This window comes from Netta rufina (genome assembly GCF_964035555.1).
Source record: "Netta rufina genome assembly, chromosome: 2".
Taxonomy (NCBI): domain Eukaryota; kingdom Metazoa; phylum Chordata; class Aves; order Anseriformes; family Anatidae; genus Netta; species Netta rufina.
The window spans coordinates 151312770-151384858 of record NC_140124.1 but is presented as its reverse complement, the minus strand read 5'-3'; the positions used below and the strand labels follow the sequence as shown (position 1 = coordinate 151384858).

Genomic DNA, 72089 nt, shown 5'->3' with positions numbered 1-72089 from the left:
CCCTTGACTCTGCAACGTTTTGTCCTCTGCATGCCCAGTTCTGAGAGAACCAAGACATGGGAGGGTGGAGGACGTTTAAACTTTGCACCTGAGGTCATGTGTGTGGCAGTGGGAAGATGTGCTTGGGGCTGAGAACCTGGGACCTCCTCCCATCTCAGCTTCATTTTACCAGCTGCAGATGACAGCATTGGACCTTTGTTTCCTGAAGGCTGAATTCATCCTGTAAGATGCACGGAGACTCCAGTAAAGGTAAAAGCACTGCTCTTTTTAACTAACAGCTTGATTTCTGAATCGGGGAACTAAAAGATGATCTTCATCCTCATGGACAGTAGAACTTTAGAGACAGGACATTGGCTTCAGCAATTCACTGTCAGCCACTCCACCGAGTAGTGCAGTTGTTGCCATGGTTTGGCATATCACCAACAAAAATCATCTCAGCTTCTGCTTTGTCAGCTGTGGTGATTGATACCTGTGCTGCAGGAACAGTTTAATTTGGTACTCCTTTCCAGATGGCAGTTGTTGTGGTGCTTCTGCTTGCTTGGTTCCTGAGACCTTACAGAGCAATGGAAAGTGTCTCTGCCAGTCGCTCACTGTGACTGTTGCAGTAGACTTATGTGAATATTGCAAAAATACACATGCAAAAATAGAAACTGCTTTAGACCAGAAAAGCTAGAGGAAAAGCCTGTAACATGGTAGCAGGATGTGTGAAATAGCAGCTGCTGCACAACTTCTCAGATAGCATGATAAAACTGTAGGGATGCTGGAGCCATCTCAGATGGCCACTTCATTAGCTTGCTAGGTCAATGATATATATGTATGCTGGGAAACAACCTAACAAAGCAAGCCCATTAAAGAGTGTACTGATTACAGACAAATTTTCCCCAAGGCCACCACATTAGGTTTGATAAGACTTGTTTAACTGTAGATAGCTGTGTGCAATATTCAGGTGCTTTTTGGCCACTTCGAGGAACTGGAAGTGTTTGTGCATCTGTAAAGTATGTGTTCTGTAAAATATTTAAGGACACTGGAGAACGGTGATGCATAGTCCAGACAGAGGAAAAATGGAGTAATTTGGGTCTCTTGCAAATGGAATTTCACTCAAGTTACAGGAAACAAATGTGACAAACTGAGATACCTCCTATTTTTTTTCATATTCTTAAAGATCATGGAAGCTTTCGGGGGGAGAAAGTACTGATAATATATAGGTCCTCTGAGTGTTGCTGTGATTCTCACAGGTCAGACTAGACATTAGGAAAAAATTTCTTTACTGTGGGGGCTGTCAAACTGTAGAACAGGCTTCTTAGAGAGCTGGCTGATGTCCCATGCCTGCCAGTGTTTGAGGCATATAGGTAATGCCTTCAATAACGTGCTTTAACTTTTGGTTAGCCCTGAAGTGGTGAGGCAGCTGGATGATCTTTGTAGGTCCCTTTCAACAGAACTATCCTATTCCAACAGTTAAATTACACTGCTGTGCATTGGGTGTAGATGCCTGCTTAAAACATTTGTGCCCTACTTGGGCTTTTATTAAAGCACTCTAACTCTGGCACTGAGGATGGCCAGTGCCTCAAATGGAAATGAGCCTCAAGCAGCTACATAAGTGGTTGTGTGGGCAAAGAGCAAAGGAGCAGGAGATGGATGCTGGCTGTTGAAAAATACAAGGTTGTTGAAAAGTACAAGGTGGTACAGTAATTGCAGGAGCTGCTGAAACATTTGCTGATAGCAATGAAACAAAGGAGTTCAGAGTAAGTTGCCTCTCTGCAAGGCAAGAGTCTCCTGTCAATACTGGGTTGAGTATAAATATTGGCTGAGTAAGCTGCTATGTAAGTGCAATTCATTTTGGGATTTTTTAATAGGGGAAAACTGGAGGTTTGGATGGAAAAGAATCAATAGGTTACAATTACCATCCCAGCTCGCTTGGAAAGGAATGTCTGTGTTTCTCACAGTGAGAGAACAGGCTGCTCTTCTCTGCTGTTTTCTGACCTGTTGGAGTAGGAGAGTGGCTCTGTTGTGCCTTTGCTTCCACCTGCTTAAAAGGAGGGCATGCTTATCCTTTACCTATAGCTTTGAAAACAGTGGACAAAGAATGCTTTGTTAAGCCAAAACATCACTAGAATAAGCCAGAAGTGCTCAGCGTGGTCACTGCTGCTATTGTTTATTAGAGAAGAGCTTCCCTCTGCCCCAGTCTAGACAGTAGCTCTTTGTCCCCGGGGCTTAAAATACACAAATCCAGTGTGCTGATGAGGAAACAATCCCACAAAGTCCCGTGTTTGCCCCATTTAAAGTTAATATTTTGGAAAAAGCGTAGTTCTTCTGTGGGAACAAGCCTGACCAAGAGCTGGATGTTAGTGCAGCTGAGAGCAAAGCTTCAATCCTTGTTAGGCAGGCTGTCAGGGCCCTGCACATCCCAGCTTTCTTCTTTCGTGCATGTGTGAATTTCTTAATGAGGCTTTGCTCAAAATGTCAACTTCCCTAATTTATCTTGCCACATGCAAACTTAGAGGTTTTCTGTATCTTTATGAAAAATATCCAGCAGAGCTTCATTTTGGGAAAACGGCATTTCATTGAGGTGTCAGTCGGCCCTAAGATTGTTCTTGGAGCCACTAACCACACTTCTGGCATGTCTTTGAGTCTGGAAATGTGTACTAGTAGTCTGGCTCTTGTCTGCCAGCAAAATCTTGTGCTGTTACTCTCTTGCTTTGAAATTTACTGTCTGTGATATGCGGATGCAGAAGATATTGGTGTGTATCCTCAGTGAGGAGCTTCTTGGGGAACAGACTGGAGGCAGAACAGGAGATCCCCATCCCTGAGTTCCTACTTGAACCTGGTGCACTTGCTGTGTGTGTTTCAGATTTCCTTGGCATAAATACATGCACTGGGTGTTGGATCACCAGGGTGGAGCATAACTCTTTCTTTCACCTCTTAGAAGAAACCAATTGGCTTCTCAAGGCGGCTCTTCTGTAGGGTGAAGCGTGGTGCTGTTGAAACTGGTGCTGCCTGCTCCTGTGCTGCTGACCTTGTTCTCAGTTAAACTGTGAGGTGTTGCATTCAGCTGCTGGCGCCTGAGGGTCAAGTTGAGGGTAAAACCAGGTTAGACTTGCTCATTTGGAAAAGCATCCCCCTCAGATGTCCTGGCCTCTACAAAAGGAACCGCTTTAAATTTGTCAAAGCCCAAATCCCTTTTTTTATACTTTTGTATCTAATCAGGTTTCATTTGACAAATGTAGCTCTTAGAGATGGAAATTCCGTTATTAAGGCACTGACACTTTTCTGAATATTAAAAAACCCTCTTGCTTTTACAGCTGTCAAAATCAATCTTTCTGATCTCCCCTTGAGCTGCCATGCTTTCTTCTGAGCTGATTGCTGCTCCCGGGCAGGTACGTGGCAGCATGGCTTTGGCTGGTGCTGACAATATTGACTTCCAAGGAAATTAAGGTGTTTCTGCTTCTAGGACCAAGCACTGCGTTTGGTTTTTAATCCTCTTTTCCATCAGGAATAAATGCTGCATGACTGTTTCACCTTTCTCCAAGAGAGAATAGGGTTGTGCACGGTAACCTTGAGTATAGACTTGTCATATCTAATGAGCTCATTAGGGCTTGATCAGCTCATTACCTGGAGACTCTTTAGAAGACAAGACTGAAATATCTTACAGAGACAGAGTGGGTAGTGTGCTTCTCTCTGAGTCAGCACAGGGCTGTTGCTCAGCACATGTGTTAGAATCGATTGCTGAAGGTCTCATCTGCTTAATGAGACTTGCAAAGCATCTGACTTCTCCTGATCTCTAGAGCACATGGCACTTTTATGAACAACTGATGATACGGGTTTTCTTATCCAATTCCAACAGGACTCTTTTCAGCCTGCATAGCAGAGTACTTTTCTTAGACCTGTCTGTCATCACCGTCCGAGAGTCCTGTTAAAGGTACAAAAGGATAAAAATTTACTTTCTTGCAAAGTTACCCATTCAGATTTCCTCCCCTTCCTGAAGGAAACTTTCATAGACATGACAGCCCTTGGAACTCCACTTATAGCTCCTATTGAAATTCAACTTCCTGTCCAAAGTTATTGGGATGTGGGATTTTTTTTCCCTCCCTCAAAGGTCAATTTACTTTGCAAAGAGTGCACAGTGTAAGATTTTAAACCTGATGCATGAACTTTAAGACATGTTACAGAAACCCATAGAAAGCAACTTAGGTGTTGGGAAAATTAAAGATTGAAGAATTGGTTCTTTGGGAGGTGCAGAACAAAGAAACGGACTTGGCATCCAGAATTAAAGGTGCCATACAGTTAGTCTGCTCAGCAGGCTGCTTTGGGAGGCATAAGCACTGTAAGCATCGTGGCAGAGAGACTGAACTGCTCCACATCAAATGAGAATAGTATCTGTGTAGGCTTATGCTATCTTTCTCAGCAGGTGATTTTTGTAGTTCTCCATTTCTTGTGAGATTTGTATCTTGATCTAAATATGAAAGACATGTCTTAGCCTCTTTTGCCAGGTTTTCCCATGCGTACACTCAAACTGGTGCACAGGCACAAGCATTATGAATGGCAAAACTTGTATCCTTTTGATATAGTTGCACAGTAATGCATAGTTCGATCAAGCTGGTAACTTTGTTTTTGATCTTACCAAAAAAAATAAGTGAGGTATTCACTGGCACATGTCTTTTTGTTGCCTGAACCTTCAAAAGAGGTGTCAGAGGAAGGACACAAGTGACCTTCACATGACATTGCATTCATTTGTAAGGGCACTGTAATTCTTGTTGAGATGCTTCTTAAGGTTGTTAAATGCATCTGGCAAAAGCTCTGCTTATGTTTTCCTTTGATATATGCCCGGAACCAGAGACAGATGCTGTAAATCAAAGTAATTAAATGCGTTTATTTCTTGTAAAAGATGGTTACTGTAGTTCATTTCATGGTTCAGGGGTCAGGAGTGGTCTTTAAATACAACTGTGCTCTGCCTGTGTAATTTGATTTTTTTAATAGTATTTTTATTTCTAATTGCAAGGCTTATTTAGGAACTTTGTAGGCAAAATAATTTTTCAAATGTCTTCTGCTGGGTGTTAGCAGCAATGCCGAGTCTTTGCTCCTCAGTTCAGAGGCAGAATGGGAGAGGGACATGCTGAAGGAGAATTTCTTAGTGCTTAGAAGAATTAGAATAAACCCAGCAAGCACATGGTTTGTGCTTAGCTCTGAGAGCCTGAATCTGATCCTGCTCTTACTAATCTCTAAAGGGATTATTCCTGATTTACACCATGATGAATGAAATCAGAATCTGGCCCTAAAAGCCTATTTGTACTTCAGACATTGTTTCAAGGCAGCTGACCCATGAGTATGAAAAAGCAGCTTGGCTTCCCGCAAGTTAATTGTTTAGATTTGTCAAGCTAAGTGGACTATAGTTTGTTTAGCAGGGTTTATTTTAAACTACAGATTCTTTATCCAAGGAACAGTATGGCACAAACTCAGGCTAGAATCCATTTACTTCTATTGGACTAATATGAGATGGTAACCAGAAGACCCTCTTTGGTACATCACAGTGCTCTTTATTTGCATAGTAGCTTTTGTCTAAGGATATTAAATAACTCCTTTGTTGCAATTCTGGAAGCTGTTCAGCCAGACAAGTCTCTTCAATGACCTGCAGTGACTCTAGATGCTAGCAGTGAAGCAAAAATAAGCAGCTGCACTAGGTCTGTGGTCATGAGTGACATCTGTAAGAAAAGGTCTTCAACCAAGAATGGGGTGAAGCTGTTAGCTGAAAATACTGGGGTTTCTGAAATAAAGGTTACAGCATGCCTATTTGCTGTGAAGAAAATTGATCTTTCTTAGCACGAGTTCAGCTAGTGCTCACTGAGACAAGTACCCAAGGCGAACATACAGCTTTGGGGTGGGAAAGCACAGTTCGGTCACCTTTGGATCATTGTGGCCAACTGCTTTACAGTCCCCAGCAGATACACTTTTTTGATTGTCTACATGCTCATTTTGAAGACTGTATTTATATCATAGCTGTCAGTATTGTGATAAAAAGGAAAGTGGAATACACCTTTTCATAGGTCTGCTCGAAAGGAAACTAATATCTTATATACCCTTGCGTATGAGCAACTCACATTTCTTGTTGCTGTAAGGCACAATTTTGCTGTAGCAATACACATTGTGCAGTCCCAGAGAGGAGACTTCAGCAATTCAAGCTGAGATGCTGGTGAGTGATGCTCTGAGAAGTTTGCACCAAGAATGAAACCCTGGTAGACTTTGTCTGTAGCTTGTGCAAGCATCCCAGAAAAGGATGCAGTGTCTTCTTGTCTGCCAATGTGTGCGTCAGCCTGAATCTGCTTCATCAAAAACAAGCAAAGCTGGAGCTCCTTTTGGAGCTTTTTCCATTTAATTAAATCACTCTAGAAAGTCTCTTCATCTGTATCTATGCTGTAGAGTGATAGACTTTTTACCCCAATTCATTTTTGCTCTCAGATGGTCCTGCTAAGGCTGAAACTGCCACAGATGTAGAGGTGGAGAAACTTCCAAATGCAGCACGTGCCTGATACAAACTGCACTGCCTTACCAAACTGGTTAATGTTGTTGAGCTGACAATTCTGTAATGTAGAAAAAGCTGCATGTTATTGGCCAAGCACTTCATAATTTTCTGGTATTTCTATAAATGGATGCCAGCACTTGGAAAAATTAAGTAATTTTTAATTGAAAGGATATGATCAGTAGGTGATTACTTTGTAAAGTGCCTTGGATGTATGCTGTGCTGTAGAGACAAGCCATCTGGAGCAAGCCTGTGGTTTGGCTTCTGTAATGAGTACTCGCAGACCACGATGCCAAAATGACCAGCTTTATTACGTAGATGAAGATCTTGAGTAATTCAATTCATTTTCACAGATCTAAATGAACTAAAATAGGATCACAGTTTGGCCCAAAGTATTGATTTGCTGCTCTTAAGTATTAACTCAGGATCATCAGTGTTTCTTCCAGTATCCTCAATACAACCAGCCACCACAAATCAGATTATTGAATTGCTTCCTCTCTGTAACTTTTACCAAATTTGTTGTGGCCAGAATTTCTCTCTGTTTTTGGTTACAAAGCCCAGAGCTTACATAGCTGCAGGGTACCTGGGCAATTATGGTTACAGGTTACATATGTGGAAAATACGGGAATTCGGCTTTTACAAAAACTTGGCACTTCTCATCACGTAGGTTGTTCCAGAGACCCCAAAATAGTTGTTAAATCCTTGGGGTGACTTTCCCACTGACTTAGCAGGGTATGACTTGTTAGCCAGTGACCGAGTGGCTCTGCAGTTCCTCTCTTTGTTGTTTTTCCAGCTGAAGCCTTATGTTGCATTTTGCTGATGTTGTGGTTTAACCTGGCAGGCAGCTGAGCACCACACAGCCACTTGCTCACCCTCCCCAGGGAGAGAATCGGAACGGTAAAAGTGCAAGAACTCATGGGTTGAGACAAAGACAGTTCACTAGGTTGAGTAAAAGCCACATGCGCAAACAAAGCAAAAAAAGGAATTTGCTTCTGATCAGCATGCAGGTATCAGCCACTCCCAGGAAAGCAGGGCTCATCACACGTAAGGACTTCTTGGGAAGACAAATGCCATAACTTCAAACATCTCCTGCTTCTTCCTCCTTTCCCCCAGCTGTCATTTCAGAACATGATACCACATTGTGGAATGTCTGTTGGGCCAGTCTGGGCCAGCTGTCCTGGTTCTGTCCCCTTCCAGCTCCCTGAGCACCCCCGTTCCCTTGCTGGCAGGGCAGCACAAGGAGCTGGAAAGTCCTTGGCTCTGGGTGAGTGCTGCTCTGCAGCAACTAAAACATCCGTGTGTTATCACCACTATTTTCATCACAAATCCAAACCACAAGCCTGTATGAAGGAATTTAACTCCATTCCAACCAAAACCATGAGAGCTGGGCACCAACAGTGTCTGTAAGAAATGTGGGACATGCAGGGGCCTCTTGGCTCCCAACCCTGCAGCAGCTGTTGGTGGGTACCTGCATCTCTGCTGCTTGTCCTGTAGCTGCAGGAGCTAATTACTCTGAAATGGAGATTGATCTGCAGCATCACACCAAAATTAATCCTCCCTCTTTCTGAAATAACCATTACACAGACTTTTTGCTGAAGTCCAATCAATCACGGTGATGTACAGCATTAAGCCTGGAATCTGAAGGGTTGCCCTGTATCAAGTCTGTCAGGTGGTGGAAGGGGAGAGGGTGGCTGCAGAGAGGGACTGGAAGTGGAGGAAAGAAAAAAAAATCTTTGAGAAGGCTTTGGTATGAAGTTGGATGTCTGTGCACCCAGGGAGGAGGGTACTTTTAGGAGAAGGACACAGTCTCCACGGAAGCAGATGTATTCTATTTGATGTACTGAGATCAAGGTGTTGGAGCATTTAACTGCTCATCTGGCTATCTTATCTTGCACATTTTTTCCTCTTAATTTTTCCCTTGTGTATTAAGAATTGGTTTTCCCTCTGCTTCTATGAAGCATTCTTATGCAAAGCCCAATCTCCTGCAACTAAAGCAAGCTGTTTGTAGCATAAGAGCAAAGAGGTTCAGGAGTTTTGACTTTGCATAAAAACTTTTTTTTTTTTTCCCCCTAAACTTGTTACTGAGTGAGCAGTATTTTAATGAAGGATTTCATGGAGGGGGAAAAAAAGCAATTGCTGTGTCCTGTAGGTCTTTCCCAGATCCCTGAAGGAAAGATTATTTACAGATTAAAGCCCTTACTGTTTCCTGTGTCACTGCAAAGCAAATAATGAGCAGAACTTGAAAAGCTCTGGTATCTTCTGTCTTGGAGTACCAGACCCTCTCAGAACATCAAACAGACATGCTAGTGCATTTTCCCAGTACCAGATGACTACATTTCCTAGCAGATATTGTGCCCTGATTTAATGCTGCTAATGACTGGTGAAATAGACCAGAAACGTACACACGGGTTTAAAATCCCAGCTTCAGTATTTGAACTTTAACAGGTTCTTCCTGTACGGACTTGTTAGAAAGGGGAACGGCAGTTTTAAAATCTCAGGTTTTTCAGGTTTTTATTGTGATTTCCTCAAAGCCATGCACTCTGTGGCAGAATATACTGCAGGAATCAAGTTCTTGCTGTAAGCATGGGCAAGTGGTGTGCTGGCACGTGATGGACAAGCCAACTGTCCCTCTGCAGGAGCTGACTCACTTGGGTAATTGGGGAGTTTCTTTTTTAAACAGCAGCAGTGAATTCGTGCTTCAAGCAGCCTCAAACAGCCAAAGAAGAATAAACTTTAGGTTAAAACCTAAAGTTTTTAGGCTTTGTCATTACCTTCTTCTCTGTTCTCTTTCCCTTGTAGTGACAATGTAGTGGGTAATGTGGGGGAAGGGAGCTATATCATAGGTGGGAATAATAAAAACTAATAAAAAAAGGTCTATGTTATGAGGACCCAGACTAAAACAAGAAATATAAAAGCACCTAACTTCTAACCCAGGGGAAAGAAAAATAGAGGCAGGTTTATAGAGAACGCTTGGGCAAGCTGAGTACGGATTTCCTCTGTACAAGGTAGATAAATATGCTGACTACTTGGCTACCCATCCTTGATCAAGGAAAAATACACTTCTGGTTAACTGAAGTCTGTTATTTATGACATACTCAGAATGTTTCTGTAACCCATGCTCCTGATACAAGCCTGAGTTGCTCACCTCAGAACTGCACTTTCCAACAAAACCTGGTAACATTCAGCCTTTCTACCTGCACCCCTGATAATAGCCACTGCTCCCAAAAGGATGGGTTTCAGTGCCAATGCTGATCTGAGCATACTCTTAACTACCCTGTAGCCATGGGTTGAGCATTGGAGACCTACAGACTCAGGGAAACAAGATAACGTTTACTTTATCTTTGTTCCAACAGAAGCCTATGATACAATCTCTGATTCCAGCCTTTGAAAGGGTTTGTAGAGTTTCGTTAAATAGAGACTTTGATCATTTTTACAGCAAGGTAAATGGGATAGATTTTAGATAGGACACTGGCTTAAAGACAGGGATTCGTCTCGATATCTGTCGTAGAAGATCTGGGAAGTTCTACTTTGTCTGCTGTGGTCTAGCTGTGGACTGAAATTGTTACTTTCTACATTTTTCAGAGCTAATCTGGTTTTAATTAGTGTTTCTTTCTATCACTTTTTAAAAATTTGCTGTCACACTCAACATTTTTGGAACATACTGGATGGGTCTACAGACTTTACTGAAGTATTGACAGTCCTTAGTCATCTACTGTTGAAGAGCTGAAGTGCAGATGGTTTATTCCACAGGGAAGTCACAGATGCCAGAACTTTAAAGTAGTGAAGAACTTTTGAATTTGTAGTATATGAAGACTCCGGTAGCATAAATAACACAATGAGCTCTTTTTTCTCTGTTTAAGGATTCTCCATATCCCATATTGTGCAGACGTGACAGATGAGATGCTAAAATGTGCTAGAGTAATGTTTCTAGAAATTCCACTGGGTTTGGATGGGGAAAAGAGAGCTTAGGACTTGATTGTAAATACACCTGTTTATAAAATAAAAAGCTTTAGACAGATAGGTATTTTATGGTACCTGAGCTCTCAATGTATGGGAATCTCAATTAAATGATTTCGGTTTTGTAATCTATAACCTTGTAAATCTTACTATACTAGATGACAACAGTGAATATGGTTCTTTAATAACTCTTGATAGGTGGCATGGTGGCAAGCAGCAGCAGGTGGCTGGCAGTGTGACAAAAGTAGGTGTCCCTCAGCAGGATTTTGTGGCCCTGGAGGAGCTGCCTGGCAAAGAGGATAAGCATCCTTGGAGGGGGTATCAAAATGGGATGCTGCTGGTTGCCCACCTGTGAAAGCAGAGGTGAAATCCAGCCAAGTGGACCCTTGAGCAGTGAAGGGCGGTGCATGGGTACAGGGGTGGATCAGTCCAGGTGCAAATCCCTGTGGGATCATAGTTTGGAGGGCTACCAGGCCTGGAGTAGCAGCAAAGGTGTCAGCCTTTGGGGATGGAGGCGTGGTGATCGTGGAAGGCGGTTTCAGGGCCCATAACCAGGTTGACAGGATTTCTGCATCTCTCAGGGCCTAGCAGGCAGCGCACACACATAGCTGTAATGAGCGAGGCACCCGCTGCATCTCCCCACCCCAATATTGCTGGTGACAGCACTATTGGCAGAATCGATACTGTGAATAATATGCTGCTGCGACCCAATAATTTAAAAATGACATTGCAGAAAGAAATACGTTCACCCGCATCTCCAAGGGAATTGGCGCTTCATTTTCTTTCAAGAACACTTTGGTTTCTTTTAATTAGGAGAAAACCACTTGCCTTACAAAATAAGAGATAGTGTGTGGACCACAGGCATGGCAGGGGAGGCAGTTCATGCTCCTTTTGGGGCAGAGAGTGTTTTTCCATCCTGGGATGTTACTTAGAGCAAAGGAGATGAGTATAGGATGCAGCTGACCAAGTGCAGGCATCTGTAAGCAATGTACTGCTGTCAGAGCTGGTTGTTGGTTCCCCTTTTGTAGGATGCAGAGAGAAGTAGGCACTTCAGCATGTAATTCGTCTCACTGTGGAGGAAACATCCCAAAAAGAGGCTGTAAGAATTCTCTCTGTTGATGGTTAAAGAAGTTTTGGTGACTTGCTCAGGTGTTGAGGTGTGATGTTAGATCAGGTGGGTGCTTAACATGGGATTGAGAGCCCATTCACTTCTCCACTAGGGATATAGGTGCACTAGGGCAGAACCTGGGGCATCTACACTGAGGACTTCAGTGTTTGCTTTTGTTTTTTTTTTCGTTCTGTGGAGAATTGAAGCCTGAAGGCTGTGCCCATCAGGTAGGCCGATAGGAGGCTTAGAACCCAAAGAGGATTGAGTTGTCTGTACCTGACTGACTGAAAGCTGAGGAGAGCTGTGCCTTCCTACTGCTTTCATGCTCTTTAAAGAAAAATAAATAAATAAACGAACAAATAAATATTTTGGTGTCAGTGTTATCTTTTTATTATTATTATTATTTTTTTTTTTTTTAAAGTATCCATCACATGAGTGTTGTTCCTTGCAGATGAGTGTGGAAGAGGTGTGGAAGCTTCGTTATGGGTCTGTTCCTCTTCCTTAGGGATAGGAACTTATCTACCTGAGGATATTACTGGGCTCACTGGCTTGTAGCTGCCCTGTAGACACCATTGCACAAGTGAGTGAGCCCCACTTACGTAAACAGGGTCAAAGCCCTAATAATCAACTGTGCTCAAACGCATGATGTAGCAGAACATTAACCCAGCTGGTGTCTTCCCCCTGCCTGACACCCACGTGTAGATGTGTCTTCTTAGAGATGGGAGGTCTGGACTGACCACGAGTGCCATGCATGAAGCTTTTTGCAAGATGTTTGTTTCACACACCAAAAAACAACCTCCCCGAGTACTTACTATTTGGTCTTACGACCTGCTTGAAAAGATGCTGTCAGCCCCCTGCCACAGGGCAGATGTTTGCATTTTTATTTTTTCTTTCTGAAGTGAAAGAATAGAAACATTTAAACACTAGTGAGCTGGTGCTGCTTTGTCAACGTCTAGTTGACCCTGCAACTTGCTGCTGCGCTACGGTTTTCAGTAAGCATGAAAAGCAGGGTATCTGATATGTCAGATGCTGCATCTCATGCTCTAGGCTATATTGCTGCCTCCAGAAGCTTGAGGAGATGCCTTTTCCTATCTTAAAGAGTCTTTCACAGCTTTCTACTGATCTTCTGATACACCAATTGCTAATGATAACCCAGGGACAGAATTTCTCCTGCACTAATATCTGATTATTTGTAATATCTGCGGCAATTTCCCTTTGCTCACACCACTCAGATGCTTTAGTTTGGTGTTTTGTAGCAGAGCATTCATGAGCTCTTTTCTCAGTGGGAAATCTCTGCTGGGTATGCAAGTCACCCTTGTTATTATAACAGGTTTGCCTTTAATTTTATAACCCCATTGCTCTTACGCAAATTCACTGTCATTGCAAAAAAGCTTTTATTGGCTTTTCTCAAGAAGAGATGGGGGGATGCAGAAGTGAAATTTCTTTGGTAAATATATGTCATTTCTGCTCTCTGCTGATACCTAAATATGTAACAGAATAAAGCTAAAAATACTGGTCATTCTGTAGAGAATTTAAAGGATCAGTGGCTTGCGAATGCAGCTGTGGGGTGTGAAAACATGATTCTTACCGAGATTTTGGTTTGTAATTCTGCATCACACCTCTGCTGTTTGAAGCTCCGCTCTGTGTCTCTCTGTGTGTTCAGCTCATAATGTTTGGAGTATTTGTGATGAGTCGGACAGCTATAGCCTTAGATATGATGTGATCTGAAAATCCTCTGAGACACCGAAATACTTGGAGGCAAGGAAAGCTGTGGCTAGAGTACATGATGTAACTGGAAAGTCTGACCACAAAAAGCCCGAATGTCTGCTAAAGGCACTATTTGCTTAATTACTTAATTTGAGACGTTTAAGGCAGTTTGTAAATAAATAAATAAACCCTAAGTTGCAGGCAGTTATTTTGAGGTCTAAAATGACTGAGGTGGATGATCAGGAGACTTTCAAAATACAGATACTTCCTGAAAAACAATTGAAGGAAAAAATAAAAGCTACTATATGCCATTTTAACTGGCTGTTTTTAAATTATTATCATTATTATTATTATTATTTTTATTCTGGTAGCTTTTACTGAAAATCCATTGGCATTTTGGGTTGCTGCAAATGCAAAGTATGCTTCAGGGTGATGCTTTCCATATTTCCGAGGCTCGTGCGGAGCCATTCATGAGTATTTGGTTTCTCTCAGTCCCCAAACTGCTGTCTGCCTGCATGTGGCTTTGCACTTGGATGGCTCTACGGTCCTCTGGCTGCTGCTGTTTCTCAATGCCAGACCCCAGGGAGTGACAGCTTCCTAGCAGAAAGCACTTGGCCTGTAGTTCTGCTTTCGCATTGTCTTTTTTTTTTTTTTTTTTTTTTTTTCCCCTGACCTGCTGCCGATGACCATGTCGAACCTGTGCCCTGCTCTGTAGCCTTCCCACCCTGAAATCTCAAGCACAGGAAGCATCTGGCTGTTCCCATGCTGCATGGGGAATTCTTTTAGCGGATTATCTCCGTTTCATTCTGCTTCATTCTGGCACAAAGCCCTGAAAAAAAAGTCATTTGTCTAGCCTGGGCTCTACAGATCCACATCACCCATCTCTCTCCGCTCTTGAGATGCAAGCAATTCCTCCACTTTCTGCCCAGGTGAGCAGCTGCTGCCTCCACCACCTCAGAGCTGGCTTCTTGGGACAGGGAGAATTCATCAGGTTTGCCTTTCCGCTTCTCATTGCTTTACCCTTTACGTCCCCTGGAAGAGGAACTGCAAGTCATTAAAAGAAGGTGAATCAAAATGCGTTAAACTTGGAGAAGTTTGAACAGGGGTGGAATTTTTGAACATCTGCTTTCAGTATTGATAGTGTGAGGGGCGTTTTTTTCCTTGGCTCTGCATTTGCAGGCTTTCCATTAAGTGAAAAGGGAAGTTAGTTTCGGTTTTGCAGGTGTAAGAGAAAACAAGTGTCTATGGCTTCCTTCTGACTGTGCATTGACTTTTTTATTTTTTTTCGTTTGGCGCAAACACTCTGCTCAGGCTTGGCAGGTACTCAGCCGTCTGCACTTTCTTTTGTTGAGTCAACAATAAATCCAGCCAGAGGAGAACAGCTTAATGATCTATAGTAGTCATCTAGCCAAAAACCATGGCTAAAATATCCTCTTCCCTCCAACCTGTGCAGCTCCTTGGTTTTCTCCCTTTCATCCCAAAGTGGACAGTGCTTGTGTAGGTGGTGGGATGCTGAGGGTCCTTGTTGTGTTTGGGGAGGGCAGGCGATGCTGGTGCAGGACAAAGTGGCTGGGACCCCCAGGAAATGGCACGAAGAAGTGGCATGGCCCCTTCATGAAAATGGGGAGCCTTCGTTTGGCATGCAGTGCCTTTTCTCTGGGTACAACATGGTCTGCTCGGTTCCAGATAAATGGGTTTTGCTTTGACTTTGGAGCTGCAGGTTTTAGTTGTGTGGTCTGTTGCTGTAGTGATGAGATAAATGGTGCCATGGTTGCGGTGTTGCACCAAAACACCACCAGCTTTTCAGGTTGGTTTGGGCAGTGGGATGCTCTCCCTGTGCTTTTAAAGTCATTTTCTAACTTTCTTATCAGCTGGATAGGAGAGGTGTTGGGATTCCTAATGCTAAGATTAGAAGCTCTGTTCAAAGAATTCAAAACCTCACAATTTCTGAGGCCTGACTGAGGGGTATTTAACGGCTGGGGCTGCTGTCATGTACCAAACCCCTCTGAGTATGCCTGCAAAGAAGAAAAGCCTGTGAGAGACGTACTTATTCATTACTAGTACGCTCATACATCATAAAGCTTAATGTTTGCTTGAAGCCTGGGTGACAGGGACTCCATTTATGCTGTGTTTGGCTCTTAATCATTATGATAATTTATTATATAACATCTCTAAAAGGTAGATTAAGTCCAAGCATGACAAAACCTCCTATTGGGTTGCTTCTGAGATTCGCCTCATAAAAACAGTGCTGGGCTCATTTTACATATATATATTTTAAAGCAAAGTTCTTATTTACCTATTACCAAACCATGCAATTACTTAAAGATGTTGTTTTTCCACTCAGTGAAGAAGTAAGCCCCAAAGTTGTATCAGTAGGGTGACCCCGCTACCTGCAAATGAGGTCTCTGAGCTTGGCGGCGGTTTGCTAATTACTGCTGATCCATTGCCCGGTGAGCAGCAGTCATTAGCAGGATGCTGTTGGCTGCTGGCAGTCCCCAGGCTGGTGGCTGTGCTGTGCTCAGCATTACGGAAATTCTCAGATAGTGACAACCCCACTGTCAGCATGGGCAGACAAAAACAGAGAGGACATCCTGACGGAGGCCAGGCAGTTCATCGTGTGGCCTTTCTGCACTGCGAGAATTTATTTTCCCACTCGGGGCCCCTGGGCTGGACTTCGAAAACAAAAAGCGTATTTTGAGCTTTTGTTCCAACAGAGTGTCAGCTCGCTTGCTCCTGCTGAACCTCTCCTTGTGCTGCAAAGGTGTAAAGAGAAAGCAGTCTGGCTTGTATCTTTCAATTTTATTTTTCGTGCTTTCATGATGGGCATTTTTGGTTGGTCCTGAGCCCGTGGGTCAGGCTGTGTGGCTAAGCAGGAAAGGTCCCAAGGTATCAGTGCACACTACAGAGCTGCCTGCAGATTCCTCGGCTCACTCAGTGTGAGATATCCGTCTTCCAAAGGAGTAAACCACAGGCATGACTCCCCACATGATGACCAACATTTATGAGGAGCCTACAGCTCCCTTCAAGGGCTCCTCCACTGCTGCACTGCTCCTCTTCTGAAGGCAAATTAAACAGATCTATTCCTATCCGACTGAAGCCATTGAGTTACTTAAACAGATTGACCTGACTTAGGCTTATCAATTTCTTTAATGAGGTGTCCTCTGCAACTTCTGCTTGGCTTTTCTCCATCCTCCTCGTTAAAAAAGTTTATTTTGGGATCTCTTTGTTCCAGGTGGGTTCATTGCCAGCCAGTTGGCTGGCTGTACGGCTGACCCTTAACCCCTTAATAATGCTTTAATTTTAGTTTTTATGTCATGAGAAATTGAAAATGAAGGCACTGAGAAATTACCTGGCTTGTAAATTCATGATTTAGAGATCATTTTGACTCCTACCCAATGAGCAGGAATGGAGCGAGAGCTTCTTACCTCTGTCTGCATGGAAATAATCCTGCAGAACAGAAGAGTTTTAAGATTAAGATGCTTCATCTTGCAGCCTGGGTGAGATGCCTTCTCATGATAGCCTTTTAAAATGACAGAAGTGACAGATTCCACCCATGCCGGAGGATAACAACCTCCCACTGCAACTTCTTTACCAAGACAAACCCGCAGGATCAAATGGTGAGTATCTGTGAAGGGCCTAACCAGAGTGTAGGAAAAAAATCATTATTGATGCATAGAGAAACTGATGTGTTTCTCTGGGATGAATATGCACCAGAAAAGGCTGAATTGATCCAGGTTTACTCTGATGAAACTGTGCTGTGCCCCAGAACAATTCTCCATCTCCCAATCTTTCTTTTGGATGCTGATGGTGCATCTCCTGAAGCTATTAAATCAGTTAATGTTAGTGGGTTATTTTCTGATTATTATTTTTCTCCTTCAGCCAGTAGCTATCACATACATGTCATTTATCAGCCAGGGCCAGATCCTCTAAAGGACCTGTATGTGCATGAATTCACACATTTTTAAAGGCTTCATTGAAGCCTACAGAGAAGCCACCTTTCCTGTGCTCCGCATCCTGAACCTTGAACCTTCACCCAAAGGTATCTCCAAGAGCTACATCCCACCAAGACAAAACCTGACAAGCAGATCTGGCTGTTTTCTTTTGGGGCACAGATTTTTAATCCAGCAGGTGAGATACAGCAGTGGAAATCCTCCCAGGTGGAAGAGGAGGATGTAACTTGTGTGTCCTGTCTGAGCACTTGGTGATGATCCCTCAGTCTCCTTTTCAACAAAACTGATGCCTGTGGTTGACTTTTCTTTTAAGCCCATTTTGTCCATATCTGTTAGGCACAACACTGGCAATGCTGAGACCCCGAGGTCTGATCAATGCCTGTTTTTCAGGTGTCTGCTGTGTGCAGCAATGACAGATGCTAAATGCTCAGTCCTGTCCAGAGGCAGTGTTCAGGGACATCATTCTGAACACCTTTGGGGACCTATTACTATTATTACTATTATTATATTGTTTTCCTTTAAGGCAATGTCCCTGCAGAGTTTAGGTGCCAGCGCGGGAAGAGCACTGCTAAGCAGAGGGTATCAGACATGCAAGTTTGCACTCAGGCATCCATCTTAGTCTCTTTTTGTTGGTTTTAACTCTGACCTTTTCCTGCAGCAGAGTCTATCAGAGCTGACCAGGCTTAGCAGGGACCATTTTCACCTTCTTCAGCATGCAGCATATATACTGCTAGTCAAGGCAGGATCCCAGCTCCAAGGAGGTATCATTTACATTTATCCTGAGGTTTGCTCATTTGTCCTAGTTGAAATAAAGCCAATTTAACACAAAATTGCTGCAAAAGAAAAACCTTCTGCTTTGGCAAATAAACCACCTCTGCTTCTGCCCCTTCAGCTTCAGACACCCAGCTGATGCACTGCCACCACTCTATCTTGAATGCATGGTTAGAAGAGCAGGGCAGGGAAACACAAGATAAATCTTGCATAATAGATGTCTTCTATATCGAGACACATCTTATTCCCAGACAGAGAGAGGAGGAGGAGTGTGTGAGGCTCTCAGCCCGTCTCTGCACAACCAGGGAATAGAGGAGGATGCAGAGAAGCAGAGGCAACCCCACAGCACCATCATTACAGGTTGCAAACTGTGACTGCGGAGCAGAGATGACTCTTGCATGGCACGATATTTATTACTGACTGCTATTGGATTTTTATAGACCTGATTCAGCAGAGCATTTGCATCTGCATTATTTAAGTGAGTGGAAAACCCACTCTGTCTTTATAAAGTTAGATGTGTGCTTAAGTGTCTCGCTGAGCTGGGATTAATTTAGGGAAAATAAATAGCTGCTGGCTGGCTTGGATAGCTAGCAGTCTGGGGCCAGAGTTTGCAACCTGACTAGATTTAGCATGTTTCTCTTCTGAGTCCCTAACTTCAGATGCCTCAGCTCAGAAGTCTATCAAAAATACAAGTGTTGGTGAGAAAATCAGAGCCCTAGATGCATTGAATCCCACTCAGCCCTCCAAACACTAATATACAGTGTTTTCCAAAGTGTGTGGTCCAAACAGTTGGATAATGAATGTAAAGCTGTCCAGAGGGTCATGTATATCGGATTTGCAGGAAGCATTATTGACTTGTGGTCAAAATGACCACAGGTAGACCTATCCTGACTCAAGTAACCATACACAAGTCTGCATGTGAGCCAAAATAGTTCGGAGAAGGTGTTTCTTGTGCCTTTCTGTGTGCCCAACAGGCCTGAGCCTGCGTTCCTCTGCAGGCTCTGAGAAAGCTCCCATTAAAATCAAAGAGGTTTTTGAGTGAATAGTAAGTTTAGACTGTATCACTGTGGATTTTAGTTCTTTCTGTTCATTTTCCCTTGATTATGAGTACAACACTTTATTTTTGCACAGTGTAATATTTTCTTAAAGGCACATTTGTAGCTAATAACATTTATGAAAAGGTAGCTTTGACTGAAACTGCGTCTGAATGTCACTTAAATAATAAATGGGAATGCCATATATTCATTAAAATTTGAACAATGGTAACTGTATGTCTGTTAGAGTTCTCTTTTTGATAGATATGGCCAGCAGCCATTAAAATACAGTGGGAATTTTTGTTTGCAGACTCACAATGACTGATAATAACATTCTTGATAAGCATTTGCAGCTCAAGACGCTGAATTTACAAAAGGGATTCATCACAGCTAACAGAGGCTGTGAAGATTGAAATGTTACCATCATTCAGCTCTACATTTTTTTTTTTTTTTTGTAGTCTTGTGTGTTTGAGAAAAGATCTCTCTTCCCCACCCATCTGTAGAGTTCATTTTATGCTGGCTCCTATGAGAAGTTTCTCATTTCTCAGAAGGAAAATGTTGGCCCATATCCCCCATTGGTGTGAACTGTCTGCAGGGAGAGAAGTGAGATAAAGGTGTTTGATGAAAGCATGCACCTTGCCTAGGCTTTTCCTCCCCTTTTTGCAGCAAACCACATACAGCCAGAAGAGTAGGTAGCAGCTAATATTACAGAATCACAGAATCACAGAATCTCCAGGTTGGAAGAGACCTCAAGATCATCGAGTCCAACCTCTGACCTAACACTAACAGTCCCCACTAAACCATATCCCTAAGCTCTACATCTAAACATCTTTTAAAGACTTCCAGGGATGGTGACTCCATTAGTGTATGGTTTCAAATGATTTACATCTAATTTCAGACCACTGTGACTGTAAATATACTATAAATAAATATAAATATAATATAAATAAAGCTGTCCAACAGATCTTTAAAACAAGCTTATCCTTGCTCTGAGGACAAAGTAGTTTTTAGCACCCTGTCCCAGACACGTTCCCTCTACGCAGACAAAGTGTATATAGCTACTTGTGACCTCTAGCTAATGTGACCCTCTCAGCCTATAACACAGCACTGATTTAAAGGGAAAAAAAATCAACTTTTCATCCTATTTTTAACTCAGAAGTTTTTTGGAATTTAGAGGTGGAAGTGACCTATTGGGTCATCTAATCCATTTTCTACACTCCTCTGCTCTTTCTCCAAGAGTTTGTGTTTCTGGGCTTTTTAATGTTTACAAATGCATTAGCACCACCACTGTTTCTCCATCTCAGTGATGTGTGGATGTCATTTGACTCGAACAAGGAGACCCACACAGCACTTTGGAGCTGGTGAAAAATGTGGAAAAATCCTCTTACGAATATCCATCCCAGAAAGTGACTTTGCTTAGCTTACAGTAAATACAACATTCTTTAAAAATACAACATTGTTAAAAAAAACGTGTTAACGGCAGACTCATGTAACTCTTTGCCTAGACCTACAAAGCTGACCCAACAGACAGCGTAGTGCAGTGGCTAGAATGATTGACAGTCAGCTGGCAGACTTGTATTCTTTGTTTTGACCTTCAAAAAGTCACTTAATGGAACTTTTCCTTTCCATCCTTGACCATTCTGCAGGGCAAGGTTTATCTGAGCAAGAAGTGCTTACTAAGCATCAGTATAGCATCTAATGGGCCAGGACCCTGAGCTTTATCTCTCAAGCCTGGTCAACTAAAAATAATATGTTGCTGTCCTGAATAAATAAAGCTTTGGAAGAAGCTTGTAGGGCCGGGCTTTTGGCTGGCACAAGATTTGCCAAGGCATTTGAGTTTAGCTTTTCCTTTGTCATCAAGGATATAGTCTGTTGACTTCACTGATTCTTTCCTCATTCATGTGTTCAGTTCCGATCTGGCAGTGGGAGCTGGAAGGAGCATATCCTTGTGCATTAAACAGGATGCATCGCCTAATTATTATTTTGATTAAATTTTGTGATTAAGTGGTCTGTAATTGTCTGTGGGCTCAGACTCTCCAAGATATTACTCAGAGCTGTGTTGACTGATCATCTGGTCAGGGCTGAGGTGGCAGTGCATTGATTAAATCTTGAAGGGGAAGTGGCACACATCTCTACATGCACTTAAGCTCTGTGGAATTTTGTTATATTTGTTTTTGGTGAGCAATATGTACAAGTGTATCGAGTGCAAAGCTGGATAGGTAATAAATGTCGAGAAAGGATCTGTGGGGAGATACACACGTAATATATATTAATGACTCCTTGTTTAATTTCAGAAAAGAAAGAAATACCAGATTCCTGATAAATGTCCAAAGTAAGTATATAAAACAGATAAATAAATATATGGTAGTAATGTAACTTCCCCGTGATGACTAATGCTGCAGAATTTTTAAAGCTAGGGAAGAAACAATTTTAGGGGTGATTAAACCGAAATCTCTCTTTCTCTGCCCTCTCAGAGTAACCCATCCATGCATTTCAAATATTGCTCCTTTAATACGCTAAGGCATATTGATAAATAATAATAATCATTTAAAAAATGATCATTTTAACAAAGAATGGGCAGTCTGGAAGTCAAATGCTGTTTTTTCCAGCTCTGTGCAGCTTGGACTTAAAAGCTTGAATAGCACCCAGCAATAACAGCGTGGAGATGAAATCCACTTGGATAAAAAGTACAGAGCAATGCATCTTGACAGGCTGAGTCCTAAAGGGCAGCAGTCTTGGATCCAATAGTCTCTCTCATTTTGAATAATTGCTGTGCAACCTGAAATCCAACATTTATTGCTGAGTACAGGCGCATTTGCTGTCCCTGGTGACCCTCTATAAGCAAATGTGCAATACGATTTTATTACGAGGAGCGCGTTTCACACAAACTGTTTGCTTTACAGAATTAAATAAACGCAGACAAAGGACAGTCAATACTACTGTTTTGCCTCCTTGCATTTAAATGCTGTATCCTAGGCAGTTCAATAGCAGGCCAGGAGAGAGAACTGTTCTGTCTAAATGGGTTACTCAGAGGAATTCACCTTTGAGAAAAAGCTCACAAGAGCACCAAAACCAAGGGGTTACTCCTCTGTAGACCAGCAATACATTCGGATTTATGCCTTCGTCTAAGCAGTCAGATGCGATTGATAGCTTGCAGGGATTAGGTTGACTGGGGAAATCTGAGCCAAAGAAATTTGTTTCCAAACTGTAACGGCCAAGCGGTGGAGAAGCTTTGATTTTACTGCCAATGCAGCATTTGAAGAGTGAAACCATATTTGTGGCTGTGGCTGAAAGAGCTTCTGGGAGACATTTTGAACCCCTGCCATGAATTTACAAGCTAGAAACATTTTTCAGTGCACAGAAAAAAGGACATCTTGGACTAGCACTTGCCTCAGGAGGGATTGAGATTGGTCTTGCCTTTGGGCAGAGCCTGCACTGAGATAGGTATCTCTTCAGTGCAATTAGAGATAAAGGCATCTGTTGCATCCCTTGTCATGATGACAGCACATTGCACTTTTGTGGAGGGACATTAGGAGCCACTTAAAGTGCCAAATAGTGCCTTATTTGTTGTGCTAAAGCACTCCTGTGCTGTTGACTCTCCCTGCTAGGACATCTCTAGACTAGGCAGAGGCAGAAAGCTTAATGTGTTCAGCCCTCTTCTTTCTACCAGGGTTGTGAGTACAGCAGGGCTAAGACATCCCAAGGCATGGAGCAGGGGCTGTGCTCTTGTCTCCATAAAAAAAAAAACAAAAAACAACAACAACAACAAAAAACACTTGAGAAGCCCTTTCAGAGATACACACCCTAAACTTTAAAATCTTCTCCTTGTTCATATTCTGGTACACACTGATGTTGTTTCTTCCCCCCTGTTGCTTCATTGCTGTGCTCTTTGTACAATGATAAGGTTAAATCAAAGGGAAGGATTATAAAATATATATTGTATGTGATTGATAGTGTTGCATGCAAGCAAGAGTAAATTCTGAAATGTTGATTTGCTGCTCAAAGACCAGTGATTGGGCATTTTATGAGGCTTGAGCTGAGGAATATAAACCCTGGATGATAGGCACGGTGGGACTGACTATTCAGACTATACCACCAGACTTTCCTATTACTCGAGGCGCAGCACAGAATAGCAGAGAGAAGCTCTCACTACTCAGCAAGAAGTCCTCAGCTGCTGCAGATCATTTGGTGGTGCAAGGATCAGGTGTTCTGGGGGTCAAGCTCCTGTATGTGCCCAAACTGAACCAAGGTATTCTGGTGGGTTTGTCCTCTGCATGGACCAGGACCAGCTCCAGGGAGTAGAATGGGCAAAGTGCAGGAGCACACAGCCAAAGGAAATGGAAGCTAACGTGCAGCTGGTCAAGGGGAATATCAAAGGGCTTTTCTTTCAAAAAGTTGGGTAATTGGTGACCCAGACTTTCAGAAGAAAATATTTGATAACTGACTGTGGTAGGAAGAAAATCCCTTGTTTGCTCAAAAGCTCCTGGATCCTGCCAACTCAGTAATGTGCTGCTGGGACAGGTAGAAAGGGCTTCTTTCCAAAAATAAAGAGGCATTATGCAATAAGCTTAGTTATGTTAATAACTAAAAGACGGATGTACTACTTACTGTTAGCTTTCAAATCCAAGCAGGCAGTCATACTGATTGTTATGGATTTATTTTTTTTCCCTCTTATACAGGGAAACGTGGGGAAGGGCAGGACTCAGTATTTGTCTTTCTACTTTTGATTCTATATTGAAGCATGATAATTGACGCCAGATCATGGCCCATGCTGCTAGAAGCTTTCGTGTTGACTTTGGGCTTTGAACCAGGTCTGAGAAGCCACATCACAAATTGTTCACAGGTCCCCCTGGTCGAGAAAGACCCTTGCAGGGCCTGCTTCTGGAGTTCTCAGTGAAAGGAATAAATGTGGATAAAAAGTCCCCATCTTTGGTTGGTTATTTTGTATTTTTCTGCCCTGGCTCTGTTGGATATAGGAGGTGTCCTATATAATAATATAATATAATACATAATGCCCACTGTTGTAAACAGGAGAAATCTTAAAATTAATCCTGAATTTTAAAAAAAGGGAAGAGGTGTTTTTTTTTTTTTTTTTTTATAAATCTGCTGGTAGAAATCATTTGGAAGACTCAGCTGGCTTCACTTGAACTTGGAGCAGGATCAAGATACAGTCACAAGTCCAGCAGTGAAAAAATCTCTGTGTTTGTTGTCAGCTGATAAATCCTTCCCCTGCACTCCAGGTTATTCACACTGCCTGCCTTTAGGCAGTTAATTGTGATGTCTCAATTGGGAGCCTGGTAACTGAGGAGGCAAGGGGGAGAGAAGCGGTGGGGCGACTCCCTGCACAGGGGTTGCTCATCAAAAGAAAGTAACTTTGAAATTAAAAGTGTGAGTTGAAAGTTTGAGATGAAGGAGAGCGTCCCAGCAGCTGGGTGAGACCCACAGAGCATGTCCACCTATGGTCCCCTGCTTCCCAATCCATAGTGACTTACATTACCCTCTGCAGCTCACTTTGTCCCATTAAGTCTTTCAAATGCTTTTTTTTTTTTTTTTCCTTCATTCTCTCTCCTTTCTTTTGAACAGATGGCACTGAAGGACTTTTACCTTTCCCCCCCATCCATCCTGTTTTAGGCTCTCCATGCTCTTCCCAGCTCTTCTCCTGTCACAGACGATGCCCCTGACAGTTGACCTCTCAATCCTGTGGCAGCAAGCATTTTTCTTCTCCAGCAACCGATCTGGTACGAGGCTCCCTAACAACTAACCCCCTCCTGACCCCTCACCCTGGGGTGCCTGCTCGGTCCTGCAGGGGGCGCAGGGATGGACGGACAGACAGACGCTCACCCTGCGATACTACGGGTGGAAAGCATTCACCAGCATGACAGCCCAGGCTGGATAATAAGTGAAAAATCAGCCAAAGAGGCAAAGTGTTCCCTTCTGCAGAGAGAGTCTGTTCTCACCTGGCGTCTTGGAGCTAATCATAGTGGCAGGAGCCATTGTTTATTTTCTCCTGTCCTTGTCTTTCTTGTTTTATGGTAAATTAGAGCGGGCAGGCGCGCCATCCATCAGGCTGTAAATGCTGTGGGGTGTTTTGGCTTTGTGCTAAATAATTGTGCGTTTTATTGCTATTTACACATTCATTTTCCTAGGCAATAAAATGCAAACTGCAGGCCCTGATACTTTTCTTGTTTTCTGGATGTATTGAGACAACCACACAGGCTTCAGCAGCAGCATGCAGCCTGCTGCCATAAATTCATTGTTATTTGAACAGCTCTAACATTTATTTTTAATTAATGTCAAAGACCTTACACAGTAATGCCAATTATTGATTTTATATTTTTTTATTTAAAAAGAAAAAGAATTTACTTTTTTTTTTTTTTTTCCTTATTACTGCCATAGCAACCCAATCAAGTTGTAGTGGTTAATCCTGTCCAGACCAGTGGGAGAAAAGGCTCTGAGAAATTGGTGGTAAAGTTATAAAAAGCAGCATGCAAACCCTTAACTCCAGGGTCCATACAGATCAGGGATATCGTACTGGAGGAGCAGTAACTCAAATGAGCAGCTCTGATGATGAGCATCAGCAGAGATGGCTGGGAGAGGGAAAGCTCTGCAGCAGGAGCTGTTGCAGCCACTGCAAACCAAGCAAGTGTAAAAGTGGCAGTGGGATTAAATGTCCCACTGCAGGGAATGTCCCAAACTCCAGCTGTGGGTTATTTAGCATTTTCTGTTTGACTGCACAGGGGATTTTCTATTGAGGGCTAGATGCAGTGCTTGCATGCATGGCAAGGGGATGGAGCTGGGATGGAGAGGAGCCACACACATGCACAAGGCTTTGTATCGGGACCAGAGAAGCCTTAAAACACATTTCCAGACTTCGAGTCACCTTCCTGGTATTAGGACACTGACCATACATTTGCAAAACTAATTCCCCTTGTTGGTAGCCCTTGCATAGCTTATGCTTCCTTTTCAGTCCTACCGTGGTCCGTTACACCACCGAGTTTACTATGGGCGGCATCAGGCTTGGCAATGAGCACTGGGAACAGCAGCCAACTCCATCCTAAACTGATTTCCTCCTGCCAGGGATGGCTGCCTCACAAGTGCAAGGACCCAGCCGATCCAAAGCCCTGGTGCTTTATGCATTGGAGGCTAGAAAGGTCTGCAGAGGACAAAGCAATATTTCTGTTATTTCTCCAGCTCCTAATAATTTAATTTCAAACTCCTGGGCAGGGAAAGGAGAGGAGCAGGGTGGTGTAGCAGTGGAGTTGGGAATGGATGCTTTCTGCCTCAAAAACCGTGATGGTGGCAATAGGACAGATGCCCATGGATGCCCTGTCTGAAGCTTCAACCCTGTTTTTCTCCTGAGGGATTCTGCATCAGCTATTAGGGGTGTCAAGTGGCCAAAACTGTGGAAACCAGTAAGGTGCAGGTTCTCAGCATCACTAGAAACTCAGTCCCCAACATCTCAGATGCACCTAATGACTGCAATGAGCACACAGGCCAAAGTTACCTGTTTGACATTGAGCAGCAGAAAATGCTGCCCAGATTTTGTCACTTCAAGACTGGTGTTTCCAGGGATTGTTTAATAGAGGTTTTGTTTGTTTTGTCTGGGACTACTAGGATTTATTTATTTATTTTTTTTGCTTGCTTATCAGGAAGACAGCTCTATTTTCATTCCTTACTTAGGCTGGTATTTCTGAAGTCATTTAGAGGTGTCCGGCCAATTTGAAGTGATGCACAACATCTGTCAAGACACAGGCTTTGCAGATCAGGGCCAAGTACTGTAAAGATGGGACTGAGCAGCAAATTGGCTGGTGGGGCTGCAGAAAACAGAGGGGATGAACTTCTGTCTGCTGTGACAATGCCGAAGGTGGGATTTAACTCCTTGTTCTCTTTTAAAGCTGCTTCTGAAGGTTTTGGTTCTGCCTGTGCCGAGCAGGGAGAGCCGGGAGCTGCGTTTCACCCCAGGGATGTTTCACAGCCCCAGCCCTGCTCTGTAGAGGGGGCACCTGCAATGGCAACTGGGGAGAGAAAGAGGGGTGATTTCCTCCTCCTTTCTTTCAGTCTGTGCTGTTTTTATCATGGTTGGAGCTTTGTTTGGTTCAGAGCAGAAGAACTGTGGGCTGTGGGTAGGTCTGTGCATACCTCGCACGCTCCTTGCATGTCCCACGGAAGGGTTAACTCCAGCTGTAAGCCCGCAGCAGGGCTATAAGCCCTCTCTCAGACCCTTCCTGCTCCCAGCTAATCCAGACAAATCCTCTTTCCTTGTGCCTTCTCCTCTTTCCTCCACAACCTCGGGGCAGAAAGAAGGTGGGGCTAAGGGGAATGTATGGAAACACACTTTAACTGTTTTCAACCACTTTGGTGTCTGCGTGAAAGCAAAATAGCCTCCCCCAGGTACAGCACAGCCCCTGATTTCACTGTGGCCTACATACATGTGGCTGTGAGCAGACTGTGTGGTCTTCCCCATTTGGCTGCCCACCTCAGGACTTTTCTTATAAATTCCTATAAGCCCCCCAGCTTCTCCTACAATTCCCAGCACAATGTCGTGTCCTGTCAATGAGGCGAGAGGTCCCAAGCTGAAGTTGTTTCCCCAGGTGTCTGTAGCTGTAAGGAAGGAGATATTCCTGCTCCTTGTCCCCCTGGGGTGCAGCTTCAGCAATGTGTGGGTGCTCGCACACACTCCAGGGCAATGCACAACAATGTTACCAAAATGTTTGGGCTTCCTGCTTGGGTTTCCTAATGATGCAGGGCCAAAAGTTTGCAGCATAGTGTTTCATCCAACGGAGAGGCTTGCTTCAACTCCATTCTGATTGTTACTAAAATGGGAGTTTGGGGAAGATATGTAGGCTTTTTTTTTTTTTTTTTTTTCTCTATTGTCTAAGCTAGGAATGGTCCTGTACTGATAAAAAAAAAAAAAATTGGCAAGGCAAGAGAATGTCCTCTCCTGGGTGTTTTCAGAACAAGTTTAGACAAACATCTCATAAACTGGCTATATGTCACTGGCTGGTGACGCCTTTCAGAGGAGGAAGCCTCTGAGAACCTCACCCAGCTGAGCCTCCTACATTTTCCGTGACCAAATGTCCAGAAAAAAAGCCAAATGTCTTTGTGGCAGTCATCCAGCAGTGCCAGCCACAAGCTGCACCTCTCTGCATGGCTACAAGGGCTAAAGCATCCTCCTCAGCTGCTTTTCTGGGTGGTAGCTCAGCGAGCAGAAATGGCTGCACATATTTGTAAAACTCAGGCAAGATGATTTTGCCTTCGTATCCCATGTGCTGTCACTGTGAGTCCCAGTGCTGCCTGGCTCCCACACTTCCCTCACCATTTCTCATACAGATCAGCGATGCGCCAAATCCGCTGTGCATGTAAATCAGAGCAGGGTCGATGAAACTGAGGAGTACGAAGCACAGGAGGAAGGAGAACGAGAATGATTTCCATCAGCTCCAAGTTCAGAAAGATCTCTGATGCTGATCCCTGAAAGCACAGCTTTAAACAAACATCTGGGGGCAATCCCCCAGAGCACAGGACCCCCTGATACTCACTGGCTGGATGGGAACAGCCCAGCAACAACAATTACCATGTGCTGGACGAACCCCTATAGCAGTGTGTGATGATGATTTGGGCTGGGGACTCTTGACCCCTCTTGGAGCAACTTGAAAACAACGATGCCCTTGAGCCAATGCTGTCTCCTGCGTTAAAAGCCATTGATAATTTCTCCTCTAGGAACTTCAGCTCTATTTGCTTTCTTCTGGGTACAGTCATTATTTTTCTGCATTCACTTTTTTTTTTTTTTTTTTTTTTGAGCAAGACAGATGTGAAAAAAAGAAGAGATTAAAAACTCATCCTACCCTGTTTAAAACCAAGCCAAGCAGAACAGTGTATTTTCAAGTGTTAGTGGTATACAATTCCTGACAAATCCTTGAGACATTTTAATTAAAAGTGAAATGACTTTTCTTTTTCCTTTGCTTAATTGAGGCCACACGAATAAAAATCCTGGAGCTCCCACTTGCAAAGTAAACTTTTTGACACAAATTGACAGCTCATTTAAAAGCAAACCCAAAGCCCCAGGCTGCTGCTGCCCGCAGTTGTTGGGACAGTTGGGTTTTAACACTGTGCCCATTAAAACTTGCCCAGAGCTCTAATGCTAGATCAAGAGGTGACATTTTTCTAAGCCCCGTCTTCAAAGCTACCGGGGAACTTTTCATGGGGGTGAAAATGGGATCCCTGGGATCTCATGTTCATTGCAATAGCCTTTCCTGGCCTGAAACATCCATACTTCTTCAGGGAGATGAATTAGCTTTTCTTTCTGTTGCAAGCTTTTATGTGTAGTAGTAATATTTGTGTGAATTGCTAAATAGCTTCTGTATTGCAAGACAGGACCAGCATTTATCTGTGGTTGATACAGGAGAAAAAGATCTTGGTTTTCTAAGACACTAGGTTGTACCAAACAGGCAGATTTTGGAAATTGCTTCTGGGGACCAGTCAGCGGCAGGGAATCCCCCGTTGTCGTTCAATAATCAGCATCCGAAGGACAGAGCTGTTCCCTCTTCCACTCCTTGTCATTGATAAAAGAGTGAATCCAAGCCTGTGTTTCCAGCATCTGGCCTACTACAGCTTTATTTCTAGGCAGGGTGAGATTGGCAGCACTGCACAGGGCAAGAGCAAAGCATTGATGCCGTATATTGCAAGATGATACTGGTGACTGCTTTCTTGTGCTAAAATTTCATCTTTTACAACCTCAATGGTCTATAGTATGATACCAGTTTAGAGTTCAAAATTTTAGTATTAAATAAACTAAATCTTCCTCTGTTAATTATTTCTTTATCGAGAAGTGATACGTTGAATTTCTCTTTCAACCAGGAAGGCCTTAAATATCCTGGGACTTCTGGCTGCCTTAGCACTCTCTCTGTTTATGTTTTAACCACCCAAGTAAGACAAATGGAAAAGATGCCGTAGTTTTGTGCATGCCTGTGTGTGTTTCTCCAGCATTCAATTATCAGCATCCACATACTTCAGTATTAACATTTTTAATGCACTTCAGGATGCCCGGTCAAGCTGCTGCCTGTGCAGCTCTGATGTATGCAAATCCATTTTGTATGCAGCTCTTGACATATTTTCATATTCAGGATTATGGGAAGCCTTTTCTGTGCCACTCTGATGTATGCTAATCTTTGTTTCTCTACAAACACTTGAAAAGTCCGGACAAAAAGACACAATTTCTTCTTCACCGAGGTCCTGCAGTTTTCTATATCAAAGTTGCCACACAATCCAGAGCAAAGCTTCCACTGATGGAGCATCATAGGGCTGGATTCAAATTGTCTGCTCTGGGCAACTACTTCTGTCCATCAGGTATTAGGGACAAAAGGCAGCCTGAACCCTTCATTTTTTTCCTAACTGGAAAACTAAATTCACAGCTGGCCTGGGAAGATCCCCATGTGTAGAGGGGTTGGATGATGTGTGGGCTGGGAGAAAGAGCACACAGTGCACAAATAGGTCAAGTGCTCCTATTAAGGGTGTATAAATGACCAATCAATTAAAGTAGCTGCATAATGGCTTTGTGATTCTGGCTTGCAGCACAGGATATTAATTACTACAATTACTTATATCACAGAACTGTAGGGGTTGGAAGGGACCTCGAAAGATCATCGGGTCCAACCCCCCTGCCAAAGCAGGTTCCTCAGAGCAGGCTGTCCAGGTAATATATCTATGATATGTTTTTTAATGCCTTACTTATTGACTCCTTAGAAACTTCCTGTGACTGCCAATCTCTCAGAAGCCTGCACAGTAAATGGAAACCTGGAAATATTATTTTGTACATACCATAGCTTCCATGGACTGCCAGGTCCAGACTGCACACAGGTGCTAAAAACCCTCTGAATTTTATTGTGGGCAGGTCGACACCTGTGCCTTCATAGCACAGGAAAAGCTAAGCTTCAATCCCACGTTTATGAAGAAGCCCCCTGTGGTGCTGTTAAACCTTCTGTAGAATGAATTCAGCATGTCTGATGAATAAATGTTTAATGCAGAGATATATCTGTTGGTATCATTGATTGTAAAAGGCTGTTGGTTGTGAACAGGAGTTAACAACCCTGCAGTGCCAACAACTGCTTGGTAGTGCTCCCAGGCAGGAATGCCAGGGAAGAGACTTAGAGATGCTCCAGTGGGCCTGGAAACGTGTCCTAGGTTTGGGGGGTTATTGAAAATACTTTTATTATTATTACCCTTTTATCATTATTATCTATCTCTGGATTTAGAGTTATTATGTCCTTAGGGTCTCTGCAGTGTGTTAATCACATTCTTACCATCAGAAATCAAGGTGCCTCACATATTCCTTTCAGTGTCTTCCACATGAACAGCCGTATTTATAGTCACATTTCCTTTGGTTTTAATCAAGAAATAGACCGGTGACTATTTTGTGGCTGGATACTCATAGGCAAGCTAGCAAAACACCTGCTGTCAATGTGATTGAATTCTACCTTTAGTTTAAAGTGTCCTATAATCTGAAATAATCCTATATCCTCTTCTATAATCCTATAAAACTGAAACTAATGCATGTACAGGAATTCACTTCTACAATATTTTTAACTTGCATCTATTTCTACTACTGCTGTTGCCACCATTAATTTGTCTTTCTGTATTTGGATTACCTGAAAGTGTTCTTACTGTCTCTGCGAAACTAGCGAGGTTTTTAAATATATACATATAGTCATCTCAAAAGGAATTAAAACTAAAAAGAAGAGGTGAAAATTTCTTCACCCTCCTCCTAGGAGTGAAATTAGAGCTTTTTTTTTTTTTTCTTCCATTTTGTTCTTCTAAATGCTTTGCTTTCCTTTTATTGTTATAAACTACAGATTTTCTAAAATAAGGGTTTTTTTGCAAGATAAAAACTAGAACTTTTTATTTCTAATGCTAAAGATTCCTCTTTAAAAAAAAAAGTTTACTGAAACAGAAAATCAAGATGGAAAATTATTGTATCCCCCAAAAGATATGGTTTTAGCAAACTGACACCCCCCTAAGAAAGAAAAAAGGAAAGAAGGAACGTAAAGAAGGAAGAAAGAAAGAAAAAGGAAAAGAAATTTCCCCCAAATTGTTCTTGAAAAACTCTGCCAGATGCAGCTCTAGGATTTTCCTATCATGAACTATTAAAGATCTATGCTCAGTAGAAACATATGTGGATGCCCTGGAAATCCCTTCAGTAGCTCCTGTTTTCCCAAGCAAAGGCTGGCAGAGCTTGATCCCGGAGTAAATACCACCTAATGGCATGGGAAGGGTTTGAACTCTGTCACCATGGACTCTTTGCCATCAAAGAAGGTCAAAGGAATCAAACAGCAATTTTTAATGTGCCTGGTCTTTCATTTGGATGTTTTCAAGGACTATTGGAAGTAGAACAATTCACAGAGATAGATACCATGTATGACTTTTAGTTTAGGATTTTCACAGGGGAGTTATTGTATTTGTTGCCCCAGCTTTGGGCTGTTGATGTACCAGCTTATACAAGGACAACACAAAAGTCACAGCCCATCAGTGAGTATTGGCCCACCACAAAACAGCACTCACAGTCCAGAAGGTTCATCCTACAAATCTGTCCAGCATTGCTAACTGCAGGATGAGGAAGGAAAGGGATATTTTTAAGTTTGTAGTGATCTATTTGCCATTTAAAACATGAAATGTGTCTGTGGGGAAGGGGGTTTGGAAAATATATAAGAAAACGAGGTACTACAAGGGAAGCAGAGATGCTGGTTTTTTTTGAGTCACAGTGTGTGTGAAAAGCAGGGCTCCTCATCCAAAAATCACTTTTTAGCAAGGTAGAGGGGCTGTGAAGGACATTGCTACCTGCAGCATGTTTTTCCACTGCTGGTTTCCAGCACAGCCCTGGTGAGACCTGGCAGCCTCCAGCCTCTCTCTTGGTCTTAATCTCTACTGTTTATAGCTGGATGGCTCTTGCTCTTCTGCTCCTAGTTTCAAATGCTTGAACCTAGGGTTGAGCCAAGGGAATGGACCATAAACAGATCAGCGGTGGAGCTGCCCATAAGCTAGAGTTAATCGCCTGTCTCACTGGCCTCTCCCAGTTTATCCCATGATGAAGACACCCAGGGGCTGGTTTGCAAGTGGTGGCTGGTTCATGGGTTGCAGACATGGCTGAGCGCTCCCTTGGCACTGTCACTGCCTGGAAAAGTTAAGAAGAGGCTTATGTGGGTGAGTTTTGGTACATTAGCAGTGGGATGTTTTACTGAGCCTGGCGTAATACCAAGCCTGGCACTATTAACAAAGGGCTATTATACAAACGGTGATTTACTCACGCTATAGCTGCCTCCAGAAATAAATTGATCACAGGTTTGTCTCCACAGCTGCAATCACCTCTGTGTTTCCCAAAGATAACTGGGACCCAGGTGTATGTCAGCCTTACACAACTGGTGCCGCCAGGGGAAAGCCAGGCTGCACTCAGCCTTGCCCTTCACCCCAGACCCACTTTCACTCCTCTCCCAAGGCTGAAGGTTAGATGCTTGGAGAACGTGACAGAAGGGCATACAGTGTTTATCAGAAAGGTGACAGGTTGACAGGGTCCTGGAATGAATTTGCAGCATCAGCATCTTTGGACTAGGATCAGCCAGGAGAGCAAACATTCAGGCCCAGGGTGTTACTTTTTCCTAAGCCAATTTTTATTTAGAGTCTGATGCAAGCTCCATTGATCAGAACAAACTTTGCTTCATACCCAGTTCTGGCTGCACCAGTTCTGACCATAACAAAGTTGTCCTGCAGCGAGGCCTTTGGAGACTTTCTCCATGCCCAGCTCCTGAGATGTCCCCTGCCATAGACATGGCAGATAGGCGAGGTCAGAGATTTTGTGCAGAGCAGAACATCTTTCATGGCATTTCTAGTCCCATTCAAAGCAAAAATTCCTGCTTGATTGAAGAGATGAGTAGGAATTGTAGCCCATGGAGGACAGCACAATAATCCTGCATATTAACACCACGTTTTTTTCTAAAGAAAACACCCCTTGCAGGAAATAACACTTGGTGTGGGAGGGAGGGGGAAGCTCTTGCTGTTGCAAATGCTCCCACAACAGCAGAGGACAAAACAACTTAATTCCCAATGGGAGGAGGCAGGGCCGGCAGCTCTCAGCACCCAAGGGTGCTGGCAGCCTCGTGACCCTTCCCAGACCAGAGCCTCCAGCCCTTTCCTTCAGCATCACGGTAGAGATTCCATTTCCAGATGGCTCAGCAACACGCCTGATAAGGGCTGCCAAGATAAAGATTTATTTTAAGGTAGCAGAATGCAGCTTCCCCACCCAAGTTGCTGTTAATCCTCAACACATCTTGCACAAAAAAGCTGTTTGCTTACTCTGACCGCACAGACCTGCTAGGTGTGTGGGCAGGGAAGGCTGTGTTGGAGTACCAGGGAGATCTGCCTACCTGGCCAGCTCGAGCCTGCCAGCAGACCTGCTCACTGGTAAGACACAAGTCATGATATTTTTTTTCAGATCATGGCACCTAAAATGCCATGCAATTACGCTCTATAAACCACCTCCAGTTCTCCTCCTATTCACTGCGATGGATGAAACAACACCCAAGGGCTGGCTCCAAATTCAAGAAACATGGAGGAGTTGCTGCCTTCGGATTTGTTCAGAGCAACTTTTCATGGCTTAAATGTTCCTGAATTTTTTATTTTTTATTCTTTTTGTTTTTGTTGTTGTTTGTTATTTTTATATAGGCAGTGTTGATATGATTAACTGGAGTTGCCTGAGGTGAGCATTTTACCAATCCGAGCAGTATACCAACCGGCTACTTCGATACTGTGACCCTTTTTGACAGAAGTGGTCAAAGAGCTTTGTGCCTCGCAGTAGGGTCAGAGACGGGGCATAAGTTGCATATTGTTTTCTCACTGATTAAAAGGCAGGTGGGATTTGGAGTTGCTTTTCCATGTCTGTGGGCACACAGGACAGGAGAACCTTTGTCACCCCTGTGAGGAGGTAAAGAGGGACGGGTGAGAGCTACCAGTTAGCTCCGAGGAACAGAACCCAATTTGATGCTAATTAAGTTACAGATGGAAAAGAGTGAATTCTCAGATTCCTAAAATCATAAAGTGGTCTGTACTGGAAGGGACCCTTCAATATCATCTAGCCCATGGGCAGGGACACCTCCCACCACACCAGATTTATTCAAGCCCCATCTGACCATACTTTGAATACCTCCAGGGATGGGGCATCCACAGCTTCTCTGGGCAATATTTTCCAGTCCTTCAACACCCTCATGGGTCACCTGGTGATTTTCCAAAACTGCATCCTTTGGCTTTTGGTGTCTGGGAGGGATGGAGTTCACCTTCTCCTGCCAGTTCTGTGGGGCCAGCAGCATTTGTGAAGTCACATCCTGAAAAGGCTGAACCATGGAGGCAGGGGCACACACCGTGCTGGGGCACGTGCAGCATCCCCTTGTGTCTGCAGACCTCCTCTGGACCTTGATTCCTCTTGAGTCCTATCGCCTGGAGATGGGGGAGATGGACCAGAGGTCTTGCACGGGCTCCCAGCATTGTCTGTGTAAGGGAGGCTCCTGTTTCTGCCTTGTGTTTAACTGTGAAGGGTTGCCAGGCTGTCTCGTAATTGCACAATACATCTCACGTAGCAAAAGCCTTATGCTCAAAGGTCTTTGGCAAGGTGTCAGACCAATGAAGTGTTTCTTTCTAAATGTCAGCCAGCTCCTGGCAGTAGGAGGTAGCCAGCGATGAGCCAGGGCAGGGCAAACAAGCCTGCGGTTTGGAATAAAACAGTCCCATCCATTGTTCCTTTCCAGGATTTAGCACAGAACTGAGGTGGAAAATTGTGTGTATTTTTCCAGGGACGGGCTTTCTGCTGCCCCAAGGTGATGTCTTCCAAACTGTTCTGGTTTTCTGTGGGTGCAGCAAGGCAACACTTAACCTTGCACCCTCTCATGGTTCATTCTGGGCCAGCGCTTAGAGACCAACGGTTGCCCAAGCAGTTACTCACGGGGAGTGTGTGTGGGAATAAGTCCCAAAACAGCAGGAAGGATGCTTGAGGAAATATAGCTTGTGTTGCCAAAAGGCTTTACAACAATACAGCTGTCAGTGGCTTAGCTGGGAAACTAATTTGTATTTGGGGTTTTTGCAGTGGGATGATTGTAGCTGTGCTTCTGAAAACGGGCATTTGCAGTTCTGCTACTGCGACCTTTCTAGCTCAAATTAAAATTACAGCCAGTTCCAACCCCTTGACGTCTATATTTTCCAACCCTATAATGCACAAAGGGCTGGATGATGGCTCCTGATGGCTAGCTGCGGCAAGTCCCCATGTCCTTCGCCAGACTCCTGCGGGGTGACGCACGCCAGGGAGAGTGAGGATGTGGTTTCTGAGTGTAAAGCACTTCGGACCTTTGAACTATTCAAGCAGTGAGGCTGGAAATGCCTCTGCACAAGAATGTTGTTTCCTGTTGCCTTTGCGCTCTTCTGACCAACATGTTACATATGGAAAAAGTTGGTGGCATCAAAGTAGGGAAGTTTGTTTTACACCTGGGTATTAATGTTGGTTAGGGACCAGAAGGCTGGAGCCTGAACTGTCAGTGTCTGATGCAGGCTGGCAAAGATCTCATCAAAGTGCTGCTGGTAGTTAGGACTTCTCTGCTAGCAAACAGGTATCAAAAAGGGTCAAATTAAACCACAGAGGGACATTTATGACTTGGGGAGATGAGAAGTACAGTGATTTTTTCTCATTTTTGTAATGATTATTTTTGTTATGCTTTTCCATTTAAGACCCATCATCAGGAAACAAAGCATTCTGTTAATAATGAAATAGTCTCTTCTGCCACACTTACAAAGACATACTTCTAAAGGTTTGTTTCATTTCTGCAATAGTTTCAAAATAACATCGTCAAATGACTTGCATATTTAGAAACAAATAAAAGTCACCTAGAAATGATTTTATTGTAATCAACATGGACTACGTAAGTTTGACCTCAGCAAAATAATCACTTGCGTAGCTCAGATCATTTTCTGTCACTCATTCCTGAATGGTATTTTCTTCAAGATCTGTATTTCCAATGAAATTACCTGTGGCCTGTGGCCAATGTGATTTGACACAGTAATTCACACCGCTGCTCTCACTCAGCACTGCTGGGGGGAAATCAGACTGGATCCAGCAAATGAAGGGCGGCGAGGCTGGGGCAGCTCCATGCCTGGGTCCTGCCAGTAACCAGGCACTTATTCCCAGATGGTGCTCACAGGGCAGGCATACAAATATATACACCATGGCTGGCAATGTAAGTCATGGAGAGACACATGATCTTGTGCCATCCCCAAATGATCTCCCTGTGCACCCCATACTGTGTCCCATGCCACCAGGCAGCAAGCCCCCAAAAATGCTCTGGTGTTGACCCGTCCGGGTGGGTTTCACAGCTGGACACTGGGGCTGAGGCTCTCCTGGGGCAGCCCCAGGGCCCAGACAGGGTTTCCCCTATTCTGAGTTGTCACTTCATGTTCTCACCTACCCTTGTGCCCCTCTCCTCCTCTGGGCTTGAGGGAATGGGGCTCTAATGGGCTGATGGCTCCTGGGATGGACCTGGGAGCTGCAGGACAGGGTATTTATTGTTGGGGCATCCCCACCTGCTGTTGTCTCTTTGTGCTCCCCTTTGGGTGCACAGATGAGCTTTTTCACATAACTGAACAAGTACGGTGAGAATACGCTACCGTTTGTAGGTGGAGTTGTCAAAAAAAATCTCCTGAAGGTGTTATGAATTTCTTTGTATTATCCCATTGAACTGATGTGGTTTTATCCTTGTCTGTTAATGCCAAGCTGGCAAGCGACCAGGGACATTCTTCAGGTTTTGAGTTTGCAATGCAAAGAAGATCTACCCTGAGAGGAAAAAATATATATTATTTCTGTTCCTCTCTAAAATATGAGAAAACAATGAATGCAATCAATTGCAATGGATTGATCTCAGTATATTTTATTTCAGTTCATAAAGCCTAGACAAAAGACTAAGCTCTGCTCTCCCTTACAACTCTGTAATCACACTGGCATCACTCCTGCACTTTGGTCCCACTGTGGAGGAACCTTCCCTGCTGTGTTCTTGCCTGGGAAATGCAGTTTTGGATTTTAGTATTGGAAGTTTGCAGCAGAATTAAGTTATTCTGGCATGTCTGAGGGTGTCATGCACGCGAGGGCAAGGGTAAATGTAGGAAGTGGGAGGAAGTGGGAAGGTAGCAGGAGAAATCCAGACTACAGATAAGACCTTAAGCACCCTGTTGCTTAAGGTAGCTTATCCTGCTGCCCACAGACAGGCTGGCCACATGCATGCTGCTGTTCAGCCCCATTTAGCTCTTGGGGGACCGCAGCTGGACTGAGGGCTGGGCATGTAATTTAAACCTCTGCACCTTTGGTTCCCAGAAATTGTTTCTGGGTCTGCTGCCAAAACGTCCTGTTTATAGATGTGTCGATGCCAAGGTCATGGTGAGTTATGTTGATAAAGACTGCCGCTGCTTGCGTGCTGCTTCCTCGCAATGATTTCAATTAACTAGTGCAAATAGGATCGTGAAATGAAACAAGTTCCCAAAAGCTGAGCCTGGCAGTCACCAGCCCCGTGCGATGTCTCACACTGGCAGCAAACATGGGGCTGCTGCTTCGGCATCGTCCTGCCCTTTGTTCTTCTAGCACAGCAGTGTGGAGCCTGCAAAACCCCTTTATTAAGGATTTAAGAATACCCTCAAGCAGAGGGGGCCATAGGACGATGCTTGGTCTCAGACGCAGCAGAAGAGGCCTCAGCTCAAGGAAGGAAGAAAGAAAATCCTGATCTTGGACCTAACCCGTGTTTTAAGAAAGGAAAAAATGGGCCTGGTCCAAGTCACAGTGAAGTCGCTGAAAGCATTTTCCATTCATTTCAGCATGCCTTTTCCTCAGGCCCTAAATCATATTTATAGTCCCCAGAGCCCTTCTGCCGGGATATATTTATACATATTTTTTTCTATTGTGAGTACCCGTAGGAAACATGAGAATACAGGAAACCGGAAAGAGCGAGAATTAAAATAGAGTATGCAATGTGGAAAAGGTCCATGGGAGCTCTTCTGGTTTCTCACCTTCCCCTTGTGCTATAAAAGGTGGCATGATTAGGAGTTTGGAGACACTAGTCCACTGTCTAAACACTGCTTATTTTTTTTTCTTTTTCTATTTTTTTTTCCTTCCCCCTCCTCGCCTCCTCCCCCCATATTTCAAATATAAGTTTAACCTAAGCTCAGTTAAAATAAATAAATAAATAAAGAGAATCTGTTGAAATGGGTGTTTACTTTGGAGGCTGTAAGTGTGGTCTTTTATGAACAATACCCCATTTTATAGGCTTTTCCAAGAAAGGCTGGATAATCCCCCTCTCTCTTCTACTTAAAAATAATAGACAAGCAGGAACTGTGTTTACAAACAGTGACTTGGCTCGGCAGTAACAGCAGTAGGGGGTCGCCCCGCCAGCATCACGACTTTTGAATTATCTGGCCCATAAATGGAGAATCAATCTGCTTCTGGGACTTGGCCCAGCTCTGGGGGGTTTAGAGGCCGTGTTTTTGTTTAGACTAGCAACTACATCCATACCAGTAAAGCGAATAACTTTGGGACTGCTCGCTGGCACAGAGGCCAGTTGGTGTGGATGGGGCTGTTAAAATCCCATTCTTGCTCTCCAAGGCACGGTGGCAGCATCCCCCATGCCTTCTGGGTTGTGATTCTCAAATTGCACGCAGAGAGATCTCTGTTTACCCCAAAACTCACCACGAGTCCCTTGAAAACATCCTTATCGGAGCCAGGCACGCAGGATTGCTCTGTGCCACAGCGTAATTCACTGCCCAAGCAGCCCGGGTTAATAAAGCCTTTTGTTATCTGCCCTGACCCACTTGTCAGCCCTCGAGCTCCTGTAGATGAATTCGTAAGGGCCAGGCTTCAAATAAATCCCAAGGCATTTGGCAAGCAGCAGCTGACGGGACGGCACAGCCTGCCCATCATGGGCTGCACAGGGGAAACTCGGAGCAGAGGCTTGCCACCACAATCTGAGGCTCCTGCTTTCAGGTTTGGCTTTACGGTATTCGGTAAATATTTAACCACCGCCGCTCAAAACCAGTCCTGTATCTCCAAGCAACCATCTCCAGCCCTTGGGACAAGTAACATGGCCTTGGGCAGCTCCTCGCAGCTCTCCAAGAGACGAGGCAGCAGCAAAGCCCAGCCCAGCCCTGTGGCCACCTCTCCTTGATCTGGGCGAGCCATGTCTCTGGGGCTAACACAGGAGGGATCCTGCAGGGAGTGAAAAATGGGAAGTTTTGACAGGTAACAGTCGCAGTTTTGCTCTCCCTTTGCTTGCCGGAAACCTGAAGCTGAGCAAGCGAGACTTTGTTTGCAGGGCTTCTGCTTTTTCCCAAGCTGCACTTATTCTGACACAGATGCTTCTCCGATGTTTTCTTCTTCATTTTTATTTTCTCATCAAAAGAATGTTATTTAAGCCATGGCACTTTGGGGGCTTTTTGCAAACATCCAAAGTTTTAAAAAAACCACAAGACATTTTCTTCCCATGAAACAATGGCATTGTGGGAGGAAGGGATCCGGCTTTTGGCTTTTAGAGACTCATTGCTTGTTTAAATCTCCGCTCTGGGCCCCTCCGCATCCCCCCTCTCCCTGGCTGGGATCTCGGGGGAACCTCTGAGATCAAAACCTGGCTGTACCTAACCTGCTTTGGCAGCGAGGGAAAATAGCAATAACCCATGCAAAACAAAGGCTATTTATCCTTTAACTTGTCCCGTCTGTCCCAGGATGTATGAGCTGTTCTTGCTTGGCTCTCTCCAAATCACGAGTGCAGCCCCAATCCTTTAAAAATGAAGCTGGCTGGGGGAGGAAGAAAAAGGAACCGATTCCTCTTCCTCTCGGTCCCGCTCCTCCCTCCTCTGTCCACACTTTTTGTTCAGCTGCTTTGCTGTACGAATACTTTGCATACCTAGTGGCTATCAAGGTCAGTTTAAGGGAATAAGGTGATTCATTGCCATTCAAGTGACTGCGAGCTGTAATTCAAATAAGGCCAGGGAGCTGTGGCTAACTCGATACAAAGGGACTCAATGTCCACAGGTCGATGCTCTGCCCTTTCGGAAATTTCAGCCTGCAACTTGTCAGTATGCAAACAGGGCAGCAGAAGTCACTGCTGGCCCTGAGTCCAGGGCTCAGAAGTTTTGGGACGGGCAGCAGAAAGCACGGAAACTAGGTTGGGAGCGATGCCTTTCTGACATTTATTTTTCTTTCTTTTTACGTGTGCGTGTGTGTGTCTGCAGGCTGCAAACAGCTCTCTGTGGCTTAAATGGACATCAAAGCACGTCTCTCTGCTGGAACGGACGTCCCCGACTGGTCTGATCCTTGGTGAACTAACTTCAATGAAAGAAAAAAGAAGAGCCATCCTCTGTTTTCTGTGATTTGCTTCCTTTAATTTATGGCTCGCTCCCACACAGAAAAGCTAAATTTTCATGCTGACATTGCTCCCCTCTAAATCTTCTGGAACGTGGAAGGACAAGGATCTGTCTTCGCTGAAGCCTCAGTGGGAGAGATTTGCCAGCACTGTGAATAAGGGAAGGGAAATACCCAACTTTGCCTTTTTTCAGCCTATTTGGGGAAAACCAAGCCTCCCCCCCCCCCATGGACAGAGGTACTAGTAGGTCCATCCTGAGCCCCGGGCAGTAACTGGCCGTGTCACCAGCGCCCTGTCCCTGTTGCCTTAGCTTTGGCCCATCTCGTGCTCTGCCAGCGCACAGGCATGGGCACCGTAAGGAAGAGGAACCTGAAGGTGTTCACGTTGGCCTTCGTGCTCATCACAGTAACGTCATTTCTGCTGAACTACAAACACCAGGTGACCACGAACACCTGGGATCCTAAACATATCATCACACAGTTTTCTGAGCACGTCCGGAAACTCATCAAGTACCCCAGGAGGCCGTGTAGCTGTAACACCTGCATTTCAGAGCCGGGACATTCCCTCTGGTTCGACCAGAGGTTTAATTCAACTATGCAACCTTTCCTGACCTCACAAAATGCCTTGATCCCAGAAGACAGCTACAGGTGGTGGCTGGTAAGTGGAAGGCGTGCATGCATGTGTGGGCCTGGATGCAGCCTGGTGTCAGCACAGAGGGTGCTGGGCTTCCAGTGATGCTGAGCAGATAGCAAGAGGCTGTTCCTGCCAAAAACGTGTGCAGTTCCAGCTGACGAGGCAGTCGGAGGTGGGACAGAGTGGGTGTTTTTGCTGTTGTTTAGCTTTCAGGCACTCATCGCACACCTTCGTTAGCTCCAGGTTGGAAAAATCCCCATCAGAACTAGGTATTTGCACATCTCCGCATTGCTTTCTCCTCCCATCTAGGACTAGGATTCGTAACCTGGATTATTGTGCTTCAGGTGGTTGAAAAGGGCTTCTGCCATCTGTTGAGGCAGCAAAGAAAACTTATTGGGAAGTGTGTAATTCACCTGGGGCTCTCCCGACTGTGAGACATGTAAATAATTACCAGGATTAATCAGAAAGTGATTCATTCCCTGTGTATGAGCATGGAATGCGCTGTGGGCAGTGACGTAAAGCAGGTCTGCAAAGCACACAGGTGGCAGTGGGTCACGGGGAGGCAGCAGCTCAGAAAAGGCACAGAAGGAAAGAAGGAGCATCCTGATATTTTGCCTAATTAAAGCCCTTTTTAGGTTTTCTTGAAACTAGTTGTTGCACTAAATGAATTTGCTGGCCCCAGCTGCCCACAGAATCACAGAATCACAGAATTTCTAGGTTGGAAGAGACCTCAAGATCATCGAGTCCAACCTCTAACCTAACGCTAGCAGTCCCCACTAAACCATATCCCTAAGCTCTACATCTAAACGTCTTTTGAAGACTTCCAGGGATGGTGACTCCACCACTTCCCTGGGCAGCCTGTTCCAATGCCTAACAACCCTTTCAGTAAAGAAGTTCTTCCCAACATCTAACCTAAAACTCCCCTGGTGCAACTTAAGCCCATTCCCCCTCGTCCTGTCACCAGGCACGTGGGATAACAGACCAACCCCCACCTCGCTACAGCCTCCCTTGAGGTACCTATAGAGAGCGATAAGGTCGCCCCTGAGCCTCCTCTTCTCCAGGCTGAACAAGCCCAGCTCCCTCAGCCGCTTCTTGTAGGACTTGTTCTCCAGGCCCCTCACCAGCTTCATTGCCCTTCTCTGCACCCGCTCAAGCACCTCGATGTCCTTCTTGTAGCGAGGGGCCCAAAACTGAACACAGGACTCAAGGTGCGGCCTCACCAGAGCCGAGTACAGGGGGACGATCACCTCCCTAGACCTGCTGGTCACGCTGTTCCTGATACAAGCCAGGATGCCGTTGGCCTTCTTGGCCACCTGAGCACACTGCTGGCTCATATTCAGCCGACTATCCACCATCACTCCCAGGTCCTTCTCTGCCTGGCAGCTCTCCAACCACTCATCTCCCAGCCTGTAGCTCTGCTTGGGGTTATTGCGCCCCAGGTGCAGGACCCGGCACTTGGCCTTGTTGAACTTCATGCAGTTGACCTCAGCCCATCGGTGCAGCCTATCCAGATCCTCCTGCAGAGCTTTCCTACCCTCAAGCAGATCGACACACGCACCTAACTTGGTGTCATCTGCGAACTTACTGAGGGTGCACTCGATGCCCTCGTCCAGATCATCAATGAAGACATTAAAGAGGACCGGCCCCAGCACCGAGCCCTGGGGGACGCCACTAGTGACTGGCCTCCAACTGGACTTGACTGGTGGCAGCCTCCCACTAAAATCATGGTTTCATTATGAGGTGCTTTCCCCCTTGTCACTAAAATCAGTTTCACGTGTCTTGCTTTGAACACGCAACTTGGGCTCCTGTGCCACAACCCTTAATGTGGAGTTTGGGGACATGGGGACACCCCTCCAGCAGGATCTCTTGCTCACACAGGGGGAGCTTAGGTCTCAGAGGAGGCATCAGGTGCTGCAGGAACAGGGCTGGATCTGATTTTTATCACTTCGCACTCCATCAGCTGTTGCATTTCCTCATGAAAAAAAAAAAAGATGCTAGTGAACTCCGGTGTCTAATTAAATAATATCCTAATTTTAGGACAATATCCACCTTTTTGCTATTAGCCTCCCCTCTTCCAGCTGTTGTATCCTTTCACCAGCCTTTTGGCCATGACTGCTATTTTCAGTCAATTGTGTTTTTTCTTGTTGCCCCCATATGCTCTTCCTTAGGTCCCCAAATTTCTCATGAAAAGGAAAGGTGGCAAACTCAAGTTCTGCAATAAGACCCCAGTTTGATTTTAAACAGGTTTGAGGTTGGAATGCACCCTCTCAAAAAAAAAAAAAAGTTTTAGAAAAGGAAGAAAAACGGGACTTTCAGTACAGAAGTCTGAATTTCTGGTTCTCCTTTTTGTCGTGAAACTGAAAAGAAAAAAAAAAAGCACAAATATCTATCATTAACTCAACCTGAAACAGATTTTTGGAGAGGAGGGTTGTTTCTTTTTCAGCTACATGAAAGATTAGAGACCTTTAGGACAGCCAAAAGTGGTTTGTTTGTTTGTTTCCCTATATAAAGGCTGTCCATTAACTTCAGGGCTGTCTAACCCTATTTTTAGTGTTTTCTTTCATTTTTTAAATTCAGGTCAAGTTCAAAGGGAATACACTACTTCGGAACACAAAATCAAAGCAGCTTTTTCTTAGATGGGAAAAGTAAATCTCAGAAGATTTCTCCACTTCTCCACCATTTTATTATTTTTTTCAGCCAGAACTTATTTTCAACCAGAACAGATGAAATATTTTGGTGTCCCCCTAAAACTGCATTGCTTAAGGGAAATTAGCCACTTAATGAAAATACTTGCCCTTATCTAGATTAGATGGCAAAAGAGCCCTGTCTCCTCTAGCTGGTCGTGGTGGGTAAACTAAGGCATGACATGGCCTCAGCTCCTCATTGTAACCACTTTGGGTGACCCTTTCTGAGACAGTCAGAGTCATTTGTACAGCTGGTAATTCCCAGATACATCCTTTTTTGACATTCTTTTTTAGTCTCCTCTTCAAAGTGGTTCAGAGATTTCTGTCAATCTTAAAACACTGCTCGTGGCCATGTTTTACTGCTGCCTGCTTTGCTAACTCAGTAATCTGTGACTTTTTACTACATTTGTACTTAAAAATGAGGCATGAGGAGATCTGAAAATGCTAATTGTTGTTTAAGCTTCATTTTGGCTTGTGGGACTGACTCCAGACAGCATGATGGATTTGTTATGCTGTAACTGAGATGAAGGTGACTGGAGCTATGTGTTATAAGGCTATGACGTTGGTGTCGTGGCAAGACCCACGTAATATGGACCAAACACATGCAGGGCCCTTGCTGGACAGCTTGGTCTACCAAGCTCAGTCTGCTCTCCCTTCTCATCAACCCTCTTGCTGTATTTGTGAATAGGAATTATTCAGCCAAATGGTCCCTTAGTGTCAGGATCCCTCCTCTTCTAGAAAAACCATGGGTGATTTCAGAGTCTAATGATAGGTATTTGATATGAAGTGATTTTTGAGACCAAAGGACTGGGTGGTTTCACTTCCTTGCAACTCTTCACATGCCCGCCAGGCAGCTTCATGGTGCATTTGGAGCACATATGGCCAGCTGGGTGGGATATGGCCTTTTGGGGGGAAATCTTCTGGTGTTTTGAAGGTCAAAAAAATCTACATGGTTGTGCCTGTGATCACGGAAACAAGGGGACTCTTGGCAGGGCTGTAACTGCTTTTAGTTTGCTCAAGTATACACAGCTGATAAACTCTACCTTGAGAAGTAATTCAGTTGGTTTACAAACAGGGGCCCAAATTCTCCTCCTAGGTACACCCCTGCAGATGCTCTGTGATTTTTGTGTCTTAAAGTGGAATTGGAAGTGATCTGCAATTAAAATGGCAGATTGTAACCAGCTTGTTAGAAATCATCTCATTTCTTCCTTCCTTCCTTTCGTCTTTCCTTCCATCCGTCCTTCCGCCCTTCCTCTTTCTCTCCTCTCTTTCTCTCCTCTGCCTGTGTTTCTCGGTCTGTCTGTCCATCTGCCTTCACTCACCATGCACCTCAGGGGCTGTGAGAGTCTCAGTGTTTTGGAAGCCGGCACCTCATGTCACATGCTGCATTTCTTTCTATTTTCTCTCCCACCTCCCTGAGCTGGCTCCCCTTCAAGTTTTCCATTGTTATTCTATGAAACAAACGCTGTAGACGCTTCCAATGAATTCAGTAACCTGTATATAAGGGGACAGGACAAAAATTATATGCTGTAATGTGGCATAGCATTTATTTATAGTTTTCTTGTTTTATTCTGAGTGGTTTTCTGCATTGTTTTTGGTGGTCAGAAAGTACAAAAAACATGAGATGGGAACCTGCTGTTCTCAATCCCAAACAACTCTGTGGAACTTGATGGATTAAAGCTGTGGTAAATAAAATAAAATCAGGCTCAGGGTTCCCTGGCAATCTTATCTGCAGAACATTGTTCATAAACTACCATGTTACAACAATTTTTATCTTGAGTTATAATATTTGAGGGGGTTTATTTTTATTTTTATTTTTTTAAAGAAAGCTCTTGGGGCCATGTCATTAGCATATCTAAAAGAAAATGTTAGCTTTTAGGCCTTATGGTTGTAGGAGAAAAAAAAAAAAAAAACAAACAACAACAACAACAACAACAAAACATAATATATGGCTTAAAGTTTTTCTCACCAGATGGCAAATAAAAGGGCATCCCCAACACGTGCACTGGGGAAGTCATGGAAGCTGAAGCTGCACTTATTTTTAAGACAGTATCAGAGCTACTTGGCACCTGACTTGTGCATTTTGAATGCTCTTTGTAGAAAATTTCCCTGACTACTTTGATCACAGGCAATCTTCTTTAAAACTGGGACACTATCTGTGATACTTTAAATGCAAAACCAAGGGCTCAGCACCCCGAAGGCAGCGTGTTTCCTGCAGAAGGCAGTGCCAAATTCAGTCCCAGTGCCTGCTACATACCCAGTCCCACCTAGTGCCATCCTGCTTGGTTTCAAGCAAGTGTGTGTTATTTACATAATACGTGCACATTACATTCGTACTTGAGAATGCATGTTTTCTGACAGACACAAATCATTGCACAAAGCCAACACAAACACTTAAAAGCCCTTATATTTTTCCCCTAAATCTCTTTGATGTATAGTAATTGCAGGACATTAAGTGTAACAATAATAATGTCATATTTTCCAGACCAAGGAGATGTTTGTAAAATTGATGGTCTCCTTTTAACCTCTCCTTTGGTCTGCAAAATGGAGATTACCTGTGTTTGCCCCACCAAGCTCGTGCTAGGATTAATCTTTGTGCAATGTTTTATAGCTGAGAAGTGCTTCCTGAGTGTTAATGCCTCCAAACCGCTGCAGCAAGGCAATTAGTAGCTGTGCAAAAGAGGTTCTCATGGGGTTTTATTCTCTCTTTATCTTTTGAAAACAGTTAAAAAAACGGAGAAGCCATGACAAAACTCTATTGCTACACCAGCTTCCCCAGGCTGCCTGGCCACATGCTCGCAGAAGGGCAGCCCCAGCAGTGCTGGCTGCTGCCAGACCCACACCTACGCCTGTCCACCACACAGGTTGTGTCTCAGTCCATGCTTGACATGTTTTCCTCTGCATCCAGACTGCACTGATGATTATGGGTTAAGCAGGATATTTTCTATGTGCTGATACATTGGAATCTTGAAGGTGTATCTAATACAGAGCCAAACTTGTCCTTGGATGCAGGATGTACAGGCACCAGGAGAGCTTTCTTTCCAAGCTCTCTTGACTTTATCTTCCTCCTCACTGCTCCAAGCAATTAGCTCTGAGCAGCCTTGGCTGAATTCACATCCTCCCCTTGCATCCCCTTAGCTGAGCTTTGGGTATTGCTTCTTGGCAATCACTGGTGGTGTGATGGTACCGGAGAGCCTTGGGAAACCTTCTGAGAAGCTTATAAAAGCAACAAATCCCAAGGTCTGTGGTCATCCTTAAAGGAGGTGTGCACAGTGTGGTGTGAGAAAGAGCAACAAGTTTTTCCTCAGAAAGCTGTTCATGGATTAAAGAAGGAACTATGTAAACTTTGAGCTTTTTTTTTTTTTTTTTTCTAATAAGAAAATATAAAACAGGCTGGAAAACCTCTGGATGTGAAGTGGGGACTTTTAAAGCTAAGAGTGTGTCTTCCCTGTTAAAATAATTAGGAAACTTCTCAATCTGGACTCAGTATTTTATTTTTAACAATGTAGGGTGAAAAGCTGGCTCTCAAGTGCCAGACAAATATAGAGCTGAAGTGTTAAGTGGTATTTTATGTGGACTCAAGGCAGGTTAAGATGCCTTTCAGACTTGGGCAAGAGCTTAAACTGCACTACTGCACATGGCTGTTGATTGCAAAGACTTCTGAGAAATACAATTATTTCACCCAGGACACAGGGGTCAGGTATTTAGGTGTACTTAAACCCTACTCCAGTAGCTGTATCCATATCCCTGGCACACATCTGCAGAGCCAGGTGGCACCAAACAGACACTGTGCTGCCTTCTGCACCGCCATGGCTTGGTGTGGCTTTTTCTTGCATGACACAGACTGACTTTTACTCTGCACTGCTGTTCATTTATGGGAAATGCCGGACTGGCAGGAGCTTGTTAAAAAAAAAATCCTCAAAGAAAAAAAAAAATGGACAAAAATTTGGCGTGGGAAAGTGAACTATAATTGGCTTGTAATTATAATGCTATTAAAATGGACTTCTTCAAGAAGTCAAGTAAACATTGTGCAATAAGGAACTGGCTGCACATTACGTCTAAAGTTTATAAAGAGATCTGTCTTGGAGTTAAACATCTTTACTGCCTGTTCTGCTCCATACTGCAGAAAAGTCAAAGAAAGACTTATCAGTTCTGATTGAAGATTAGGCTTGAAAAATATAGTCCAATCAGATAATCACTGCGGAAATGAAAACAGCACTTTTAATAAGTGAGGGACTGGTGTCTTACTGTATAGACGTTCAGCACAAAATCCTCAACCTATTTAAGGTCTTTGATGGAATCTCTGATGTCAGTACTAATCTCTGCTGGAAAAATTCTGTACAATTGAGGGTCTGGTGTTGGTGACCATGTTTTAATTTGGTTGCAATACAGTTACTCTAAACTGATAGCAGCATAACAGAAGGAAAACTCAGATCCCAGTTCTGTGCAAATGGGGGTGCCTATCCATGATAATGCTCCGTATCATTTTCATGCATCAAACAAAAGTAAATACTCCAGTTCCTTTCCTTTACTGATGCTATCATTCTGGTTGAAAAGGCAATTTAACTTAAAAAGAGAGCTCAAATTCTTAGGATTTTCTGAAAATGACCTTCCACATCTGAATTTCAGGTAAAACCAGTTCAAGAATACTTTTTTTTTTTTTTTTTTTTTCTCCAGAATAACTGTGTTCTTAAAAGTGTTTTGAAGCATGTTTGATAGTTTTCTCTTTCATTTCTTAATGACAGTTATTCAGATCAGCTTTTACAGAGAGAGTATGTACATGGTGTGTGCACATTTGTATACACAAATAACTCAAAACAAGCTACTTCTGACAAAGCTGGAGTTTTCTGCATTATACACATGCTGCTCTCTGTGGTATCTATGAAAAATCTCTGTTTATTTTGAAGGATTAGGATACCATGAAGTGGTTTTCTTATATTCAGAGTAGTTTTGAAAATAATTTAGACTGGATTTATACAGAACACACAAGTGTAGATGTATGAACATGTGTTTGTAGCATCATCATACATGCAAATTTAGGAGAAAATAACCCTTTGCGATTAAACAATTGAGCCATCCACTGAATACTGACATATGTGGTAACAATGACAGTGGTTGTCTGGGCATCCTCATTACCTTTTTGATTTATGTACAACCATTGATTGCTTGACTTGGCTTTTCTTCTGGGCTGCCCTCAGAGTAAGTTGAAGGAATGACATGAAGTAAGGGGGTGAGCTGTGCTTGTTATTAATATATATGGAAGAAGGCAATGACTATTTTGGCAATGCCATGACTGGTGTCAGTTCCCAGCGCTGCCCAATGGACTCAGAGCTGTGGTAACCCAAGCCCTTTATCTTGCCTCTGCCAGTGCTCAGCTTCAGCTACAGCAGAGGAAAAACAGGACAAGATAATAACAGCTGCTTAATAACTTCAGCCCAGCAAGAGTTTTGTGCTGACTACTTTTAACAGAAGACCACCTTGTGCAGTCTGTACATGAGTATATAGGTTAGGAAGGGTTAGCAGGAAGGTTAAGTTCTTGCAGGTAACATTTCTTTGTTCTTAGCTCTTGACCCCAGTGTTGTCCTGCAGCGCTGAGATCCATGGACCTGTTGTTCCATTCAGTGCAAATAAGGTTTCTTGACGTAGGTCTGCAAAGATAACAGAATTTAGCTGACCAAATAAAATTTACAGGTCTATATATATTTGTGTGTAAGAGAGAGAGGACGGCAAATTAAACAATTCCTGGTGCAGGCGAGAGAAATACATCGGAAACTAAACCCAAATTACCCCAGGCTGTTGCTGGCAGTCATGGGAAAAGGTGTTTTTCCTCCCTCCATCCTTGTCACTCCTTGACCTGAGCTTTCAGAGCAAGTGCAGAGCCTTTCAACAGATGCTCTCTTTGGAGCCGTTCTCCTTTTGGGAACTTTTCCTCCTCTTTGCAAGCAAGCAGCACCATGACAAGTGTGGGCAAGGCTTCAAGTGAGTCTGCTAGCACCCCCAACATTTTTAGTTGCCCTCAGAGAGCAGATTCCCAGAAAGGGAGTGTCTCACCATCACCTGCCCTGCACCTTGCCTGCACCTTCACCATCCAGCCATTGTTTCCACCATGCACCACAGAGTTGCTACAAAAGAGTTTCCCTCCATGGCAACAGGCACAATGACCAAGGTCCGGGGTGGTTTTCTTCATCCTGGAGGATTTTTTTAGCTGGTTTTACATCTCCAATTGTCAAAGCTAACTTTACTTTAACACAGTTTCCTATTGCACTAGTGGCTGGTTCCTCCATAGTCCGGAACAGCAGTAGTGAGATCTCGCACTCCCACTTCTGTCAAAAGCCAAAATTTGTGGGAAGGGTGTCCATGGCTACCCCAGCTGGCTCAGCCCTATTTCTGTGCTCCATCAGGTTCCCTTAGGCTGTTTTGTCCTTCATAGGAAGGTTAAAAGAAATCTTATACACGTCTTAACAGGAGATATGTGGTCCAAGGTGGAACAAAGCTTGTAGACACCTGAAGGACATTTATTCTGTTAGGATCAGCCTGGAGAATGTGTGATCTGGTCCACTGTGGCTAGGTAGAGACCAAGGAGGTGAGGCAATCTGAGGAAAAAGAGTAGAAAAGGGAAAACAGGTTAAAAAAGTTAATGGGACAGGATTTACATATTTTTACTTCATACTTCTGCTCCCAGCCAAAAGCCTTGTAGCATGCACCACAGGAGACGTTGTCTGCAGTAAGATGAGCAAGAGTGGTCTTTGAGAAGACATCTGAAGCTGTCTTGCTCACAGAAAAGCTAGCTATATTGGTAACCTGGAGTGATTTTTCTCCCCAACAGAAACTGCAAGGAGAGAAATCTCCAAAGAATATTAATGACACTCTCAAGGAACTGTTTGGGATCATTCCTGCAGATGGGGACCCACTGCAGGAGCGAGGTACGTTAACATGCAGACGGTGTGCCGTCGTGGGCAACTCTGGGAACCTTCGGCAGTCTCAGTATGGCCAAGAGATTGACTCCCATGACTTTGTGCTCAGGTAAGTGGGCACCACCTCAGCTCCAGGTGTCTCTGTTGTTTGAGTTTCACTGGTGTTTTTCGGGATAAATTGGCAAGCAAGGTTTCAGGGGCTATCTAGTGAAATCTGCTTCTTAGGTCCAATCTAAGCTATATTTTATGCTCCTTAATGCGTTGGAGATATGGCCTCATGTTTTAGCTTGGAAGAAAAATATGACATCTCTTGGGTTTAAGTAGGTGTTGATACTGTAGCTTACTCTTAACCATTCAGAATTGCTTGTGATTAAAAAAAAAAAAAACACACCTGAAAAAGCTATAATTTTGGATAAACATTATATAAACAGCTAGTGCTCTCAAGTGATCTTCTGCACACAAAACTGACTGTGTCAGATTTGACCTTCTTGCAGTGTTTCACTCTTAAGCAATGGTAAGGTGGGAAGGCCAAAGTCACTTGACAAGCAGGGAGGAGACAACTGGATGGCTAGAGCTACTTGTTAGCCAGTACTTGGCTATTTTTTCCCACTGAAATAAAACACGACACTAGGTAGGCAGAGATAACTGCCCAGAGGGCAACCAAGGTATCTGGGTCAACTAAGTTGACCTTGAAAATTTGTCAGAGAAACTCTTAAAGACAGTGGTCCAACACATTCTCCATCTTTACAGCACAGTTGCCAGTGCAGCACATGGGGAGCAATGCAGGCAGGTCAGAGGGTCTGGAATGCAAGGACTACTACTGAAAATACAGTATGTGAGATTACGCTATTAGAAACAACATAATCTTTAGTTGCGTGCTGAAACTGAAAGTGAATCAACAGAAGATTAGTATTATTTGAATTGTTAGACCACCTTAGGCTTCTTGGGTTTTGATGTGGCTTGGGTACGTAAATGTGCATGATGAATCATTTCAGGAGTTGCTTGCTTCAGTTGAATGCCCTGCTCTCAGCAATAAGTACCTCCCCAGAAGCAGTCAGCCAACCAAATCTTCAGATATATGAAGGGAAGCAAAGAGTCATTAACCCTGCAGGTTTCAAGTGTGGGGCAGCAGAGATGCATCTATACTTAACTCTGCATCCCTTGCTATGGAGATTGCCCTGTTCCTGCATGGACTTTCTCATCTTGCCTGGCCTACATTTCCAGATTCAGGAAGGAAAGCCTGACAAGGGGGATTTTTTTGAATAGTAACTAAGTTACTATTCAAACTTATATGTGTGTTTCTGCTCTGAGGTTTTACCCTCCCCATAGCTGTGCATCCCTGGCAAGGGAGAAACTCTCTGTGATTTGGAACTTAACCTGCCAGTCTCTGATTTCTAGTTTAGCAGTCTCAAGCCAGATATGAATAGATGTCACGAGGTTTTAGGATTTATCGTGGGAATTTGTGCAGAGAAGGTAACTTGTCCTTGTGCTAATCCAACAAACAAAATCTCTGGTGACCCAATAATTCACTTGCAGGTGCTCTGGCAATAGAGCCAAGCATGGGAAAGAGCCAGCGAGTGTGAGGTGATACTTTTCCTTCCAAACACCATGTTCCAGGCCACTTTTATTTGTTTAACTGTCTGTTTTCATGACAAAGGGAAATCCCAGTCCTTCCCGCTGAGACTGTGTGTGACCATGCCTTCTGTCATGCTGCATGGCCAGCCCTTGCTGCAGATGGTGGGGAAGGGACACAGACCCCAGGGCAGGCTGTGTACCATAACCAAGATGCCACCCTTGGCTTTGTCCTGACAGAAAGCATGCCCTGGATCTTATATTTCAGGCTGAGCAATCTCCAGAAAAAAAGGTAGGAATTTCCAAGCTTTGTAGAGTATCTCTACACCATACAGTGAGGACCCCTGAAGCTTGCAGGGAAGTGACCAACTCAATAACAAGTCCACATAGGCCTGCAGGATGTTCTACCTATGCTAATAGATCCCTTTTGAGGGAATTAGAAGAAACTTAACTAATTCACCTGGGGGAGCACTGCAGTAACACAGCCTGGCATTAACTTGCTGAAGTGACTTCACCTCCCTGTTAGCAGTGACCACAGCAGTATGTTGTCCAGCTGTGGATGATGCTGAACATCATCTCATCAGCTACATCCCTTCCTTGCCCTCCTTGGGCTTCTGCCAGGAGCTGAGCTAATGGCTCTGAAGGAAACTCCAGGAAACTCCCATGAGCTTCAGAAAAACCCTATTTTTCTCAGAGCCAACTTGAGTGTTTCTCCTGGTGTTGCACCATGGAGACATGCAAGGTCAGTCACACATTGGGGTTCTCTAATCTGCATTATGCTGCACCACAGAACCATGTCAATCTCTGCCAGTAGTGAGCTAATGCATCAGGATTGGAAGTGGTCATGCCCCCCAGAGTTACTTTCAGGAGCAAACACAAGCACAGAGGTGTTCCTGCAGTCTTGAGTTCAGAACCCCCCCTCTGTTCCCAGTCCCCTTATATATCCAACATAAAGTAGCCCCGTTTGCTCAGCTTGCTTTGACTGAGCCCTGGTGAGCCCTGGGCAGGTCTCCATACTGGGTCTAAAGCAGATATCATCAGGCTTTGAGGCTGATTTTTGAATGCTCCTTATTGCAAAAATGGATGTGTCAAAGCTGGGGGAGGTACTACAAAGTAAGGTTTGAGGAAATAAAATGTCAGCAGCAAATCCTGCATTTGTCACTGTGAATTGGGCACTGTCCTGTGGAAAAAACATAAGGAATATTTTCTGCTTCTCATCAAACGTAACATGGTTTGTTACCTGCACCCTAGACATTCAAGAACACCTGTACAGATAGGGGGAATGAAACTGCAAGGAGTCAAGTTGATTGACTTCAGAGCAATATTTTTCTCACCTACTGGAGGCCACAGCATTAGGGAGAGAAGCTGTGATGTGATGGGCTCACTGCTCTATTAGCTAGCTTTCTGCTGACTGTAAAGAGAACTCAGGGACGTGCTCAGGGAGACTCTTGCTTTGCAGACAGACAAAATTACACACCAAAGCCTAGTTTTTTTTTTTTTTTTTTTTTTTTTCTTTACTTTTAATTTATCCACTATGGATGATGGTCATTTCAGCCTGCTTGAGGACCCCTACACGCTGAAGAGCCTGCATACAGCACTATCCTTAGCCATGGGAGAATATTCCTGCCACCTCAAGCAAGTGATGTGGGGAAAAATCACATATTTGTACCTACTTAATTCCTATCCCACTTTCTCACTTTCTTGTTTCTTATTTTTTGGCTGTAGAATGAACCGTGCCCCTACCGTTGGCTACGAGTCAGATGTCGGGAGCAAGACCACTCACCACTTTGTTTACCCTGAGAGCTACAAAGAGCTGGCAGAAAACGTGAGCATGATCCTGATCCCCTTCAAAACCCTGGACCTGCGCTGGATTGTCACAGCTCTCACCACAGGCACTATTAACTTGTGAGTAAGAGGAGCCCCAAGTGTGTGGGCTGAAAGGGTGGGAGCCACTCACCTCTTATTGCTGTTGGAAAGAAAAGCCCAAACTGGGGAAATCCCCACTGATGAAGCCTAGAGGAGCTTTACAACTCCTTTAAGAGCAGGGGTTAGTCCTGAACACTTAGTTTCTAAGAAAAGTGTAATGTTATAGTGCAGTCTTTGAGGTGAAGATCCTTGGCCCCACACATCAATCTCAGAGAAATGAATGGGACAGATTTTGCTTCAGCCAGTTTGAGCATCAGCCTCCTGGGCTTTGGGGTTCTGTGCTTCATTTTGGGTTTCTGCTCATCCACCCCCCTCTCTGGTCCCTTGGGAGTAAAGTGTGTGCAGCCAGTGTGCCCATACCCAGTGGTAGCCTGCAGAAAGCCACCTGCAGAATCAGGCATATGATGTGTTATTCATTCAACATATTCTTAGAGAGCCAGGTTATCCCACCTGTGACACGTTGGTGGCCAAACAGTCCTTCAATACACATTATCATGCTTGCAGAAGGGGACGAAGAGACAGAGAGGGATGCTAAGTCTGCTCATGAGCAGAAGCATGGCACTAAGACATCCATACAGAGATTCCTCCCATGGGCAGGTCGAACAGGAGCTCGGTGCATCATTTCCAGTCGAAAGACACCTACTTCTCCCCTGTCTTCTCAGGAAGGCCCTGAACGCTCAAGACTTGAAGCATTTATTTGAACAGAGCTATGCCCATCTATCAGTGAGCTAGCTCCATGCCAGATCATTATTTTATTCACAGGACACAAGGAACAAAAGGGAGGCATTACTCTGAGACTCATTCTCAGGCTGGAGAGCCCTTTCAGAGCCTTTCAGTTCCTCCTCTCCAGCTCGGCCTCTCTCCCCTTCCCTCCAGCCTGCTTTGGAGAGCAAAGCCGCGGTTCGAGCTGTCTGCCTGGTGTGATTTTAATTTCCTGGTGGGAAATGATCTCCGGTCCAGGTGCTCTGGCACAAACCCATATCAGAGTTCAAATGTACAGGGGGGGACAGTGCTTGAGGGATGTGTTAGGATCAGATCTGGGGCTAATTGCGGGGCTGAGAGGGCCTTCGGGATAGGTTGCAGCAGAGAGAGATGGAAAATGAAGGCTTGACTGTACTTATCGGCTGTTACCCAAACTGTCTGGATCTTTTCCAGTGTTTTCAATAGAGGAGAAACAATCCTGCCTCCGCCCTTCCTGGGAAAAGTAGCATTTCCTCCTGTGTGTGACTCAGGGCCATAGGGCCCAGAGCAGAGCGAGCACTGGAAACGGCTCATCCCGGCCTGCCTCTGCCCATCACAGCAGGCTGTGTTGGTGTGCTGGGCTTCAGCGCCCCAGTGTGACCACAGACTCCGCAGGATGGGCCTTCAGGGAAAACAAACAAACAAACAATTGTTCCAAGTGAGGAAAAGGCAAATCTCCCCTGTCCAGTCGAGGGACCTGCAGTGGGGAATGGCGATGAAGTGGGAGGGAGTGTTTGGGATCATTGTGGTTTGGCCCCGTAGATGGAGGGCAGAGAGTGACACTGAGTGTCCTCTGCTGGCTTTTTCCTTCTTTTCCCATTCAGACCCTCATCCCTGCATTTGCCTCTGAAAACCCAGATAAAAACCACGAATTTCTGCTCAACCTCTCCACAACAGAAGGGCAACATCTCTGCTGTGCCAGTGTGAAGGTGTCTCAGGACTGTGGCACATGGTGACTGACAGCTGTGCAGAGGAGGCACCCTTGTTTCCTTTCTCACTTGTGTGCCCTAGCCTTAAATTAGCACGTTTTGCCTGGCAATAATGTGCTGCACTGATATTTATTCTCTGTTCTTTATGAGTGCTTTCATAATGAAATGCTGTGCTGCTTAATATATATTTTGGCTGCACCAGAATTTGAAATACGAACAAAGCATATGTTTCTTCTGGATGCCTCCTAGCAGATTTTCTTTCCCCCTATAAGATGGCTTTTCCTAATTCAGAGAATGAAATGTATGACATTTGTACTGTGTGTGAGGTTATCTGCTGGCTCTAAAGCCACAGCCATGTGGGATTGCTACACATAGACAGAAAGAGCAGAGCAGATTAAGTTATTCCACAGAAAAGTATTTCAAGACATTTCAACTTTTTTCCCAATTTCAGAGTCTCAGAAGATGAAAACCTTGCAAAAGTATGTTTCTATTGACTGAGGATTAGACCTTCTTGTTTTTAAAGAAAACTTTTTGATGGGACAACAAATGGAGTTTTAATTATTTTTTTAAATTTTCTTCCTTGCAAATTAATTTTAGATTCTCTTTGCTTCTTATTAACATTCTTTTTTTTTTTTTTTTTTTTTTTTTGTCACCAGCCCTTAATATGTCCAATCATAAGTTGTCACAAAAAAAAAAAAAAAAAAAATCCATCCTCTGAACACACTCATAACTCAGAAAAATCAGCCCACTTGGAAAATCAGCTAAAAAATATCAGTGACCTTTTTTGCAAAGCTTAGTTTTTTTTTTTTTTCTTTTATAAGCTGTATTGATAAAAAAGGTTGAGAAGCTCTGCCCTTAAGCCTGGATCCAAATGCTATTGGAATTTAGGGAAAGCCCCCAGCTGCCAGCAGCAGCCTTTCAGTGAAACCTCTTCCTGCATCTTTGTAAAATCCATGCCTGTGTCAGGAAGCCTGCAGAAGGCCATTTGCTGCCACCATCACCCACCCGTGTTTCCATCATTGTGCTCTGTGCCCAGACTGCAAAGCCATTCACTGCACTTCAGAGGTCACAGCAAGTGGACTGCAGTGGTGAAGTTGAGTGAGCCTTAGCGTGGCTGGAAGATATAACTGGTTGCCTACGAGGCAGTCACAGGAATAATTAGAAATCGCACATGAATGGAAAAATATCTTTTCTTAATAAGTTGCAGGATATAGATTTATAATTAGATTGTCTACATGGGCTTGGTAAGCATCTGATATAAATCAGCGTGTATTTACCACATAGAAGAAATACCGGTGTTTTAAGATTTTGAGGAAAATTGCATAATTAATAAGCTAGCACATGCTGGGGTAATAAAACAAGACAATCATAAACACAAATCATAACAATACATTACACATAAATTTAGACTAATGGTAGAAACCTATGAGGAGACATTAAACACAATGTCAGATACAGTGCATAAAGAAACTACTGACTGTACATTGGTGAAAGGGAGAAAGGATCAAATAAAAATAAAACCCATCTGAAACTTCTATTTTAGAAGAGAAGAAATATTCACCACCTTACACCTACTTGCATGGCCATCAGGTCTTGTGAAGACACTGCACAGTGTCAGATGAGGTCAGGTTAACCACAACCTAAGTGCACTCATTGTATAGAAAGACAAGCATTCCTATTCGTTAGATTTCTATACAATGTTTGATTTTCTGTATTCTATTCAATTGAATTAATAATTTCCTGAGACTCAAAATCTGTGATTTATCTTATTTACCTCACAGCAGTATTAATTCATGCATTTTTCTTCACTGTCCAAAAGAAAAGCCAAACAGCAGATATCCTTAGTATTAGATATAATCGATAGCTGAATGACTCTCTCAGACTTATCCCATTTGATTGATGGATGTCCAATTTCAGAGTGGGTCTGTAAGTCTGATCCAGTCTCGAAGAGATAATGACCTTCTGCCTTCTTGGCAGCCCAAATTTTACATTACCTTAGCAGCAAAGGTCTGAATTTGTTTTTAAGTAGCATGCCAGTATACAATGCAGTTGTATGTAATTCTGAAGCTAAGTTACAGCAGGACTTAAGGATTGCTTCTGAAATAAATAAATAAATAAATAAATAAAAATCCCATGATTAACATGACTAACTTACCATCTGATGAGTTACAGTAGTCTCATGGCTGGATTAGAGCCATCTGCAAATATTATCATGAATGCTTCTTTTGCACCTGGCTAGATGTCCATGAAATATTCCCTCCTTATTTCCTCTATATCACCTTTCTAGAAAAAAACTATTTGCTTATATAATAATGAAGAGATTTTGCCAGCAAGGAAACCCTTCCTGTCTTCTTAACCTTAAAAAAGGACATGTGATCACCAAATCTACTGACTTTGCTAACCAAAGTTAGGCATGGGAAACTAAAGGCAAGCATGAGATTTGCTGAGGGCAGACTAACAAGTCTGCATGGATGTCCCTTTCTCCATTAGCCCTGCCAAACCTGACACGTCCCGTATCACATCTGCGGGGACTGGGACCCACTTATCACCTTTCCCACCACAACCAGCCCAGGGCAGGCATCACAGGTGAAGTACCTAAGGAAATGAGGACATTGCTAGGTCTGTGAAGACTTAGGCTAATGTTTCAAATGATCGATGGTTCAAAGAGGTATAAAACCTCACTGATAGGATCATACATAAAAAACACACATTTAGATCAAACTAATGGAAGGGTTACAACCTGCCCCAAAAGTATGCAGGGTATATTTTGAGATAAACTCCAGTTACAAGACCAGTTCACCAGAATTTTCCTACTTGAAACAGCTTCAAGGAGAATTTTTTACAGCACTCACGATGAGCTGTGTGAGCATGTGCTGTTCATGGGACACAAGGAACTAAAGACTTTTTTGTTTCAAGGCATGACTCATGATTTCAACCCAGTCATAAGGTATGACCTGGAATTTTTGTGCTAGGAACTGCTGGCAGCCTTCCACATCCCTCTCGGCAGTCAGGGAATAGCTTGCTGGCGAGGGGCTGCATACTGGGATGCCCAAGTTGCACACAACCACAGACATGAGGAACTCTGCTACCATCTATTCTGAAAAATCATGCGGTAGTTAAGTATTAGGAGAGGAAAAGTCTCCCCCTGGTGGGAAAAGGTTTTTCTGCCATGAAATTAAATGAAAGCTGTTCAGTCATCAACATGCAAAAGCTGCAACAGGGATGGTCCAAGAACTGGAAGTCAGGGGCTCTATGACTGTATAGTATACAGTCAACTAAATCCTTCATGTTCTACTGTCAATAAGTACCTTGAATATTAAAAGATGTAATATCTTCCTTTAAGCTGTGCTTCAGTGAAAGCTCAGCTTTTCCATGCTGTATTACTTAATTGCAGCCTCATTTTCCAACTACTTAATGAAAACTATTTACTTTCAAATCTTTTGAATGTATTACTATACCTGAAGAATATTCCTTCTTTCTCTGAGAATACATAAAAATAGTAATATGTTGGGCTTTTACTAATCTTCACCACTTTTTTTCCTTTTTTTTTCTTTTAACAGCACATATGTTCCAGTTCCACGGAAAATCAAAGTCAAAAAAGAAAAGGTGAGAAATGGTGGTCTGTTAATTTGTTCTGCTGATTAATTTGTTCTGCTGATCTGGTGTAGATCTTTTGCCTCTGTGGGAGACTGCAAGAATCCAAGGAAGTCCTTGACATTCATAAAAACTACACTCAAAATTCACACCCTTTACAAGGCTAAAGGTTGAGCTCCTGTGTGCCATTAAGGGCATTGGTCATTCACTAAATAATTGAGGTTGGGAAGAAACTGTTCTTGTGACTATGTCATTGCGTAACCTCTGTTTTGAAGGTTGCCTTGCTTCCTCTGGTACTGCTCAGGGAGATTTAAGGCGCTCCACTGGTGAGCGGTGCTCACTCTCCACAGCAGTTGTTCTGCTCCCTCCCATTGCAGTCTGTTAGATGTAAGGACACTCTGAGCTGTGGAAAACCTTTGGAGCTTTTTAAAAATGATTTGACTATATGATCACCAAGGATGCTTCTTATTCCTGGGTAAGTTCCTTGTAATAAGGAACTAAGTGAACTCTGAACAAATAGAGTCATGGGTTTTCAAGTCAGTGAAGAACTCATGATTATGGTATCAGTGGCTCTTGGGGAAGGACCACAGGCCACAGCTGTAATAAATGTCTGTATATGATTAAGCAAGCCTGGAGACTGGGTTCAGGCCATGTCCAGGCTGATTTTATCCCAGGTGCACTAATACTCCTCCAGGCAATGTTCAAGCAAAATTTGGAGGACTGCAGAAACAAGGGAACATTCCATGTTTCTCACAGGGACAGAACTGAGTAATGTGGATGTAATCTGTGCCATGCCACTTGCCTCAAGGCTAAAGAAATGCTTCTGACCTATTTTACTTCACAGCATTAATGTATAGAGGGCAATCAGTCAGTGAACATCACTTTCCTGAGAAAGCCAAAGAAAGATGGACAAACCCAGTGCCCACCCTACAGCAGTCAGAAAAGGCTCTATCTCATGCAGCATCCCAACTCATTTCCTGAGTATGCAGTGGTTTAACAGGCATACCCTAATGCTGGAGACAGGATTTCCTTTGGGCAGGATGGCCATTCCTGTGTTGGACCTTTAGCCACCATACAAAGTCTTTTGTTGTTGTAGCTGCATGTTCTAACATAACCAAGGAAGGCTGTGTAGGGAGAGGTTAAAGATGTTTCATCTTCCACAGACCTTACAGCAAAATGAAGGTCTCATTCTCTCAGCTTTTTTCTAAGTTATTTTCAGAGGAGCTCAGGCTCCTAGTGTCTCAAGGGCTGGTACAGTATGATGTCAGTCCAAGAGCATTAAAATCATAGATTAAAACACATTCTTAATTCAGCAGGCCAGGTTTTGCCAAAGGCTTCAGCTGAGACCTTAAACCAGTAGCAGTTTATATCCCTGTGCTTCAATCGTGAGCCTCTGTAGGGTACTAAATAATCACTCAGCTCATCCCTACCTGTGGTGATGGACACATTAACCTCTGCAAAACCCTTATGAGATATTCCATGGCAGGTTGTTAAACTGATGTCACAACTGCATAGCACCAGCCTGGGGTATGGCTGGAGCTATGCAACAGCTTCCCAAGCAGGGAGACAAGAATCTTGTATTTCCTCCCTCACCATGCAATGCAAAATACCCCTTGAGAAGCGATTACACTCAGATAAAATATTAGCAATTAACCTCTGACTCTGTAAAAGAAAAATCCCTGCAGCTAACCAGATAGCACTGAAACACTGTCATTCTAATTATGAACACAGCATGGAGGGAAAGGCCTCTCTTTGCCTGATTCAGAGAAGAGGGTTGAAACCAAGGGCTCCCACCAGTCCTTGGACTCACTGTTCAGTCATGTTTGATCTTAAGTGCTGTTTCTATTAGAAGTCCCCATAGTTTCCCCAGGAGATAACCTGTGATGTACATCTTGCTTAAAAACAAATCAAATCAAATCAAAAAATAACAAAAAATAGCATGTTGAGAAACAGGAGAAATGTAGCTGACACTCCCTGATAGGGTTCCTGTAAGTTTATACCTGACCTCCGAGTTTCCTTATGCCTGGAAATCAAGAGAGGCCAGGACATGGTTGGCATACTATGCAGAAAAATCAGTTCCTTGTATATTTCCCCGCCTAAATACAGCATGGCATCATACATTTCCCTTGCTCAGGCCTCAGACTCCCCAGAGCTCACCTATGCTACCAGCAGGGCACTAAAGGGAGGGCTGGATGCCTAATTTCCTTCTCGCTTGCACAATCTAATACCCATTGTTTTCAGGATGAATCACTTGGATTTACGGTAGTGTGGTCAGGTGGGGTGTTGAGTCTGAGGAAGTTGTGCGTAATTGCACATAGTAAATATTATTGAATGTATTTTAATTATGGGACTGTATAGTTCCTTTTCACTTGACCTCAGGGAATACCTATTATGCCTTTCTTCTCCACTGCCCTCCCACAGTGTCCTTTAGGGATGAAATGCTACATGTTGTTGTTGTTGTTGTTGTTTTGTTTTGTTTTGTTTTTCCTAGGGTGTTTGACTAATGAATCCATCTTTCTAATTTTGCCTAGATCCTGGTTTACAATCCATCTTTTATGAAATATGTCTATGAAAACTGGCTCCAGAATCATGGGAGATACCCTTCCACAGGCCTTCTTTCTGTAATATTTGCACTCCACGTATGTGATGAGGTAAAGTCTGGCTATGTTTGGATATATGGGTATCAAATGAGGATGCTGGGACACTGATGCACACTGAGGTGCCAGGAACATGCCCTGGTCACTCAGCCTTTATTTGCCATCTTCTCTCCCATTCACTTCTTCAGACAGCTGCAGAGTCCTCAGTAACATTCAGATATGCTCAAGTGACAGTGACCGATTTTTTTCATGTCTGTGAGCAGTAGGGTTTAAGATGCATTTCAGAGAAATTTAATTAAACATAAAGAATGGAAGTCCATTTGGAATTAAAAGACTAAATATGGACTAAATATGAACTGTATCTATGTCTGCATTAGGTGTCTCTGTGCCTATCTCATCAGAGGAAGCCCAGAGTATATTCTCTCTGACTGGGCTCCTAAAGGCATTGGAATTGCCCTGGGCATGCCCTCTACCTCCATTTGCCACTCCAGGAGACTGAGAGTCCCTTGGTCCTGTGTGACATCTGCTCACCTTCAGTAGATGTCCTGAGTGTCCAAGGACATCTCAAATGGCACTTATGTTTGGGCAACTACATTGAGGTCTTACGTATGTGGTCAATGGAGTCCAGAAGCTGATTCTAACCACTTGGCAAGATGTTTGGGGTGCAGGACTGCTCTCTGAGCTCAAGGTCCACTGACTGTAGTGGATGTTCAAGCACCTCCACTTGGATATCTAAATCTTAAACATAATCCCACCTGAAGAACTTCGTTTACCAGCTCTTGAAAAAATCAGTTCGGAGAATACAAATGATTTATTTTCAAATCCTTTTCTGTTGCCAAGCTTGTGGGTTTATACAGTAGGTTATGGTAAATGTCTGGGTTGCAGGAGTTACTTGAAGAAATTCCCTCGCTAGGGTAATATGAGGTGCACCTAGGAGATCAGAGACTTTGCTAGTTAGTGTAAGGCCATTTCAGCTCTACAAAATACCTCAAGCATGGGCTTGTTTAAGATGGGGAAGAAAAATCAAAATACTGGCAAAATTCCTGGTCTGGACACAGCTCTGCTGTTAAAAGAGAGCTTTTGTCTCCCTAGCCTGTGTTGCTTGGTGAGGATGATGCAAGTATGTCAACAGAAATACTCCTGATGACACTGGCAGAAACTGTACCATAGTCAAGGCAGATAGGATGGGCAGCTTGGGTGGAGCCTGGTTTCTGTCAAGCAGGCAAGGAGCAAGCCTTTGACATCATCAGAAATAATTTAAAGACAGACTGTAATTGGGTGGGTCCAGGCGTTGTGTAGGTTGGGGTGTTTGTTTTGTGATCTGTGACCCTTTCTAAGCCATCCATATAGCTACACCCAGTTTAAGTAAAAGTCAACCGTGAAGTTTTGAATTTATCACCAGAGTAGACAGGCATAGCCATTGGTAAATGAGCAGTTGGGACTGGAGAGGCTGTAGGAGTACACACACGAAGAACACGATGCCCGTCTGCCTGTGATCTCATGGAAGTAACTGCACATGCCATAAAATGAAGTATCTAAATAGAGCTTGACATAGGTCATTATTTGGAAGTCTAGGAACAAAACCAAGGATTTTTCTACTCTTTATGGCCTTAATCTGATAAAGAGGAGATTCCCAACCTAGGTTGCTGACCTCCTGAGGTAAAACATCATGCTTAGGGAACAGGAATGTGTTTTCCATATTAATAAACAAGAAGTCATGGATAGAAATTTCCTCTTCTGTCTGGGTGCAGATGTGGTGGTGGTCTCAGCATAGCTTAGGGTGTGTTGTTCCTTCATCATGATGTTCCTTGGGCCATTATTCTGTGATTGTATCACGTCAGGCAGTAGAATAACTTTGTACAGCACTGAGGTCCTCGAGTGGTACTGCCTATAGATGTACTGACAGACAAGAGAAAATTTTCAACATTTGAGATGAAGGCCAATTCCTTTCCCGACCATAACAGTAGTTCTCTCTTACTTCCTAGGTGAATGTGTACGGTTTTGGAGCAGACAGCAAAGGACACTGGCATCACTACTGGGAAAACAATGCTTTAGCTGGTGCTTTCCGGCAGACAGGTGTCCATGATGGGGATTTTGAGTTCAATATAACTTTGACTCTTGCCTCCATTGAAAAAATAAAATTTTTCAAGGGCAGATGACCCTGGCCACAGGGACAAGTAGGGGCTGCAATTTCCAACATGCAGCAGAACAAAGCTCAGTGAAGATGATCTGGATGCCAGCTGGGTTTGAAAGTGTGAATCTGTGGTGGATTCGGAGCGTCTCGCTGCTGCAATGCTGACCGCAGGGAGCTCGGCCAAGGAGACCAGCTTCCATGCTGCACTTGATTTCCTATCTACAGATAGCTGGGAACTACCAATCAGTTGTGGGAATAGATGACATGCTGAATCACTGCTTAGGCTCTACGACTTGGTTCCTGAATTACTGACAAAATACCTGCCTGTTGCAATTAGGAGAAACTTGGGCACAGGGACTGCTGTTTGTGTGTCCATTCTTTCCTTGAGTAAAGCAGGAAATCCTTGAAGAACAGTGAAAACGTGTTCTGGGATTTGACACCCACCAGGGTAGCTCTGAACATCACAGTAAGGATTACCTCAAAGAAATGAATTCACTTCTGCTGTTAATCTTCTTTATGAAACATCTCTTCAGTTTCCTCTGTTACTTCTGGTTTCATGCCCTACTGAGCAAAAATGCATTGAAGTTGCTTGGAGTAGTAACTATTTCTACCATTGCCTCATTCTGCATTGATGGCATCCAGAAAATATGGATCAAATCACCTGTGATCATGTATTGTTTGTTATTGCTTCCTACACAGCCATAATAAGAAAAAAAAAACAAACAAACTGAAAACTCCAGAAAAAAAAAAAAAAAGAAAACAAACAAAAAAAAAAAAAAAGAAGAAAAAAGGCCTTTTTAGCCACTTCTTGTCTTGTTTGGTTATATATAGCTTTTTATTTTTAATTTTTTTGGTCAAAATTACTCCAGAATGCTTATTTTTATTTAATCAGTTTAAGGTTGGAAAGTGGACTATTTTTTCTTTCAGTTGTTTACATGTGCCTTTTATAGTTGTGCAACAGATGTGACTTTTTTTAAAGGTGACAAACCCTAAACTATTTTATTTTTATTTTTTTTTATAAGGGGGGAGAGAGGGATTAACCAAAGTGTAGCCTCCATATGGTATACTTTTGTAGTCAAAACTAAGAATAACAGCTCCTATATTGTATTTGAGCAAATACAAACAAGGCTAATTTTTGAAGGTAGATTTTACCTTTTTTATGGGAAAATATCCAAATGTTCCAAGGAAACTTTTCTTCTTATTTTTTTATGAATTTAGAAAGTGTTCTCTCTTTACAATGTCTCTATTTGAAATGGAAGAAATATCATGAGTTGAAATACAAGATAGTGATGCAATAGTGATGAATCTTTTGCACAGTAGCAGCATCTATGAAGACACAATCTACTCAAGCTTATCCTACAGTGTAAGCCTTTAAGCTGTGCACAGCTCTGGAAGAATGAGTGTATTATTGTCTGTACTTCAGGGCAGTGAGAGGAGGGAAGTGACAGTGGAGATTTTACATCCGCATATTTTGCTGTAATCAATATATTTAATCCTCAAGGGGAGAGAAATTATGAAATGAAGAACAAAGTTCAGGTAGTGAAGAGTGGGAGACAGTGATTTTTGCTTCCCAATATTGTGAAAATAGGATTCATGGATTATTGACCAATTTTCAGCTCTGGTGAAGCCAAGAGTTCTTGCCACAGACTTCAAGGAACTTCAGGATCAGGCCTGGGACAAAAATGGCATATTAAATTTTTAACAGATTACGGTGATTGGGGTTTTTGGTAATTTACAAACCATCATCTAAATGACCCGTCTTTCATGCACCGGTTGGGACGACATGTCCAAGCGGATGGGTATTTTGGTGTGAGCTCAGTGAAAGCCTAGCCCTTCAACCAGTAGAATGCTTCAGTCCAAGGTTTGTCCTGTTGGCCAGTTGTTAATACTGAGCTCCCCTCCAAGACAGCAATTTGTGGCAGAATGATGCAATCAGCTGGAATATGCCTGTTTGACCAAATGGACTGCTTTGCCCATGTGATTATTATTGGACTCAGAACATAAAAAGAGCCAAGGATGGCAAATATCTGTGTGAGGAACTGAACTCTTTAATGCACACATTTACATGTTCCCTTCTGTTTAGCAGTATGGAAAGAGTGGGATTTTCAGATCTTCATGATGAAACCAGTTCATGTCAAGAAGCCCTTCCCCAGCACGGTGGCCATCAGAAGTACTCACCTGCCTGCCACAGGTGACAGGTGGAGCAAATTCAATGGGCTTACTGCCTTTGTAAAAAACAAAACAAAAACAAAAACAAAAAAACATTTCTACCTGAACCATGTCTGTTTGTTTGTTTTCAGCATTCCCACTGCTTCAATTGTTGCTACTCAATATGTTTCTAGTAAGATGTCATGCTAATATGACTCAAGGAAAGTAACTTTAAGAGGAAAAAAAATCCAGGAAAGAATCCAACAGTATCTTCACCCTGTGACTGGATTTTAGAGATACTTGTTTTGCATCATGAGCTTTAAATATTTTAATTTCTTTTCTTATAGACAGATGCCAGTAACAGGAACATTTCATTGCTATTTCAGTCATTTTTAGAAAGATGTGGAAGAACACTCATGGTGGTTTGATACCCATTTCCTGTTGATTTTTTGTTACAGGTGGCAGCTTGCAATCAAGGAAAATGTTATTAAAATCAGTTATCTTCCAGCACTTGTTGTTTTGAAACTTTCCTGTTGCTGTCCAAATTAAATTTCCATTTTTTCCCTGGATATTCTGCCTCTGACAGCACATACAAAACATCTTGGCTCATACTATTCTGGATAGATTTAGTGTCTTCATCATGGGACAAGCTGCAATTTCCACTTTTCTTGCCAACAGCATGTAGTAACTGTGTAACACTGATGTCCATTTTTCAGAGCAGTTGGAAGAGCAGAGAGTGGACCTTTCTAGCTTTAGGATGAGGGGTAGTCTGCACCATCACATTTCCAATGAACTTTTCCTAGAGTCCTTTAGGTGACTGACTGCTGATGATTCAAATGCCTTCAGAATAAGAAGATACCAACAGATGATGCTGGAGGAAGAATTCACTCCCACTGCCAGTGTTGAAGATTGTCTGTCTTCCTGCTATAAACTTTGTGGTTTTGTTTTGCTCGAAAGACCAACAAAGGAAAACACTTAGCAACATGTCAAAGCTTCAAACTCTTGAACTGTGTTTGCCACCCCTGAAAAGTCTCTGGAGGACTCCTTGAGTGTCTGTTGTGTTTTTAACCAAAGCCAAATTTCTTGAGCACTTTTTTTTCTCCCATGAACAGATTTTCTTCCTATTTTTCTTTGACTACACGATTGATTATGATAATCATTTTTTGTTGTTTTGTTTTGGTTTGTTTTCTGTGATGGTAGGGAGTCTCAGTCAATCATTCTTTGACATTTTATTTATTTAATTTTTCAGTGTGATATGAATCAAAATAAATTTTTTTATTGTAATCAAATCAAAGGTGTTTTTCTCTGTCCACACATCATTCTTCTTCCCACAGTATTTCCATTAGCTCCTAGAACCTCCTGTGACATATAACATTGCAATGAAGCACTGTCCCACCTTCACTCTCATGACACACTTTCCTCTTCCACCCCCCATAATGAAGAAACCCACCACAGTCATGTTTACAATTTATCCCTCACTCCCAGAGTAAAGCTTAAAATAGCAAAGCTTCAAATAAATTGAAGAGTCCCTCGTTCTTCTACAGATTTAGCAATTCAATTTCCAATCCTAAACCCAATGAAATGGCTTCCTAACCTGCAAGAAGATGCATTTGGGTGTTCAACTCTGATTTGTGGGTAAAGCTCACTTCTCAACCCTCTATAGGTATCTCTGGGTCTTTTTTTCTCGCTGATCCCAGTCCTACTGCTACTTCCAGGAACTCTCTCAATAGCCACCTGCTCCATCCTCTCCAATTAATATTTTCTTTCATTACTGTTATTTAAATTTCATTATTTCTGGGTGCTTTCAAACAAGAAATATAATAGTAAAGCTATCCCAGTAGGAGGGGATATGATGAGAGACTTATTTCATAATTGTGTTGTGGGAACGTTGATGGGAGTTTTTGTGAGGAAAATAAAATAAAATAAAAGGTAGTCCTCCTCCTCTCTTTAAGGAAAGACATTTTTCTTGTCATGTTTTGAGCCATGCATGCTCTGAAAGGAGGGCTCTAAGAGTGCCTTTCGAAGGGATCACATCCTAAGGTGACAATGGCAGAAGAACACATGCTTCAGGTCGGCAGAATGCTTGTGTTCACAGGCATCATGCTGCTCAGATTGTGGCGCAGGTCTAGGCCTCTCTGGAGAAAAAAAAAAAATAGTGATTTGTATGACTGGTCTTATGGATCTATGCTGTACTTAAGTTATATACTAGGGAAAATAAGGTAGACTCAGAAATCAGTGACTTATTAGGTGACTTGACTCACCTGTCCTCCAGGGCTGACAGGCCTGTATTCATGGATGGCCTAGGCTGCCCATCAGAAGAAGGCCGTCTAGGAGTTCAACATCTTTGACATAACAAATACCCACACCCCCTCATCTGCACGACCTTCACTTGGGGCACTCCACCCTAACTATTACTTGTGGACCTCATAAGCCGCTCTGTTCCTTATGGGCCATTTCCATTCATTGTTTAAGGGAGTGAGTGGAATACAGGATTTAAGAGTGAAACCAATGCAAAGTTTTGCCCACTGAAATTCAATCAAGCTGTTTGCTTTGTGGTAGGAGCTCAAGAAGTCATCACAGGGCAGCTCAGGAAGCTCCTGTTCAGATACAGGCAACAATCTGATGGTCACAGTAAGACATGCTCCCCAGAGGGATCTTCAGAGGACCAAGTTCCCAGGAGTTGCTTCACATTTTGTTTTTCAACCCAGGCTCTAAATGTACTGCATCAGTGGATACAGCCCAGACACAATCACACTTGTCGAAATCAGTGGGAAGTGGAATCACAGCACCCTGAGGGAAGTTGTGGCTATACCAGTCACTTCAGGTCCCCAAGCCTGGTTTCTGCCCAGACCTTCTATAATTAGGCTGAGGCATAACCTGAGCTGTCTGTTAAATTGGACTGTTCTTCACAGAGGCTCTGTACCTTCCTGCCTGCCTCTATGCGGAGGAAATACAAAGAATTTGCTCCTCTATCATTCTCAGCGAAGTAAAATAACACTGGAACAACATGCTCTTCAAAATCATTTTGCACTTTGCTGCATGTCCACACAAAAGTACACCAAAACGCAGCTTCCAGGTCTAAAGTGATTTTGTCAGGAAGGTAATTTGCATAAAATTACAATCTAGAGACCCCAGGGAGCAGTAAGATATTCAGCAGCAACAACAGCATCATCCAGACAGATGGACCAACCACAGGACTTGGACAAAGGACTTTGCTTATACAATCAACTAAAGAAACAAGTATCCACAAGGGGACAATATGGCTTCAGTTCATGGCATGGGTTTATCTGATGGCTCACATTCAGGATAGCAATTAAATTCAACAGATGAAAAGGCAAGGAGTCCCTAGCTACCTTTAAAATCTCTGTTTGCACTTGTCTTTCCTACAGACTTTGAGTGAGCAGATATCATTACATTTTGTTATCTTCAGGCAATGTGATCTAAAATGTGGTTCACAGAGCTGAAAGTTCACCAAGGTTAGGTTCCTTTATGCAGAGGTAAATCTCTGTGTTTTCAGATTAATTTTCTCCTATATGAAATATAGCATGCTTTTTATCCCTTACTTTCTAAGGCAAATTTGGCTGGCAGATGATAAATACACAGGAATTTGGCCAAACCTGTGACTCTAACACTCCTACTAAGACAGAACTTTTCCCAAAACTGTTACTTTTCCCACATAATCAGATACTCTAGTGTTACACAGCAGGCCAATAGCTGCACTCTCAGCTGCCGCCCTGCCCACCCAGATGCTAAATCAGTAAGAAAAACACCCTGGTCTATGCAACACCATGATGTTCCTCCAAAGATGCCCAACCAAGCCCCCACATCAAGTGTTACATTAAGGAACCCCTTATAGCAGTTTCTGTGTTTGGTGTAACACATCCTCATGCTCAGATATTAGAGGGTGTAAGAAGGTGAGCCAGGTCCCCAAGAAGCTAACACAACACCAGGTTTCTGGTACCAGTGGTGGAGTCACGGGCACGGTCATGGGAGTGACTGATGACGAGTGGTTTGTCACAGAGGATTTTGGACAGTTATCTGTGGGGAGACGTTCTGCAAGATGATAGGCTTTGCTATTTGAGGTTTGATTTGTATAGGCAGAAGTGAAAATAAACAGAAGCAAAGGTCAAGACAAGCTAAATAAAAATAAAGTCAGCACACCTTTAGAGAAACATTGGAAACAAAAGTGTTTTCACCGTTTGGTCAGCCAAAGCAGGCGGTACAAAACTTGGTACAAAACTGTACCAAGCTAACTCAGTTACTAGTTGTTCCCAACTACTTATTAGACAGATAACCCACCGGAATGACGTGAAATAACTACACACCACTAGCAGGGATGACATGATCCAAATTGAAAAAAAGCTAGGAATTTCATCAGGAGGAGTGCAGCCGGGCGTACTTTGTATGTTCTTGCTGAAGTGCCTCTGAACTTGTGGTGAAACCATTGGAGGCAGTTTAATTCTTGGAATAATTTTAAAACCACCATTTCTGACAGCCAGGGGCAGTGACAAACCACTGTTTAGTGTGGCTGTGTGTGGTGTTTGCTTCCATAACGCCTCCTTCCCCAAAGGTGTGTGCCAGCCCACCAGTCATAGTACCCTCCATGGTGGTTCTATGGCTTGCAAGGAACCACAGCTACAGGACTTTACAGCTCAGCAGAGAGATACAGCAGATGTAAGTAAATAAAGCCAGAATGATGTTTTTATTTCCTATAATAAGCAAAGGAATGGGAAACAGCATGCATGCAGATTAATGGGTCTCCAA

General features: G+C 43.4%; 1 protein-coding gene across 1 annotated transcript; it reads left to right on the top strand.

Annotated features, from left to right (window-relative positions):
- Positions 1-41798: 41798 nt before the first annotated feature.
- Positions 41799-65781, top strand: ST3GAL1 (ST3 beta-galactoside alpha-2,3-sialyltransferase 1; the record flags this gene model as incomplete). The annotated part of the gene is made up of 6 exons (XM_084281457.1): positions 41799-42110; positions 51597-51793; positions 54982-55161; positions 60413-60458; positions 62978-63097; positions 65029-65781. The coding sequence occupies 6 exons, from the start codon at positions 41799-41801 to the stop codon at positions 65200-65202; spliced, it is 1029 nt and encodes a 342-aa protein (XP_084137583.1). The 3' UTR covers positions 65203-65781.
- Between the last annotated feature and the right edge of the window lie 6308 nt (positions 65782-72089).